Source organism: Lycium ferocissimum, chromosome 12 (assembly GCF_029784015.1).
Source record: "Lycium ferocissimum isolate CSIRO_LF1 chromosome 12, AGI_CSIRO_Lferr_CH_V1, whole genome shotgun sequence".
Lineage (NCBI taxonomy): Eukaryota > Viridiplantae > Streptophyta > Magnoliopsida > Solanales > Solanaceae > Lycium > Lycium ferocissimum.
The window spans coordinates 38598860-38667751 of record NC_081353.1 but is presented as its reverse complement, the minus strand read 5'-3'; the positions used below and the strand labels follow the sequence as shown (position 1 = coordinate 38667751).

General features: G+C 32.8%; 3 protein-coding genes across 5 annotated transcripts; 2 read left to right on the top strand and 1 right to left on the bottom strand.

The window, feature by feature from the left end:
- Window positions 1-34581: 34581 nt before the first annotated feature.
- Window positions 34582-39699, top strand: LOC132039002 (probable E3 ubiquitin-protein ligase HIP1). The gene is made up of 6 exons (XM_059429526.1): window positions 34582-34734; window positions 36859-37957; window positions 38202-38252; window positions 38333-38431; window positions 38578-38742; window positions 39318-39699. The coding sequence occupies exons 2-6, from the start codon at window positions 36884-36886 to the stop codon at window positions 39459-39461; spliced, it is 1533 nt and encodes a 510-aa protein (XP_059285509.1). The 5' UTR covers window positions 34582-34734; window positions 36859-36883; the 3' UTR covers window positions 39462-39699.
- Window positions 39700-41710: 2011 nt separating this feature from the next.
- LOC132040190 (delta-aminolevulinic acid dehydratase, chloroplastic-like) lies at window positions 41711-48632 on the top strand. Of its 3 annotated transcripts, none has more exons than XM_059430814.1 (13): window positions 41711-41824; window positions 42463-42806; window positions 44000-44111; window positions 44191-44264; window positions 44539-44607; window positions 45056-45139; window positions 45258-45327; window positions 45943-45998; window positions 46886-47007; window positions 47521-47592; window positions 47705-47786; window positions 47868-47945; window positions 48264-48632. In XM_059430814.1, exons 2-13 carry the CDS (start codon window positions 42498-42500, stop codon window positions 48426-48428), a joined length of 1293 nt encoding a protein of 430 aa, XP_059286797.1. In that variant the 5' UTR covers window positions 41711-41824; window positions 42463-42497; the 3' UTR covers window positions 48429-48632. The 3 variants fall into 3 exon arrangements, with proteins under 3 accessions (XP_059286797.1, XP_059286795.1, XP_059286796.1); XM_059430812.1 differs by lacking the exon at window positions 41711-41824 and adding an exon at window positions 41986-42118; XM_059430813.1 differs by lacking the exon at window positions 41711-41824 and having other exon boundaries at window positions 42128-42806.
- A 775-nt stretch (window positions 48633-49407) lies between these two features.
- Window positions 49408-64818, bottom strand: LOC132040021 (ubiquitin carboxyl-terminal hydrolase 18). Its single transcript, XM_059430623.1, has 11 exons — window positions 64481-64818; window positions 61147-61327; window positions 60966-61054; window positions 60787-60872; window positions 60527-60689; window positions 60237-60360; window positions 59778-59935; window positions 59026-59110; window positions 52844-53056; window positions 52009-52070; window positions 49408-50614 (listed from the first exon to the last, which is right to left on the bottom strand). Exons 1-11 carry the CDS (start codon window positions 64567-64569, stop codon window positions 49741-49743), a joined length of 2124 nt encoding a protein of 707 aa, XP_059286606.1. The 5' UTR covers window positions 64570-64818; the 3' UTR covers window positions 49408-49740.
- Window positions 64819-68892: the final 4074 nt, after the last annotated feature.

Below are 68892 nucleotides of genomic sequence, written 5' to 3'. Positions count from 1 at the left end.
AAAGAAAACAGTCAGAGGGAACAGAAAGAGACTGAGGAAACAACACCTTTTATGATAAATGATGATCCATTGCCTGCAGTATTATAGATAGATAATTGTGACGGGAAATAAAACTAAAGGTATTTATGAAGAAAAGAGTTTATAAGTAGGAAGGAACAAAAAAGAAAGTGAAGAAAGAAAGAGATTGATGAATTTGGAAAGAGTTATTTTTGGCAGTTTGGTTGTTATATTATGTACGAAAATTATGGACAACGTCCCAAGGTTATGGAAGCACATAAACACAAAGATGTGATTATCATTACAGCTCACAGGAAATTATTAAATATAGGAGTATTGATTTGGCTATTTCAGAAAGGAATATCTGTCCAACTTCTATTAATTAGTCTAAATGATTTTTTTTTTTTCAGTTTGTTGGTGTATCCTCTTAATTAAATAATTAGTAATGGGCAGCACAACATAGTATGGTGCTCGGCCTGCACTTTCCCTCACTTCATAATCGAATTTTATGCATTGGTTTGTCAACAACGATTGAGATGGTTAACATTGAAATAACATATAATTTAGATAAACAACTAATTAACAACATCAGAACTAATCATATAATTTAGATAAACAACTAATTAACAACATCAGAACTAATCAATCTTTAAAGTCAAATTAGCTGCTATTAAATTATTTTTGTCTGAAAATGAAACTTTAGAATTAAAAAAATAAAAATAAAAACTAAAAAGTCACACCAATGTACAGATGGTAGCCAAGAAAGGGGGCACTATAATTAACTAACGAAAGTGATCGCACCTCTTCTACAAATCCTTTTTTTGGGAGGCAATGGTGGTGTGCGTGGTAACTTGTACGTACCTCAATTATTTTATCGGGTGTTTATTATTTCTCACCAAATAGATACTAAATATTTCTTGCCTCCAAAATTTAGGCAAATGATAAAAAGTCGCCTAGTATTTCTTGTTTTTGTTGAGATTTGACTTCTCTAGCAACTTCTTGTCATCGGGTAATGAGAAGATGAAAGGGCCGTGAAAGAGGGTGCCTACATAGCCGATTTTGGGACCCCTATTTAAGGTATAACATATGTTTACAAACTTTGTAAGTTTTTCCAAGATCAAAAATCAACGCCATCGTGTAAAAATCACATATTTAGTGATAAATTCGCCTAAAGTTTGGCATATTGCTTGTGCAAGCAAATTTTAAATTATTTTGTTTGAGATTTAGACATTAGTGGCTGAAGTTTGGCCTGCCTAAAGTCAAACTTTAGACATCTATTCACGAACTTAAGGCATATATGAATCACGAGGTTGATGCTAAAAACTTAAAAAGACTACAATCCAATTGCCATTTACTCATTAATGCACAAGTTTATTATTCTACAAGAAGTCCCAAAAACAAAATTACCAACTTACCACCTTATACAGTACTCAACTCACAAAGATTGGTCAAATTTGAACCATCCATGTTGAGCTACTGGACTTCAAATGCTCCTGGCAGTTGCAGAATATCATCAACAAAATTAGCATTCGTGGAAAAAAGAATTAGCATTCAATTGTAGTTAAGGGTGTCAAGTGGGCGGGCCGCCCCCGAAACCCGGCCCACCGGCGGCCTGCCTGCCCAAAACCCACTAAGAGGGTGTAAGGTCGGGCTAGGTGGGTTTTATTAGGGGCCGGGGCGACACAGGTAAACACCGCCCACCAAAGAGTATTCCGGTGATGGCTCACTGGCACCAATGCCCCGCCCACTTCAAAAAAAAAAAAAACAAGATAACTACTACATTTATTACTAATAATAAGTATTTTAAAAACATTGTATCCCAATAAATTAGGAGTCTCTTTACTTACACTTTAGTTTTCTTTAAAATTGTATTTTAAAAAAGCTAGACAATCTTATTTTCTCAACAAATATACCTTTGATACATTTTCAGTATATAGTATATATTAGATTGTGATAGTACTTATCTCAACAAATATACTTTGATAAATCATTCAGTTTAATTTCATGTCTTTTCACAAGTGTTCACGCAACACACCTATTCCCCCTCCACCCTCCACCCCCCTAATAGGGCTAACACCGACGCTCCGGACTTGTGGAGATATATGTCACCACAATGTTGACATTTAACATGTTCCTCATTTACTCGCTCAAATGCATCCACACCGCACTTGTTGATCTTCGAACTCGATGAGAAGGTGGAGGTGAAGTAATGTAGACTAGTTGAATAACAAATTTAGATAAAGAGAGAATTGTGTGAAGAATTGTGTGAAGAATGGAGGGGTATTTATAGTTTGAAAATATGACCAAAGTGAAGTTATTCATAAATTTAGTGGTTCAAATAAAATTAGCAACGACTAGTTTTTTAAATTTACAAAATTTAGCTTTTTGAATTTGACGACGACTAAACTTTTTTTTTTAATTTAGCAATTTTATCATTAGATGTAAATGTTAATTTTATTATTATTAGTAAATGTAAATGTCTATTTTTGTGTTAGAACTTTAAAAAAAAAAAAAAAAAAAACCACTAACTATAATTCCGCCGGCCGCCTAAAGAAGGCCCGAGGTGTAGCCCCTATCTCGGGGTGGGGTCGGTCGACACCCTTTTCCCTCTCCAAGCCCGCCCCGCTAACTCGGCCGCCCGCCGGCCCTCAGGCCCACGTTTAAATGGCCCGGCTCGGCCCACTTGACACCCTTAATTGTAGTTGCCTTAATCTAGAAACAAGGATGGCATTATTCTTGCTTAAGATCTTCCATATTGGTTAAGATCGATATCATATGAGCAACTAAGAACAAGGAGGAGGAGGAGGAGAAGAAGAAGCGAGCTAGTCTTGTCTAAAGTTTATCAATACGGAGTACAAGTTAAATATTTTGGAAAAACTAATAATTTCTTAAATAACATGGTCAAAACTGACTACCAAGTGAAATTAACACAAGGAAGATTGTACGACTATACTCGATTATAACTATAAATTATGGTACCTATAAAATCGGCTGAAGTGAACAGACACCCCCGAAGTTGTAGTCATATTTGCTTGAACGTCAGTCATATGTAACCTCAAAAGTTAGGCTTCTCTACATGTCTGAAGTTATTTCGAAGTGGATAAATGTGCAAAAAAAAAAAAAAATTAAAAAAGAGGGTACAGATTAAATAGTAGTGTCCAAATAAGATATCCCGTGAATCTTTCACCCTGAAATCAAAGAAAGGGTGTCGCATTAGTAAAAAGACTCTTACTAAGCATTTTGTGTTTAAAAAGGGGGAAATAACCCATATGTACGGGCCACACATCTAGTTTGCAGTCGATGTAGTCCACTATCCCATCGATGTATAGATAATGTATATTTTCTGTATAACTATATATAAACATTACATATACTCTGTATATATAATGTGTATGCTTTGTATAATCATGTATAAATACAGGAAACCAACTCAAATTGTAGCAGAATATCATTAGTTTATGGATAATCTATCTGTGATGTATAACTATAAGATCCATCATTTCGATCCAATTGTACATTTTAACACAACAATCTTCATTTGAATAAAATAAAAAAAGAACTTAAAGCCACTATTTTTTGAGTGTTCGAATCCTTATTCATATTTTAGATCTAGAAAATTCATTACAATATGAATTGGTAACTTGAATTTGAGATGACTTGCTATTTTACGACCTAATTTTGTAGTGATTACTGCATTTAAATGGACATAATCTAGATGAAAAGGGAATAAGACAAAACTCGAAACTCCATTGTTGGCGCCTATAAGTTCTTTGAGTTTTAAAAGCGAATTTGAAATTAATTGGATGAGGATCGAGTGGGTGTCGTATGATTGTTGAAAATAATATTATGAGTCAAAATATGAAGTTTCGAGTAGATTGGGAATGATTTGAAGTGAACTAAAGAGGGATACTGAATGGCTATTGGGCTAAACATGTGATAAACTAATAGTTAGGTCAAATCTAGTAAACAAGATGACCGAATGGCTACTGGGCTTAATTATCCCTTTGGAATTTTTACTTGGTGTAGCTTTTTCTAAGAGGTAATTATTGATAATAACTACCTTTTAATTTATTTATATTTAGTAGCTACGATAATTTTGTAAATTCTTTGTTATACCCGTTTTTAAGGGTTAAACTATAAGACAACATATTAGAGATTCCTATTTTGGTTTATTTTTAGGAGCCACTTTAATTAATTTTAAGGTGAATTAGGTACCTAATTTATTAACTAAGGTAAAACCTAACTATACCTCGGTTAATGGTCCCTGCTTAAATTTTAATTCTAGGTAAGAGTTAATTATCTAAAGGGAAGGGGTGAGGCATCCTTTAGAATCCGTTAACTACGGTTTACCAGCCAAACTTAGGTTAATTAATTATGATTAAAGATAGTGCTTAACTTCTAAGAAAATAGCTTGTACATATTGCTAAGGTTTTAAAGGAGATATAATAATACCGTCTAAACTAACTAAAAAAAAAAAAATATAGTAATTTGCGTAAAAGAAATGCTTTTAAAATGGGAATTATGAATGCTGTTAAAACTTAAAACGAGAATAGTAATGTTATCTTAAAAATAAGACTTATAGAAAATATAATATTTTGCGTAAAAGAATATTTAAAATAAGACTTACAAATAATGTTAAAGCTTTTAAATATAATAACGCCATCCAAATAAAGACTTATAAGAAATATAATAAGTTATAAAGAGGGGGGGGGGTTTAAATACAACTTAGAAATGTTGCTAGGTGGTGAAATAATATGCCATTGAAACTTGCAAAATATAAATAAATTTTAGAAAACTCAAGTTAAGAAAAAGATTAGATAATTTAAGCTTGATTACGTTATATGCGAGAAAATCTAGACAAAGTGCAAAGAGTTTAAAGTAATGTAAATGCGGCCTTCAAAATTCTATTAATTAGATTGCTTTGTCTAATCTAAATTTTTTTCCTTTTTATAGAATGCAAAGGAGTGATGAATTTCTTTCTATTTTCTAACTTTATTCCAACTAGGTTTGTATAAATATATGTTTAGTTGGATGGATTTTGAAAGAAATAGCACTTATAAAATATACTTATTATTATCTCCATATTAATGATGGTTCGAAATCTTTAAGATAGTCGATATGAATTATGATTCCCTATAGCTTAAATATATAATTATGCCACTTTATAAATCAATTATTCTAAGAAATATAAATGTTATAGGTATTATAAATAATTTTAATATAATGAAGAAATGGAACTACAAATTAATTATTAGTCTTCCTAACTACCGAGTCACTAAAAACCAAAATCCCACTAATTTGCTAAGAATCCATCTGAATTAAGAAAACAAGAACAAAATAAAGGGTTAGTTGCATAATCGAATACAAAAAATAAGTAGAAGTAGAAAATTCGAATGGGTTCACCCGTTTAAAGGAATTGTCATTATATGGGCTTTGGCCCAAAAGCAGATCTGCTTTGCTACTTGTTGGGCTTCGGCCCCGAGCATTTCAATTCTGTTACAAGTGACCGGGCCCGACGATAGGGAAATGGTTCGAGAATGTTATGTTGGGCTTTTAGCCCAACACCGAATGCGGGGAGGAACGAGTCCCTCGGACTCGTATGCGGTAGTCATGCAAAAAAATGAAAGGAAAGGATTAGTATCTAATCAATGAAAAGTCAAATATATAAAATGTAAACTTAAGACAATTTAATAGATTATGTATATATATTGTATATTCAAGAATACCTCATGTATACACATTCATAGGGATGTATAGAAGGTTAATGTTGGAAAGCTTTCGCCCCCGTCTTCCCGATATTTACCAAGTTCCGTGATTTCATGAATCCCGGGCATAGTGAACAGGGAGGGTTTCGCTTGATCCATAAATGACCATTCTAACCTCCCACAACGTATTAACTAGAGAATACTCAAGATATACGCACGTATACATTATCGAATACGTATTCTTACAACCCGACCAAACAAGCAAAGGAGCCGACCGATCGAAAACGAGACCCAAATTTAAGAGTTTAAACAAACTCGGACTAAACAACAAAAAAAAAGAGACAGGCGGTTTAAAACAACTCTTCACTTTGCTTTTCGTAGAGTTAAAAAAAACAATTTATATACAACCACAAACAATTGATTAGTTTAAAAGTTCTCAAATACCAAATTGCAAAAGCTCTAATTGCTCCATATCGCACAAAATTTGTGATCACTATTTTCATTTGGACGCAGGGAAAAGAGAGAAGGTTATGCGTGATTTCGGCACACAACGGCACATATAAGACCACACTATAGGACTTTTGACGACTTATTTAGCAAACACCACCCACTAAGACATTTTAGCCAATGAGTATCACTGCAACAAGGTACGAACACTTCAACTTACATACAAAAATAGGTTTGCCATAAATAGACAAGAAAACATCAAGGGTTAGGTGCGCTGATAATTAAATGAGCAGCAACTTATCAACGAATACACGTAAGGTTTCAAACCGATTTTCAACAAGGGTATATATAGAAGCTAGTAGATACACATTTTCGCAAATATACGTACGATGACAAACCGAGCTCGCCAAGGATTGTCAGAGACATAATCAGGCAAAGATTTAGGCATGAATAGATGCACAGAGGTCTCAATGACATATAGCGATTAGTCGTGATTGATACTCAGATAGGCTATATCAGATAAACTTTATCAAGCACATGGTCTTGGATAGTGTCCCTGCTTAAGCAAACTAGAGATTATGCTAATGCACATTGGATGGAACGCCCCTATATAGATTTGCTAACATGCCAAACTATCCGCAACAAGATATGCCATCAAATTGTTACGACTCAAAATAGAATAAATATATGCCACATCATACTCATTAAACCAAGTAATCGATTACCTGACAAATTAAGTTGATTGTCCGAATTTGTGTATATTAGTTAAATATGAAGGCCAACTTAATAAATTCTTAACATCGAGCATCTGAACCGTTCTAAGTTATTATGTGCTAATAATCAACTTTTCCATTAACCAAGCAGTAGTCATACCATTCTTTAAACAAGTAAACCACAATAAGCCGATAAAACACATTTACATAGAAGGAAGATTTGTTATGGATGAACAACACATCGGGCTTAAATGATTAACATAATTGACTAACTAATCATATTAGTTAATTAAAGCCTAAAAAAAAATAGTTAAACAAGTACTTGACTAATCAAACACAAATAGAAAATATTATCAAAGCTACACGGTCGCAGCGAAAATCGACCTAAAGAACATGATCACAAGCCGGTTGAATCCTCGAGAACATGCTAACGTCACAATTACACTAAAGCACACGTGGGCTTAATACCGTATTAACGACTATATTAACATCTAAAATAAACTAAACCAACAACATAGTTAATCATAAACTAAGCAACTACATTAATATCTAAGACTAACACATAAACATAAACCCTTTAAAATAATAAAAAAAGAAGAACCATTACCTTTTTGGGGTGCGGCGAAGTGAGTGGCGGGGTCTACGATATGCCTCGAAATATCGCAAACTCCGAGCTTATATACTCGGAACCGAATCAAGTACCAAGCAAAACGGAAAAGGATTTATTGTTTAAGAGATGATATCAACAAAATTAAACTAGCATTTTTGAAAGGGAGTTTGAGCGGTTAGAAACTTAATATTTTGGGGGTTTCCGGTAAACTCCTACTTGTTCCAAACGAACCCAAAGACGATTATTTATATGGGAATTTCTAGGGTTTCTTTGAGCTTCAAAATTGAAAATTAGAGGCGGGATTTTGGTCAACAACGTTCGATGACAAAGATCGTAAACCCTGTGAAGAAAACAAAATCCACAAACCCTTTCGCATTCGAAAGTAAAAAACTGATCGACAAACGATTTGGTTCGCTGCAGCAAAACAAACCTATTAAAGCTTTCGTATGCGAACGTATTGTGAAGAAGCATAAACAAAACTCTAACCCTTTTTCTTGCTGAACTTATCAGCAAAGGTATTGGGCCCTTCCCCGAATCGGGGCCACGACGGCCTGGAAGAGACGCAGCGAGGTCACATTTTAAGCATATTTTTGTCACACGAGAGAGAAGACATGGGTTGGCTATCAAGAGAAAGAATGAAACCCTACTTGTTTCATTAAATGTTGGGTTTCCAAAAAATTTTTTTTTAAAAAAAAATTTTGGGGGGGAAAAACCCGGGGGAAAAAAAAAAAAAAACCCCCCCCCCTTTTTTTAAAAAAAAAACCAAAATTTTTTTAAAAAAAAATTTTTTTTAAAAAAAATTCCCCCAAAAAAAAAAAAAAAACCCCCCAAAACCAAAAAAAAAAAAAAAGGGAAAAAATTTTTTTTAAAAAAAAAGGGGGGGCCCCCCAAAAAAAAAACCCCCCCAAAAAGTATAAAAACCAAAAAAAAAAAAAATTTTTAAAATTTTTTTTTTTTTTTTCAAAAATTTTTTTTTTTGGGAAAAGGGGGTTTAAAATTTTTTTTTTAAATTTTTTCCCCAATTTTTAAAAAAAATTTTTTTTTCCCAAACCTTTTTTTTCAAAAAAAAAAAAAAAACCCAAAAAATTTTTTTAAAAAAAAAAAAAAACCCCCAAATTTTTTTTAAAATTAAAAAAATTTTTTTTCCCCCAAAAAATTTAAAAAAATTTAAACCAAAAAAAAAAATTTTTTAAAAAAAAATTTTTTTTTTTTTTTTAAAAAAATTTTTTTTTCCCCCCCAAAACCCCCCCGGGGGGGAAAAAAAATTTTTAAAAAATTTTTTAAAGGGGAAAAAAAAGGGGTTAAAAAAAAAAATTTTTTTTAAAAAATTTTTTTAAAAAAAGGGGGTTTTTTTTTGGGTTTTAAAAAAATTTAAAAAAAAAAAATTTTTTTTTGGGGGCCCCAAAAATTTTAAATTTTTCAATAAGGGGAAAATTTTTTTCCCAATTTTTTTTTTTTTTTAAAAATTTTTTCCCCCCCCGGGAAAATTTCCCCCCCCCCTTTTTTTTTTTATTTTTTTTTCCCTTTTTTTTCCCCCCCTTTTTTTTTTTTTTAAAAAAAAATTTTTTTAAAAAATTTTTTTGGGGGGGTTTTTTTTTAAAAAACCCCCCCCTTTTTTTTTTTTTTAAAAAAAAAAAAAAATTTTTTTATTTTTTTTTTGGGGGGTTTTAAAATAAAAAAAAAAAAACCCCAAAAAAAAACCCTTTAAAAATTAAAAAAAATTTTTTTTTAAAATTTAAAAAAATTTTAACCCAAAAAAAAAAGGGGGGGGAAAAATTTAAAAAAATTTCCCCTTTTCCCGGTTTTAAAAATTTTTTTTTCCCCCAAAAATTTTTTTCCCCCCCCCCTTTTTGAAAAAATTTTAAAAATTTGGGGGAAAACCCCCCTTTTCTTTTTGGGTTTTTTCCCCAAAACCCCCTTTTTTTAAGGGGGGGAAAAACCCCCCCCAACCCCGGGTTTTGGTCCCGGGGGTTTAGGGGCCCCCTTTTTTTAAAAAAATTGGTTTTAAAAAAAAAAAAGGGGGGGGGGTTTTTTTTTGGGGTTTTTAAAATTTTAAAAAAAACCCCCCTTTTGGGGGTTTATTTAAGGGGCCCCCGGGTTTTTTTTTAAAAAAAAAGGGGCCCCCTTTTTTAAAAAACCCCCCCCCAAAAAAAAAAATTTGGGGGAAAAAGGGGAATTTTGGGGGGGGGGGGTTTTTGGGGCCCCCCCTTTTTTTTTTTTGGGGGCCTTTCCCGGGGGTTTTTTTGGGAAAGGGTTTTCCCCCTTTTTTTAAAATTTTTAAAATTTTTTCCCCAAAGAAAAAATTTTTTTCCCCCCAAAAAAAGGGGGGCTTTTTTGGGGTTTTAAAAAATTTTTTTTTTTTAATTAAAAAGGGGGGCCTTTTAATTAATGGGGAAAAAATTTTTTTTTTGGGCAAAGGGGGGTTTCCCCCCCTTAAAAAAAGGGAAAATTTAAAAAAAAATTTTTTTTTAAAAAAAGGGGGGGAAAAAAAAAAAAAAATTTTTTCCCCCTTTAAAAACCCAAAGGGGGAAACCCCTTTTTTGGGGGTTTTTTTTCCCTTTTTTAAAAAAAAGGGAAAAAAAAAAATTTTTTTTTAAAATTTTTTTCCAAAATTTTTTTAAAAAAACCCCCCCCCAAAAAAAAAAAAAAAAAAACCCCCCCCAAAAAAAAAATTTTTTTAAATTTTTTTTAAAAAATTTTTTTTTTTTTTAAAAAAATTTTTTTTTTAAAAAACCCCCAAAAAAAAAAAAGGGCCCCCCAAAAAAAAAAAAAAAAAGGGGGGGGGTTTTTTTAACCCAAAAAAAAAGGCCCCTTTTAAAAAAATTTTCCCCAAAAAAAAAAGGTTTTAAAAACTAAAAAAAACCTTTTTTTAAAAAAAAAAAAAAAAATTTTTTTTAAATTTTTTTTTTTTTTCCCCCCTTTTTTTTTCCCCCCCCCCCCCCCCCCTTTTTTTTTTTTTTTTTTTAAAAAAACCCCCCCCCCCCCCCCCCGGGGGTTTTTTTCCCCCCAAAAAAATTTTCCCCCCCCCCTTTTTTTTTTAAAAAACCCAAAAAAAAAAATTTTTTGGGGGAAAAAAACCCAAGGAAATTTTTAAAAAAATTTTTTTTTTAAAAAAAAGGGGGGGGGCCCCCCCTTTCCCCCGGGGCCGGGGGGAAAAAAAAAAAAAAAAGGGGGGGAAAAAAGGGGGGGGGGGAAAAAAACCCCCAAAAAAACCCCGGGAAAGGTTTTGGGGGCCCCAAAAAAATTTTTTTTAAAATTTTCATTAAAAAAAACCCAAAAAAAAAACCCGCCGGGGAAAAAAAAAAAAAAACCCCTTTTTTAAAAAAAAACCTTTCCCCAAAATTTTTTGGGGGAAAAAAAAAAATTTTTAAAAAAATTTTTTTTAAAAAAAAAAAAGGAAAAAAGGGGTTTTTTAAAATTTTTCCCCCCTTTTTTTTTAAAATTTTTAAAAATTTTAAAAAAAAGGGGGAAAAAAAAATTTTTGGTTTTTCCCCAAAATTTTTTAAAAATTTGGGTTGGGGGCCTTTTTTTTCCCCCCAAAAATTTTTCCCAAATGTTTTTTTTTTTTTTTTTTTTTAAAAATTTTTTTTCCCCAAAGGGTTTTTTTTTCCCCCTTTTAAAAAAAAATTTTTAAAAAAATTTTGGGGGGGTTTTTTTTTTTTTTAAAAAAAAATTTTTAAAAAAATTAAAAAAAAAAAATTTTTCCCCAATTAATTTTTTAAAAATTTTTTAAAAAAATTTTTAAAAAAAATTTTTTCCCTTTTTAAATTTTTAAAAAAAAAAAAAAAATTTTCCCCAATTAAAGGGCCCCCCAAAAATTTTTAAAAAAAAAATTTTCCCCCTTTTTTTTTTGGGGTTTTTTTTGGGGGGGGGAAAAAATTTTTTTGGGGGGAATTTTTCCCCAAAAATTTTTTTTTCCTTTTTAAAAATTTTTCTTTTAAGTATTTTTTTTTTAATTTTTTCCCCTTTTGGGGGTTTTTTTTGGGGGGCCCCAAAATTTTTTTAAAAAGGGGAAATTTTTTTGGGAAAAAAATTTTTTTTTTTTTTTCCCCCCCCCCTTTTCCCCCCCCGGGATTTCCCTTTTGGAAAATTTTTAAAAAAAAATTTTTTTTTTTGGGGGGGAAAGGGGGTTTTTTTTTTAAAAAAAATTTTTTCCCCCCTTTCGGGGGAAATTTTTTTAAAAAAAAGGCCCCCCCTTTTTTTAAAAAAAAAATTTTTTTTAAAAAAAAAAAAAAATTTTAAAATTTAAAAAATTTTGGGGGGAAAAAAAAATTTTGGGCCCCTTTTTTTTTTCCGGGAAAAAAAAACCCCCTTTTTTAAAAAAAAAATTTGGGTTTAAAGGGTTGGGGGGGGGGGAAAAAAAACCCCCTTTGGTTCCCCGGGCCCCCCCCCCCCAAAAACTTTTGGGGGAAAAAATTTTTTTTTTGGGGGTTTTTTAAAAAAAGGTAAAAAATTTTTTTTGGGGAAGGGCCCCCCCCCCCAAAAAAAAAAACCCAAAAAATCTTTTTTTAAAAAAATTTTTTCCCCCCGAAAAAAACCCCTTTTTTTTTTTTTTTAAAAAATTTTTTAAAAAGGTTTTTTTTTTAAAAAATTTTCCTTTTTTTTTTAAAATTTTTTTTCCCCCCCCAAAAAAGGGTTTTATTTTTTTTTTTTCAAAAAAAAAGGGAAAAAAAAACCCCGGGGGGGAAACTTTTTTTTCCCCCTTTTTTTCCCCAATTTTTCCCCCCCTTTTTTGGTTTTTAACCTTTGGGGGGGAAAAATTTTTTTTTTTAAAAAAAAAAAAAAATTTGGAAGGGGGAAATTTGGGTTTAAGGGGTTTTTTTTTTTAAATTAGGAAAAAGGGGTTTTTAAAAATTTTTTTAAAAGGGGGGGGTTTTTTTTAAAAAAAAATTTTTTTTTTTTTAAAAAAAAAATTTTTTTTTTTCCTTTTTTTGGGAAAATTTGTTTTTTTTTTTTAAAAAAAAGGGGGGGGGTTTTAAAAAAAAAAAAAAATTTTTTTGGGGGGCCCCCGGGGGGGGGGGGGGTTTTGGGGGGGGGGGGGGTTTTTTTTTTTTGGGGGGCCCCCAAACCCCCCCGGGGGGGCCCCAAAAAAAAAAACCCCCCCCGGGGGGCCCCCGGGGGGTTTTGGGGAAAGGGGGGGAAGGTTTTGGGGCCCCCCGGATTTTCCCTTTGGAAAATTTTTTTAAAAAAAAAAAAGGGGGGGGGGGGGGAAAAAAAAGGGGGGGAATTTTTAAAAAACGGGGGAAAAATTTTTAAAACTTTTTTTTTTTTAAAAAGGGGGGTTTTTAAAAAAAAACCCAAGGGGGGAAAAAAAAATTAAAAAAAAAAAAAAAAAACCCCCCAAAAAGGAAAAAATTTTTTTTTAAAAATTGGGGCCCAATTTGAAAAAAATTTTAAAAAAAAAAAAAAAAAAAAAAAAAAAAAAAAAAAGGTAAAAAAAAAAAAAACCCCCAAAAAAAAATTTTTTAAAAAAAAACCCCAAAAAAATTTTTTAAAAAAAACCCCCCCGTTTTTTTTTAAAAAACTTTTAAAATTTAAAAAAAAAATTTTTTAAAAAATTTTAAAAAACCCCTTTTTTTTTTTTTTGGGGGTTTTTTTTTAAAAATTTTTTTAAAAAAAAATTTTTTTAAAAATTTTAAATTTTTTTTTTTTTTTTCCCCCCCCTTTTTCCCCAAAAAATTTTTCCCCCTTTTAAATTTTTTCCCCCCAAAAAAAAAAAAAACCCCCCCCTTTTTTTTTTTTTCCCTTTTTTTTTAAAATTTTTTTCCCAAAAGGAAAAAAAAAAAATTTTTTTTTAAGGCCTTTTTTTTGGGGGGTTATTTTAAATTTTTTTAAAAAAAAACCCAAAACCCCCGGGGGCCCCCGGGCCTTTTTTTTTTAAAAAAGGGGGTCGGGGGGGGTTTTTTTTAAAAAAAATTTTAAAAAAAGGGGTTTGGGGGGGGGGAAAAAATTTTTGGGGTTTTTTTTTTTTAAAAAAAAAAAAAAAAGGGGTTTTTAAAAAAAAAAAAGGGCCAAATTAAAAAAAAAAAAATTTAAAAAATTTTAAAAAAAGGGGAAAAAAAAAAACCCCCCTTTTAAATTTTTTTTTTCCAAAAAAAACCCCCCTTTTTTTTTTTTTAAAAAAAAATTAACGGAGGCCTTTTTTTTTTTTTGGGGGGGGGTTTTTTTTTTTTTTTGGGGGGAAATTTTTCCCCAATTTAAAAAAACCCCCCCCCTTTTTTTTTTTTTTAAAAAAATTTTAAAAAAAAATTTTTTGGGGGGGGGGGGTTTTTTCCAAAAACCCCCCAAAAAAAAAAATTTAATTAAAATTTTAAAAAATTTTTTTTTTAAAAAAATTTTTAAAAAAAAAGGGGAAAAAAAAAAATTTTAAAAAAAAAAAAAAAAAAAAATTTTTTTTTAAAAAAAAATTTTTAAAAGGGAAAAAAAAGGTAAAAAAAAAAAAAATTTTTTAAAAATAAGACTTATAGAAAATATAATTTTTTGGAAAAAAATTTTTTAAAAAAAAAAAAAAAAAAAAAATTTTAAACTAAATCCAACAAGATCAATCCGACTAAAAGGTGGTTTAGGCACGGTTGCTGAATCACGCGAAATCGCTTTAAGTGTGTTAATTAAAGTAATTTTCCAGAAAGGAAGAATGTATTTTAATAATGCTAATTTAATGAAAGAAAACATACATGTCATATGTACGAAATAAGGCACAAAAACAAAAATATTTAAAAGCATATAAGCGCAAAATAAAGAAAACAAAACAAACATCCAACAAATTATTAATTAACCTAAGTCTGCCGTGTTTAGAACCTAGTTATCCCCAAATTTGAAATGCTGTTTATACCCTATTTAACCCATAACTAGGCATGGCCATATCGAGATCTTATTTTACGGTTTGAAGGAGTCGCCACCTAATTAATTTTAAGGTGAATTAGGGCACCTAATTTATTAACCAAGATAAAACCCAACTATACCGTTAATGGTCCGTTTAAATTTTAATTCTAGGTAAGAGTTCTAATTATCCTAGCGGGAAGTGTGGTGAGGCATCTCAGAATCAAGTAATCCGCGCTTACCAACCAAACTTAGGTTAATTAATTATGATTAAAGATAGTGCTTAACTTCTAAGAAAATAGCTTGTACATATTTAAGGTTTTAAAGGAGATATAATAATAATTGTCTAAACTAACTAAAAAAATATAATAATTTGCGTAAAAGAAAATGCTTTTAAAATGGGAATTATGAATGTCGTTAAAAACTAAAACGAGAATAGTAATGTTATCTTAAAAAATAAGACTTATAGAAAATATAATATTTTGCGAAAGAATATTTAAAATAAGACTTACAAATAATGTTAAAGCTTTTAAATATAATAACGCCATCCAAAATAAAGACTTATAAGAAATGTAATAAGTTATAAAAGGGGGGGGGGGTTTAAATACAACTTAGAAATGTTGCTAGGTGGTGAAATAATATGCCATTGAAACTTGCAAAATATAAATAAATTTTAGAAAACTGTTTAAGAAAAAGATTAGATAATTTAAGCTTGGGATTACGTTATATGCGTAAAATCTAGACAAAGTGCAAAAGAGGTTAAAGTAATGTAAATGCAAAATACTAAAATTCTATTAATTAGATTGCTTTGTCTAATCTAAATTTTTTCCTTTTTATAGAATGCAAAGGGTGATGAATTTCTTTCTATTTTCCTAACTTTATTTAACTAGGTTTGTATAAAATATGTTTAGTTGGATGGATTTTGAAAGAAATAATGCTTATAAAATATACTTATTATTATCTCCATATTAATGATATTTCGAAATTTTAGGATAGTCGACATGAATTATGATTCCCTATAGCTTAAATATATAGTTATGCCACTTTATAAATCAGTCATTCTAAGAAATATAAATGTTATAGGTATTATAAATAATTTTAATATAATGAAAGAGAATGGAACTCGGGAATTAATTATTAGTCTTCCTAACTACCCGTCACTAAAACCAAATCCCACTAATTTGCTAAGAATCCATCTGAATTAAGAAAACAAGAACAAAATAAAGGGTTAGTTGCATAATCGAATACAAAAAATAAGTAGAGAAGTAGAAAATTCGAATGGGTTCAGCCCATTTAAAAAGTGGGATCACGTTATATGGGCTTTGTCCTGGTAAAGTCAGACTGCCGCTACCGTTGGGCTTCGCCCAACCGATTTTCAATTCTATTTCAGCACGGATCCCTCCGATAGGGAAATGGTTCGAGAATGTTATGTTGGCTTTTAGCCCAACACCGAATGCTGGGGAGGAACGAGTCCCTCGACTCGTGAGGTAGTCATGCAAAAAAATGAAAGGAAAGGATTAGTATCTAATCAATGAAAAGTCAAATATATAAAATGTAAACTTAAGACAATTTAATAGATTATGTATATATATTGTATATTCAAGAATACCTCATGTATACACATTCATAGGGATGTATAGAAGGTTAATGTTGGAAAGCTTTCGCCGTGCCTTCCCGATGTCGCTGGTTCCATGGATTTCATGAATCCTGTGCATGGCTAACACCGGAGGGTTTAAGCTTGATCCATAATGACCAATCTAAGCTCCCACAAACGTATTAACTAGAGAATACTCAAGATATACGCACATATACATAATCGAATACGATTCTTGCAACCCGACCAAACAAGCAAGGAGCCGACGGGTCGAAAACGTATCCAAAATTTAAGAGTTTAAACAAACTCAGACTAAACAGCAAAAAAAAGAGACAACTGATTGAAAACAGAACTCTTCACTTTGCTTTCAGAGAGTTAAAAAAAAAACAATTTATATGCAACCACAAACAATTGATTAGTTTAAAGTTCTCAAATACCAAATTGCAAAAGCTCTAATTGCTCCATACTGCACAGGCTGGCAGTCTACTATTTTCATTTGGACAGAGGAAAAGAGAGAAGGTTATGCATGATTCTGAGCACACAACAGCCATATAAGACCACACTATAGGACTTTTGACGACTTATTTAGCAAACACCACCACTAAGACATTTTAGCCAATGAGTATCCACTCCTAACAAGGTCTAAACACTTCCAACTTACATACAAAAACAGGTTTGCCATAAATAGACAAGAAAACATCAAGGGTTAGATACATGATAATTAAATGAGCAGCAACTTATCAAAGAATACACGTAAGGTTTCAAACCAGTTTTCAACAAGGGTATATATAGGCTAGTAGATACACATTTTCGCAAATATACATGCAATGACAACTGAGCTCATGAAGGGATTGCTGTAGACATAATCAGGCAAAGATTTAGGCATGAATAGATGCACAGAGGTCTCAATGACATATATACTCAGATAGGCTATATCAAATAAACTTCATCAAGCACATGGTCTTGGATGGTGTCCCTGCTTAAGCAAACTAGAGATATGCTAATGGCTAGATGGAACACCACTATAAGATTTGCTAACATGCCAAACTATCACAACAAGATATGCCATCAAATTGTTCTGACTCAAAATAGAATAAATATATGCCACATCATACTCATTAAACCAAGTAATTAGTGCACAAATTAAGTTGGTTGTCCAGCTTGTGTATATTAGTTAAATATGAAGGCCAACTTGTCAAATTCTTAACACTGAGCATCCTGAACCGTTCTAAGTTATTATGTGCTAATAATCAACTTTTCCATTAACCAAGCAGGTAGTCATACCATTCTTTAAACAAGTAAACCACAATAAGCTGGATAAAACACATTTACATAGAAGGAAGATGAGCAGGGATGAACAACACATCAGGCTTAAATGATTAACATAATTGACTAACTAATCATATTAGTTAATTAAAGCCTAAAAAAAATAGTTAAACAAGTACTTGACTAATCAAACACAAATATAAAATATTATCAAAGCTACACAGTACTTAGGCGAAAATCTGGACCTAAAGAACATGATGTCCTAGACAGTTGAATCTGAGAAACATGCTAACATCCCTAATTTCACACTAAGCATACGTATGGGCTTAATACCAGATTAACAGCTATATTAACATCTAAAATAAACTAAACCAACAAAAGATAGTTAATCATAAACTAAGCAACTACATTAATATCTAAGACTAACACATAAACATAAACCACTAAAATAATAAAAAAAAAGAAGAACCATTACCTTTTTGGGGTGCAGCGAAGTGAGGCGGGGTCTACGATATGCCTCGAAACATCGCAAACTCCGAGCTTGTATATACTCGGAACCGAATCAAATACCAAAGCAAAACAGAAAAGGATTTATTGTTTAAGAGATGATATCAACAAAATTAAACTAGCATTTTTTGAAAGGGGAGTTTGAGCGGTTAGAAACTTAATATTTTGGGGGTTTTCCCGGCGGCTCCCAGCTTGTTCCAAAACGAACCCAAAGACGATTACTTATATGGGAATTTCTAGGGTTTTGCTGGGCTTCAAAATTGAAAATTAGGCGGGATTTTTGGTCAACAACGTTCGATGACAAAGATCAGAAACCCCAGGAAGAAAACAAAATCCATTAAACCCCTTCGTACCCGAAAGTAAAAAAAACTGATCGACAAACGATTTGGTTCATGAGCAAAACAAAACCCATTAAAGCTTTCAGATGCGAACAGAATAGGAAGAAGAAGCAAACAAAACTCTAACCCTTTTTCGTGGTTGAATCCGGACAGGTGGGGGGGTACAGGGCATTAAATTCCTTCCCGAATTGGGCCACGCATGGCCTGGAAGAGACGAAAGGAGGCATGCGATTTGCCATTTTTGTTGAAGACGAGAGAGAGAAGAGCGATGGGGTTGGGCGGCTGAAGAGAAAAGAAATGGAAACCCTACTTGTTTCATTAAACAAGTTGGGCCGGGGCGGATTTTAACGGGTAATGGGGCGGGTGGACGCAAAATATGTACTGGGTATTAATAAGTGTGGGCTGATGGTCAATTAAATGTGGGCTGATTAATATGGGCTAATGATATGGGGCTGGTTATTAACGGGTTGGGTACTATTTTAGGTGACAATGGGCTTTCTAATTCTAAATATAGACCTATCTTAATTAATTATATACCAACGCGTGTTAAAATATTATCTGGTATAAAGTACGTGTCAGATAAAAATAAAATTATATGACGTCGTAATTGCCGTGCAATATTTTGAAAGTCAACAGCAAATAAAATGTTGTTATTTAATTGCGAGAAAATAAATGCGGTGCGTGTGCATACGCTGTTAAAAATGCTGAAATGACAAAACGCGGATTACCATAATACCGATAAAAATAACAATGATAATAATAATGATAATAATAGTGATAATAATAATAGTGGTAGCAGTATCAGTAATAAGATAAAAGATAATAACAGTAGTGACTACAACAGGATAATAAAACGCCAGTATTAATAAAAGTTAATAATTATAGTAAAATACAAATAATTATTTTAAAATTGCCAAAAATATTATGAGCATAAATAGATATTATGGGGGTGACGGGACAAAATTGGGTGTCAACAATTACCATTCATAGTTATATCAAAATACATCAAGCTGGAGTGGTTTAACCCAGGTTCGAACCCAGCCAACAACATTACTTTTCTTATATATTTTTTCTAGCTTATTCTCCTTATATTTTGAGTGTATTTCGTCATATGTATCATCAAGTGGAGTGGATGAAGTGGTTATTGGGCGTGGCTCTACCCATTCTAACCCAGTTCAAACCCAGCCAACAACATTACTTTTCTTATATATTTTTTCTAGCTTTTTCTCTTTGTATTTGAGTGTATTTTTCGTCATATTGTATCTCATATGTATTTGGCCTGAGTAATGTATATGAGCCAAATACATATGAGGTGAGTGTGTTTGGCCAAGTCAAATACATATAAGCCAAATAGTATTTGGTCAAGTCAAATACATTAGCTACGAATTGTAATTTGGCAAATGGCAGCTGTATAGTAAGAGTCTCATATAAGATAGTTATATATGTAAGTTTGTCTTTTAAAAAAGAAATATTGTTAAACTGGACTGGACCAATAAATCCTTGGGCTAGAATAATTAGGGAATTTAGGAGCCTATTGTGATAAGCCCAATGCCAGCAGCACTTGGGGAAGAGGCCCAAATCATCAATTGAACTGCTTTGGGCAATTCGCAATAATATCCTTATTTTGGAGTGGTCTTTAATTTTTGTCCATAAAATGAAAGTATTTAACTTTTGCCCTTCGCCTAATATCTCAGGGTTCTGGGTTTTAACCCTACTCAGGCGAAATTTTAAAAAAAAAAAATCTCTAGACAGAGGTTGCCTAAAGACTCTGCCCCATTAGGCATAGTTTGCAGGCAAATTATGCCTGATGAGGCAGAGTTGCCTACAAAACTCTCCTTAAGGTAAAGTTTGCAGGAGGCAAATTATGCATGATGGCAGAGAGTTTGCCTGCAAACTATGCCTTAGGGTAGAGTTTTGCAGGCAAACTCTACCTTAAGGTAGAGTTTTGGGCAAAAATCTGCCGCCTTCAAAATTCTGCCTTAAAGCAGAGTTTTGAAGGCAAAATTCTTCCTTAAGGTAGAGTTTCGCAGGCAAAATTCTGTCTTGCGAATCCAAGTTCTACCTAGCGAATTTTTAAAAATTTTTTACTGAGCGGGGGTTCGAACCCGGAACCTAGGAGTTTTAGGCAAATGACAAAAATTAAAGATCAGCAATTTGAGGGGAAAACTTAAAGACCAGTGCATTTGAAGGGCAATCCGCACAAAAAAATGAATTGCTTTTTTTTTTTTTTTTTGCGCAGATTGTTCTTCAAAGGCACTGGTCTTAAATTTATGCCCCTCAAATTGGTGGTCTTTAATTTTTGAATTACTAATTTTTGCTTAACTTCTCGTTGAACTAAACCGTAGTAATACGGATTGGATTTCCTAGCACCTTTTCTTTGAATTATATAAACCTTTTGACTTAAATTTTGAAGTGGTAGAAACTTAGGAGCTACTTCAAAAGGGATTCTTTTTATCTAAAAGTAGTAACTTAGAAATTTTATGAAGCAAAAAAGATCAGTTGACTTGGCACACTTAGAACGAGTTTTGAATGTCCAAGCTAGTTTATGTTTAATTTTCAAATGACAATCCAATTAATTGTTAAAGAAAACAGGACAAAAATCATTTTTAATCCAAAGAAATGTTGGGATTAGTGAATTTGCTGTACTAACAAATGTTTGGTTAGGGAACAATGTAACTCCTCCCCTATACTTGCTTCACTACAATTCCTCCGCCCAACCCTGTAAAAGAGGTTAACACGCGTGGCTGGGTAACACTTATGTCTAACATAATGTGATACTCCTCCCGTTTCAATTTATATGAACCAACCCTGAAAGACGACATAAAGAGGTTAACACAAAATAAGCCTTGAAAATTTGTGTGTAACATTCTTTTGTTTCCATGTCTTTATTTTGACATAAAACAAATTGAAATTGTGATATTATCTATTTTTAATTAAGTTTGTAATGTTTTTTCCGAAAAACTGAACTATTGAAAGTATTCAACCTCTTTTAAGTAATTTCTTTTATTTTTTATTTTTCACGTGAATTTGTTCATGCACACCCAATAAAATGAATCATTTGACCTTCGATGAAGGATAGTAGTCTTTTTAAAAGAAATTGTCTCTTTCGGGTTAGAAAATAGGTTTCATGAGCCGGAAAAAATCATCTATCTATGATAGAGTAATCTATGTCCTTCAGGAATTTAAGTTTGTCAATTGTTGTTGCAGGGATAGCGGTAGAATTCCTCTAGGATTTTACAAAGCCAATGAAATTATAGTTTTCAGCAATTAACTTCAATTTTCCACAAGAACGGAACTGTATTTTGTAATGAGTATCTAGTGAAGAAGAGAAGAAATGAGTCGTCTTTTTGTTGTATTTTCGTATTGGAGGAGATACGGTACTTATAGTACTTTTAGAAGTCTGTTGGTAACAGACCCAACCATTTCCAACAGGTGCCTTTTCAAACACCAATAGGGAAATTTGGACGCCGTTCCGCGTCACCCCAACCATCGCACACTACAGTGGCCACGCATTGGTCACCGCGCCCGTTTGGCTGCTTCGTCGAGTACGGCGCACCGGCCTTCTCCTCACTTTAAAATTCACTCTCTCATATGCTCCCATCAATACTAACTATTCCAACATTTAATTTGATCATAATTTTCTTTGGAAGTCTAAGTTGGAAAGTTACTAGAATCTTTGATGGACTAGACTTTTTTCAAGGAAAGGATACATCCCACAGTTGATAGACCAAATTTGTGACCTTGATCCTCACTAGTCTTGATTGCATATGATATAAATACTATATTAATAATTCTCAACCAACTTTTTTTTAAAGAGAGAGATAATAGCACAGCAAGTCCCCACCAAATGCCGGTTTTTATGCTATTTATTATTAAGGCATTGTTAGTTGCTGATTGTAATTTGTTCCCTTCTTTTTAAATAAAGCTCCGCAAAGCAGTTCTGACCGAATATGTTTGTCCCATTAAAGGGCCATTAACATTCACGGACTAAATGAATAAATCTAATCTATAATGAGATTATTCTTAAGAAATTAAAAAGTAAGATTCGCATTAGAACATATATAATGAAATTTCAGAATTAAATGAATGAACTACTCTCTCAATCCAAAATAAGTGTCATCTTAGCAAAAATCACGTCAATTAAGAAATCAACAAATACAATGTGGTGTTTACTAAACTATCCATGTTTATTAGATGTGTTTTGAGAATTGAACAATAATAAAGAGGACTACATCTTTAATGCTAAGGGCATAATTGAAATTATATTCAACTTTTGTCTTGAATTTCTACGGTGATACTTTTTTTAAGACAAATTCTCATTTTAAGATGTCATTTATTTTGAGACGGGGGATGTAATCTTGAAGGGAACAAACTATATATGCATATAAGTGATTAAATAGATCTTAGATTCTTTTGTGAGAGTCAGAGATCTATCTATTCGAAAAAGAAAAAAAAAAAGTGGAAGAGAAAAGAACAACTAAGAAAAACTTGACCAAATGATATTCCTTGTGACTTGCACGAAGAAAATCACGAGAATCAAAAGAAGAGGGGGAGGTGACATCCAGAGTTCTATGAGACAATTCTCATTTATTTTACATTGGGAAGGAGCAAACTTAAAATTTATTGAAATTTAATAAAGACACTTTTTAAGTTTGATATACTCTCCTTCTGTTCACTTTTACTTGTCCACTATTTCTAAAATAGATTTTCATTTTTACTTGTCATTTTTCATATATCAAGATAAGACAATTACATTTTTATTTTATTTTACCCTTAGCATTAATTACTCATTCTAAATTATTTTTCAAATCCAATACAATTACTCTACTAATTAATATGGGCATCATGGTAAAATATACACTTTATTTATTATTTCTTAAATAGCGTGAAAAGTTAAAAGTGAACAAGTAAAAGTGAATGGAGGGAGTATATGTCTAGCGAGAGTTATAGTGAGATGGATTATATCTCTTCACTTTTAATTAAAGATTTCGAATTTGAGCCTGATATAAAAAAGATCTGGTAGAGAGTGGAAAGAAATTGCACGATTTTCCCTTCAAAGGAGCTAATCTTTAATTTTTGGCCTTTTGGCAATTGAATGTATGCCTAGCGGGTATGTAAGCTTTTTAAAGACATGGGACATAATTTGTGGAATATTATAATGCGAAAATATAAGCTTATCCCGGCGAAAAATATTATTTTTATAAAGGACAAAAATTAAACAACAACACAAAATAGGGGTATAAGAGCCAATGACCAAGTGTGTCCCCTTCAATGACGCTTACATAGTATGAGTCTAGATTAATCGGGATTGAATGGGACAAATATATTTGCTCTCATATGTTAATCTCTGACAACAACAAGCTAAAATATTTTATTTCTAACTGTTCTCTCACCATCAATAACTCTTCAACAACAAGTATGATCTTTAATTATAATAGTCACTTTGAACAAGACTGAAATAATTAAGTTATAGTTTTCAACCATACTAACAACATTAAAGTCAAAATATTTTATTATGTTCAACAAGTAGCGGTCAAAGTAATTTGTCATGAATTTAACTTATAGTATAACTTAACAATGTTTTTTTTTTTTTTAGATTAGTTAATATATTTTAACTTATTGTGACAAATTAACTCTTACTATGAATTGTTATTTAATAATTATCTACTGATTTAATAGTATAAAATTCTTTTAAGAATGAAAAAATTAAACTTATAGTTTTCAACCATTATAACCATTAATCAAAAGACTTTATAATACATTAAAAGTTCATATAAAATCTTCTCTTAAAATCTTTATAAATTATTTTTTTGACTAAAATAAACCCTCGTGACAATGCCCTTAGATTTCTCACTGTGCTTTAAACTTTAATGGATAACAAGTAAAAAAATATACGGTCAAATTGATGGAAAATTTTAAAAGTCAAAGTATCAATATTAAGAAGATTTGTGTTTTAGTATAACTTAACAATGTTTTTTTTTTTAAAATTATTTTTGGTAGTTAATATATTTTAACTTATTGTGACAAATTAACTCTCTTTTTTTTTTTTTTTTCAATATTCTTTAAGTTGTTAATGCACGATTTCTTCTTACAATGAATTGTCATTTAATAATTTTCGTTATGTAGTGTTGTTAATTGTTCATAAATTTCAATCTTTACTTTTATATTATCATTGATAAAATATCTTCAAACTTAACTCTCCATTTTAATGGCGGATATTGATACTTATAACCATAACAAGAAAAGCATCAAAATGACTTCGTTTGCCAAATCTCCATATAGGCATAGAAAAAATCCTTCTTATGTTTGAATCATGTGGTGTTATTTATCATGAGTGATGAAAAATAGTATTGATTATAGCAATATAATTGTTCTCTACGAGCAAGAGAATCTTTTGTATAAACACCATTGATGAGAGTTTTTGCCTGTTTGATAAAATGTTTCAATATATTTAGTGTATTTCGTGTATCAACAAACATATCTAATTTTTTCAAGATGACGATTATTTCCCTATTTAAATGGATTTATTTATTTGTATTTAAATGGATTTATCTTCTTTTTTTTTTTTGTTGTAGAATTTTTAATATTTTTGTATTTTGTATTTCAACGTATTTCGCATTTTGTATTTCTAATTTATGAAATAGTTTCGATATATTTCATTGTATTTCATTGTATATATGCATAAAACTTTATATTTCTTAAACAATCAACCATATTTCATTGTATTCCAATATTTTTCTATATTTGGAAGTTTTCTCTTTAGTGCTTTTTTGAATTCAAAAAAGTTTTGATTGATAAAAGGAGAGAGATTTGTGGTATACTGCGTGAAATATGGTTGATTTAATTTAACTTACCATTTAAAAAGAAAAGAAGATAGCTTATAGATTTTGACTCAAATTTTGTATCAATATTGAAGAAGATTTGTTTGTGTTTCCTGTGTTTTTGTTCATTTTTATAATATTTAAAAAAAAAAAAACAGGCAAAAAGAAAAGTACAAAATTTTGTTTATAGTTACAGAGTTTGTAATAAAAGATAGCTATTTATGTAAGTTTTACTTTTTATAATGGCAAAAGTACAAAGTTTACAAAGTTTGTTACGTTAAATTTCTTTATACCAAACATGGAGTTTAATGAATTTGAAGTACCTAAAAAACCTTTATGTATCAAACACAAACCAGTAATAGCATTTTGTTTGAACTCAAAGTATCTGTGTCAATAACAAGTGGAGCTGTTAATTTGGAAAATGATGTTATTTAAGTCATAATCTCAACAATAGCACTAAGACATATGTGCTAATTATTAGATCCACACAAATATAATGGTCAAGATTATGTGTCATTGGTTAGTTGCCTAACTAAAGTGCATCAAAACCTCACACTAATTAGGTCATTAAATTGTTTGTTCTTTTCGAAAATAGAGAACAATATATTGCACTAAGAGAAAAAAGAAAAAGAGTAAACTTGACTTATTTAAGAAACTCATAAAGTTATTAGTAAAGTAATCGTTAATCCATCTAATAACACTAACTGTGGGTGAAAACCCCCCACCCCCCTAAGTTAGATTTAGGACCTAAAACTACCTAAAACTAGCATGACTTTGCACCAATATATACGGAAGTCTATAAGATTGCTCCTATTTTACTTCATGATTACAAAGAACACCCTCTTTAAGTAGAAACTATTATTAATAAATCAACTTATCGATAATTAAGCAAAAAGATAAAGAAAAAAAGTTAAAATATTGTATATTTTATTTAACCATCCGATATTCGATACTAGCCGCGCTGGTGTTAGTAGACGAAATGAAAGCGAGAATACACAAACATCAATGAAAATCCCATACCCCCAAATCCTAAGGATTAATCCTTAGCAAGGTTCACCCATGGAGGGTGAGTCGGGACCTAAGAGCTTCAGCCTGCAGGCCGAAAAGACGTAATCGATGGACAAACATGTGAATATTTTTGTACCCTTGTTAGTCTTGGGGGACGAAGGAAGCTAACCAACTTGAGTAATTTAAATCCGCGCCAATAAGTCCATTAAGAAATAAACCGCTCCTTATCTAGTAGTTCTTTATTCCCAGGGCTCAAACTCAAGACGTGATCAAAGGCGAAGAGATCACAATCGTCCCATCAGATCCCTCGTTAGTAAAAAGGAGTAAATTGCCCTCCAGAAAGAAATCTTCATATTATTCCAAAAATTCCCCCAACACCTCCCCTCTCCCACCAAAAAAAGTTTGAGAAAGAAAATGAAAATCTTATACTATATCTTTTTATTGGATAATTGTGACTTGTGAGGTGATCAAATACAAGATGACAATTAGTCAATAGTATTGGGTCCGCAGGACAGTTCGTGTACACAAGTCTTTGTGTTAACTGTTAAGTCTATATCCCTTCGTGTTCCACCTAAACTCCAATTATTTGAATGAAAACAAATCATTTGTAGCCGAATATAAAGATTTTATATAAGAGTTTAAACTTAATGCATTGACAATATACAATTATAAACTAGTATTAGATTGTTAAAAATAATTAGACGTAATTACTATAATAAGTAGTATATGTTGCTTGCCGGAAGTAACTTTCTATAATAGATTAAGCTACACTAATAGTGCAATTATTTCTACTGTATAGATATACATATGTAATTAAATCATAATTTCATAATTTCTTAAAATAATAATGATAAGTCTCACTTAACCCGGGAGAAAAAAAAAACGGGTATATAATGCTCACAGGAAGTGTAAGTTTAACTAATATTATGTTGTTAATAGTAATGTACTTAATCATAACTCTTAAAATATTTTCTCAATCACAGCCATAAAGGCGTACAATATATATAATGCATACTTATTCTTCCATTTTTAAAAATAAAAAATAAAAAAAAATACAGCCTTTTGAATTCCCCACGAACTCAAATGATTGTGTCACCACCTTATTTTATTGTAAGAAGAGATCAAGTATAAGTACTCTTCATTAACAAATACAATATTTTATCTAATAAAATTTATTTTTTGTACTGATATTTCTATATGATGTTGTTTAAATTTTTAATAGGTGTTACCCACTAATATTGGTTATAATTATACTGCCTAGTTTGCTTCCTGGATTTGTACTCTGATTTATGTCTATTTATCAAATAATAGTGTACTATGTACTTATTTTAGCATAAATAAATCTGTTAAATACCTTTTTTAAGAAAATGTGTGTAGCATATAATTGTGATGCTCATAATGGAGGGCGGGCCAAAGATACAGAATGATAAGATTCTGGCAGACTACCAAAGAAGTGTGCATGTTACATCTTAGACGAATCCTACATCGGAATAAAATTGAAAAATAATGACTTTTATAAGGCATATTATAAGTTTACATGGTACACATATTTTTGAGTTCGACAATGCTGTAGACCGAGAGAGATATCTATAAGGTCTGTTGGGCGAAACGTACAATATATGTCATGGACTTGGATGATGACATATACGATATCAAAGTCTGTTGGTCCGTCATACGGTGGTTGGGCAAACTTCACTGAGGACTCGAAGAGGGTCAAAGAGAAGAACCGTAGGGCTTCAAGTTTCCAAAGAAGAAGTGCATGTTACATTTTAGACAAATCTCACATTTATAAAGTATATATAACATAAGGTTAAATAAAATTCATGAGAATTGTTAGATCAAAACGAACAATACGTGTCTTCGGATCGTAATAATAATGATAAATCTAACGGAAGAAAGAGGGCTGTAAATTGCTGGATTAGGAAGTAGCCTTTTATTTCATTTTTTTTTTTTTCCTTCCATATTGTTAATGGTGGGGTTTTCTTCTGTCCACAAAAGCAACAGCTATAGTATATGGCTCCAGTTATTTGGAGTTGGCCACCCATTTTTTTTTTTTTTTTTTTTTTTTTTTGTCATTTTTTAATTATTAGAGATTAATACATTTGTGGTTCTTCTAATTATCAAATAGTTCTCTGTATTTATCCTAGATTATATATATTAGACCTCAGCCAATCTAAAAGGCTTACATATAAACACGTATTTGTAAGATACAATTTTCTGCAAATACTTTTTGGCTGAAAATTGTTGTGCGCTTCTGCTTAACATTACTAAATATAAGTTATAACACTCGACTAATTGTACTCTTTCCACAAACTTCAGTAAATATCAAAATGTCACCCTAAAATGACTGCCCGATTAGTTTCAAATTAGGATTCAAATTCAAATCTCAATGATTCGACACAAATATCTTCAACCCAAAATCAATGAGTTAAGGTTACTGCACATACAAATATACAATGCACATACAAATATCAATATATTGCATGTGGCAAGAGTTTATGCTAATTAAATATGGTGATCTAGAATTAGTTTAAGATGAAATTAAGGGAGATAATCTAAATTCATTAAATAAACTTCAAGAATCAATTTAGTTCTTCATATATATTATATGCTTAAAAATATTAATTCTCAGTTAACCAAATAAAAGACTTGAAGATAAGTTGATCTTGATTGATAACACTATCTTCATTTTCAACACTGTCTATATATTCTACTTTTAATATTTGCAATATGTCATATATATTTTCTTCATCAAAAAATATGTCATATACTCCTATATTTTAAAGGTGATGGAATAGTCCACAAGAGATCTTTATTCAGTTAAAAAAGATTAGTTAGGAAAAAGAACTAATTACATGCATCACACTTGGTTCAACAAGAATAAAATATAACCAAATACAATCATCAAAATTAAGGATAGTTTAACCCCTTCTCCTTTTCCTCTTCTTTATCACCCAGTGTAATTGCGCAAAGCTCTTACATGGGAAAAAAAAAAAAAGATTTATAAAATTGTACAAAAGATTTTCTTAAAAAAATAAAAAAAAAAGGTTAGGACTTGTGCAAAAAGGAAGAAAGTTCTCCAAAACAATAATATGTTTGTCGTAAAGAACACTTATCATGTCAAAGATCTTTAAGTGATTTCAGATATCTTTTCAAACAATTTTTTTATTAAAACCATAGAAGAGTAGGTTTTGATTTTCCTTCGAGAAAAATATGAAGAAAGGTGCATTGAGAAATTAGTGGTAGATAAGATAAAAAAAATTCGAATATAAGTAAAATAACAATCTCACATTGATTAAGAACTTAAATAAGTATATTTTTTAAATATAAAATTAAAACTTTATTTTACTCCTTTAACATATAATGTTCATTGTTGATGGAATTATTTACTTCAAAAACTCATTTGATGCCTATCTGGAACTCATTTAAGATTTTAATACTCCTTCCGTCTCAATTTATGTGACACTCTTTCATATAATATTCAAGGATTTATAGCCACACAAATATTTATGACGTATTTTGGATCACAAGCTTCATAAGTCTTTTTTCATTCTTAAACTCCGTGTCCTGTCAGACACCTTCCATAAACTGAGACGAATAGAGTAATATATTTTATTTTCATCGGTATTAGGAAAACTCATAATTTCATATTTTAATTTATTTTCCACATCTTTTAAAATCATTTAACATAAATGATTTCACGTTTATACTACAACATTTATAGCCTGTCTTTACACAAATAACGTAATGATATTAGAGAACATATTCAAATGCCCCCTCAACGTTTGACCGGTTTAATTATGACGCACCCAATCAATTTATAACCCCTTGCAAAGTCACACCCAGATATGTGTTGGATTGTGTAGTGCACGTGTACATTTTTTTTAAAAAAAAAAAATCATTTATTTTCTTATTCTTTTCTTTATTTTTCTCTTTCCTCTGTCTATGATTTGTTATCTATTTTTTAACTTTTTTTTTCTTTTCTTTTTCCTTCCTTTATCTTCCTCAATTAAAACTCATTTTCTTCCTCCATTAACACACACATTCAATTTCATCATCAATCATGCATATCTTTTCAAGAAATCAACCAACCCATATTCTTCCTCTATTAACACACATACATTCAACCCATTTTCTTCCTCCATTAACACACATACATTCAATCATGCATATCTTTTCAAGAAATTTTAATACTTGTTTTTGGTGCTCACTCTCTCAAAGAGAGTGAAACACACTCACTTTGCCACAAGCATAATTTCATATAAATAATCCACTTTTTAAAATGCATTTAATAGGTGATTTCACATTTATACTACAACATAATTAAGCTCGCCAAAATTGTAACCATTTGACTATTTTCTCAATGATATTAATAAATAATAACTAAAATATATTAATAAAGTAAAAGATATTTAAAAATATACCTGAAAATAAATTTAGGACAGATTTTATAAGCACATATTAGCTCATTAAAAGAAGCAAAAATTTGGAGTTTAAAATAAATAGAGAGAAAAATAATGTGGGACATGTTTAAATTATACTTCCCCCAGTTCCAAGTCACATGACATTTTTGACTTTTTGAGATTCAAATCATGTAAACTTGTCAACTTTTCTTTAAACATATCAGCATGAGAAAAATTGCAAATTTGTCGTACTTTTTTGTATAATTTTTTAATATCTAAATTATAATTTTAAAATATTAAGTTGAACTTAATAAGTAAGAAGTATTTCCACTAAATTACCCTTAATTAAATGGTGCCAATTTAATATGAATTCTTGATTATGTAAAAAAATTAGTTATTTAAATAAGGGTAAATTTAAAAAAAAGATATTACTTATTAATTATGTAAACATTTATAAAACACCATATGATATGAATCGGATTAATTAAGGAGTAAGAAAAGATTCACAAAAATTACTGCAGTGTCAATATACACCAATTATAAAGGCCCAAGTAGGAATGGATTTAAGAAAAAAAGGGGAAACTTACATAAATTTTTTACCTTTTATAAACTTAATCAATATATATAATACAAGTTTGAAAATTACAAACCGTAGCTACTTTTATGAATAACTTTCGGTTGAATTTCATTATTTTGAAATACATCTAAATACAAAAACGTGAGAAACAAAGTGAGTAAAAATAGGCTCTATATTTGAAGAGTTTGAACCGCCTTATGTGTGATTGATTTTGGACAAATTAATTATTTTTGAACTATTTGTAGTGAAATACAAAAATAGTGAAAACAAAGTGGAGTAAAAATAGGTTCTAAATTTTGTAACATTCACTGTATTTACACCAAAAAAAGATGAATACATTCAAATCCATTTAAAAATACACCGTATTCGGTGTGTTTGATTATTCAAATACACAATTTCTCATTATATTTTCTTCGGAAGATGCAAGCGAATAAAACATACATTCTATACAAAAAAAAAAAAAAAATACAAGCGAAATACAAAAAATACCACTGTATTTACACCAAAAAAAAAAAGATGAATACATTCAAATCTTTTTTAAGAAATAGAGGGCATGTGTTCGGGTGTATTTGATTATTCAATATATATATTTTTCCTTCGAAATATAGAAATGCAAGAATAATTCGAATACAAAAAAATACACTCTTAAGATACTAAAAAATGGAGAAACTTAGCGGAATCTTCAATTTTGAAAGAAAATCCCTTTCAGCTTTTGATTGCTCACAACGCAGAGATTAGGTAAGCAATAACTAAATTCTTCTTGAGGCAAAATTTCAAACATGTAAAGGGTAGGAAGGAATTTTAGTTGAAGTGAACAAATGGGAGTGTCAATTCTCCCCATTACGTATTTCAATCACGATTAAGTCTCAATTCATATATTTAATGTTCAGAGTTGTTTCCCAGGATTAACCCAATGAAATATAATCAAATTGAAGTGTAGTCGCTTATGGTTTGGCCAAATGGAACTTTTCTTGATCCTGATCGATAGAATTGGAATGTGTGAATGATGACTCGAATTTGGTTCACTATTGAGTTTGGAGTAGAATTAGTTGGGTCTCACGTCACTAGATCTCCTCGAATCTTGTTTGAATGGCTTTGCAAGTAGTGGAACGTGAGAGGCGCCAAGAAAGTGTAGTTAAAATATAATCGAATGTTTTCTTGGGGAGAGTATTCTAAAGACTTAATTGATTATTGATGTTGTTAGTACTTTTTTAGTGGAGATGAGAGGAGGAAGGGTAAGGGAAAACGAGATCTGGAATAGAGTGGAGAAGGAGAGAGAGAGAGAGAGAGAGAGAGAGAGAGAGAAATTTGGATTAGAGTGAGGAGAAGATAGATTTGGTAGGTGAGAGAAAAATAATTTTAAAAGGAACTTGTGGAAATACGATTCTTAGTTACGATGTGTAATTTAAGATAAATTTTAGCTATTTTAATAAATAAAATATCTTAAAGGATTATTATTCAAAAATAGGTTTTAGAGATAGTTATGACAAGTAAATTTTCCGAAAAAGAATGAGTGCAAAGTGGGAATATGTAAGAAAAGGTAACAACAACAACTACATGTAGTAGCTTGATATCATCAAATAATCAAAATTTTGTATTATCCTTGTGAGAACGATAAAACTTTATATTCTCGTTTATATATAGTAGTAATATGTTTTTATACCATAACTTCGTATCAGAGCCAAGTTATGAATAGCTAGCTTAGAATAACTTAGGAAAATCTTTTCTTATTTAGAATTTAAAATTGTACAATTCTCAGCAGGATGCAACAGTCAAATATGAGAGAAAAATATGATTATTTGCTAATGACTACATCAGATGAAGAGTTTGAACTCGATAAAAAGTATCTAAGAATCAAAAAATATTTAATGCGAAAGTATAACTATTTGTAAGATAAGAATCTCCTTAAGTTAATATATTTATAATTAGACATATATTCAAATTGATTTAAGTTTAGTCCCGCGAAGTATAGTCAGACTTCATTGTTTACCATATCGAAATTCTATAGTTAAAAAATCTGGTACAAAATATGTAGTTCTTTTATAAATTATATTTAAAAATTCAAACTTAATAACACAGCTATCTTACGAACATATGTTTTGAAACTATTTTTTTTTTGCCGACATCTTTTACTGCTTTGCAATCAACTCTTAATGAAAGCTCTTTAATTTATTTATTAAACCATCTCGAAATTTGATAATATATGCCACTGCATATAAAAAATCTTTATTATATTATTATAATTCTTGCGCGATCCATTCAAATTTTTTAGCAATAAGAAATTAATTGTTTTGTGATTGTGGAGAGAGTTTTTGTTTAAGGATGCTAGTATATCCCATGTGTGAGAATACCAAGACAATTGTATCAAATCAATCACAATGTCAATAAGTAATGTGACTTCAAATTCTCAAAATTAAGATGAATTTCATAATAATTTAGGCCTCATTTATTTTATTAAGTGATTAAAGTCACGTTCGAATTTAAAATGCACATTTGAATATTAACATTGTCTATATTAAAAAAAATATATGAAAATTTAATAAACATTTTGTACCAAATCTGATACTAAATCAATTAAAATATTTTAAAGAAATTATATATGGTCATAAAAGTGATTATAAAAGTGATCTATTCGAATTTTTGAGCAATAGAGGATGTGTTGATTTATGGTGAGTGTTGTGATGCTATATTAGTTAAAATGATTTGATATCAAATCAATTGATGATGGTCAATTGATGGTGGCTTCACAATGTCAATAAGTGGATGTACTATCAAAATTAAGATGAATTGTGGGTGCTATTTGATATTGATTTATGAGATACAGGGCATCATAGGGAGGGAATATTCTCAAAAGCGAGTCTAGGATCTTGCAATCCTGGATCACACCTAATGATGATGGCTATTCATTAGGTGCATTTAAAAAATAGCTTTATGTTGAATTGTGGGTGCTATAAAATTGATGAACTGAATAGAAATATCTTTATTAATTAAAGAAGAAGGAAAGAAGAAAAATCATGTTGGTAACCGAAATGGATGATATTGATGAATTGTCAGTCTTTATAAAATCTTTAAGTATACATCTAAATTATAGTAAGGCTTTATTACAAATCCTAATCATTCATAATGTTCGGACTGATTAAGTGGTTGAAACATAAAAAAAAAAAATACACTTACTGATTATAATTCGAATGATTAAGTTTTTTTGAGGTCAAAAAAAAAAAAAAAAACTTCATATTGGTAACAGAAACTTTTGATATCAATGAATTTTAAAAATAGATTTTCATTTTATTTTGAGCATATCAAGATAAATTATTTATTTTTTTATGCAAATACCCATAATATTATATGTTACTCAAATCATTTTGTTGAAACATAAAAAAAATATACACCAATTAATATGATTAAAATTATACATGATTAATTTATTATTTCAAAAAATAAAAAATAAACAAACTTCATATTAAGCTCAAAATAATTATAATTATAACTAATACTTCATTAAGTGCAAGCAAATTAGGCGTTAATAGCATTATCAATTTATTTTTTTAGGGTTGAGGGAAAATTAGTGTTAATAATTAGTTTTTCTCTTTTAGTTTAGTTGGGGACCAAGTAAGAAGGAGTCAATGACTTCAAAGATGGCAATTGAAAAATGACGTATACCTCATCAAGAGCCGTCGATTTCTTAACTTTCCAAACACAAATTTGATCCAACGGCTCACATCTATTTACAAGACTCAATTGGCAATACGTCATTTCAGCATTTGTTTGTTGAGGATTTGATAAGTCTCTCTATTTAAGTCTTCATTCATTTTCATCAAAGCTTCCAATCCTACAGTCTCTCTCTCTTTCATTTTTTTTTTTTTTTTTTTTTTAAAAAAAGCCTTTTAATTTTGTTAAAGAAAAGAATAACAAGAAAAGAAGAGAAAAAGGTGGATAAAGAAATAATTTTTTTGTTTTGTTTTTTGGATTGATTATGATACTGCAATTATCACTTTGTTGTGATTTTTTTTTTTGGGAATTGGGTTTGGAAGTAATGAGGCAAAAAATGAATTTTCAATCGTTTTTGGATGATTATGAATTTATTATACTGTAGTTCACTTTCTTGTGATTTTCTTGAATTGGGTTTGGAAATAGAAAGGCAAAAAAAAAAAAAAAAAAAAGTCTTTTTTTTTTCAATAATTTTTTGATTCATTATGGTGCAAAAATGAAAGGTGGATAAAGAAAGATGATTTTTTTTTTCTCATTTTGACTGATTATGATGCTATAGATTTTCATTTTCTTGTTTTTTGTTGAATTGAGTTTGGAAGTAAGGAGATAAAAATGAATTTTCAATCTTTTTTTATCAATCGTCTGTTGGCTGATTATGAATTTATTTTACTGTAGTTCACGATTTTTTTGAATTGGGTTTGGAAGTAGAGAGGCAAAAAATAATTTTTCAGTTGTGTTTTTCAATAATTTTTTGTTGATTATGATGTTATAGTTAAGTTTCTTGAGATTTCGTGAATTGGGTTTGGAATTCTAGCGGCAAAAATGAGTTTTCAATTGTTTTTCTCGATCATTTTTGGTTGATTATGGTGCTATAGTTTAGTTTCCGTTGATTTCTTGAATTTGGTTTTCAAGAAGAGAGGCAAATAAGAAATTTTCACTTGTTTTGTCAGTCGTTTTTGGTTGATTATGGTGCTATAGTTTAGTTTCCTGTGATTTCTTGAATTGGGTTTTCAACAAGAAAGGCAAATAAGAAATTTTCACTTTGTTTTGTCAGTCGTTTTTGGTTGATTATGGTGCTATAGTTTAGTCTGCGTTGATTTCTTGAATTGGGTTTTCAAGAAGAGAGGCAAATAAGAATTTTTCACTTGTTTTGTCTGTTGTTTTTGGTTGATTATGATATTATACTTCAGTTTAATATGATTTCTTGAATTGGGTTCTGAAGTTTATAAAGGGGGAAAAGGAATTTCAATCATTTTTGTTTCCAATTTTTTTATTCATTTTTATTTTGTGTTTGTATACCTTCCCTGATTGACTTCCTTGGTGACTTTTCATTTACTTTTTACTTTTTTATTTTTTCTACTCTTTGCTTCTTGTCTTGTTGATCACTTTTATTGGGATTCTTTATGTTATGTCATATGTGTGTTTAGTCTTTTTTTTTTATTGATTGATGAACTTTACTTGCCTCTGATGAAAGTTTTGGTATCTACTTTTGTTGGTTTCAAGTCTCTTGATGGCTTTTAGTTTCAATTTTTTATTGGCTCAGTGTTTGAGTTCACATGTTATACTATCTGGCCTATACTATTTTTTACTTCTGTATTCTTCTTAATTCTTCTGGCTGGTTCTTTTAGGTTAATATTTATGTTATTTTCTTGTATTTCATTAATTTCTTTCATTTGTTTTGGAGTCTGATACCCCTTTGTGCGTTATCCAAGTATGATCATGTCAAATATTCTTATAAGGAAATGTGTTTTAGCAAATGATTCTTGTCATTTATATTGTTTTAGCTGTGGGGTTTTGGTGGAATTTAGGAGATATGTTGATCTTTGAATTCAGTTTAAAGACGTGTGGATTATCGATTTGATGGGGTTTTATTCTGTTGAAGCTGATGAGTTTATTTGCGAGAAAAAAAAAAGCATGTAGATTGTAGGGAAAAAAGAAAGAGAAAGTGTTTTTGGTTGTGTTAGTACTACTAATATCCCTCTAGAGAAGGTTCATAAGTTTTAGAGAATCTAGTGGAACTATTTTTTTATGATATTATGAGTTAGACAGAGTTTTAGTGATCTACTTATATATGAACTGTTATGAATTTCAATATGATTTATGCTTGAAGATTTTTGATGTTGATCGCCTAAAAAATCAGATGTCTGCTTAATATGGATGGAGTTTCACTTAGCTAATTGCTAACGATACTTCGAACAACTGAACTTGATCATTGTTCTTGTACTTTAGTATTTTACTGAAATCCCGTTCTCTAATGAGAGTTGTCATTAGCTGCAAAATAAATAACCTCCTTGTGGCAAGGCCTAGTCAATAATTACTAATTCTGGACTATATGTTTCACGCAGAAATAAATGGTGCTTTGTGTAAGACATGGATGAATATTCTGTTAAAAGAGCTGCCAACGGGCTTGTTGCCCCGAGAAGAGGTTTAAGGGAAACGGCTGACAGAAAAGACAAAAATGTTCAGTATTGTCCTCGACTTGGATGTAGTGGCCGAGTCAATTATACGAAGAGTACCAGACTCGGAGGAATGGAGAAACCTAGACCACTAAGGCCTACTTTCGGTTCTTCAAATGGAAAGGAAGTAGTTGGTAGTTCATCTTTGACATCTTCTGGAATGACTAGTGCAAGAAGGTCAGGTAAGGAATTTCACAAAAAATCCTCTTCTAACATTGAAAATAAGCTATCAAATAGCTGTTCCTTACATGAAGAGCAAGAAGTTGGTTCCTCTAGTGGAACATTGAACAGTAGACCTCGAAAAATATTTGGTCATGCACCTGGTTCTTCCAATCAAAAGAGTCCAATGGATTCCACTGTTTCTTCATCGTCTAAATCCATTAGTGCTGGGACGAAGGGCGGTAGTAGTAGTGGGGAGGGATATAGGTTGAGAAATCTGAAGTGCAATTCCATATCGGATGTCCTCCCGTATAGTCGTTCGCCATCAGAATCAAGTACTAGTAGAAGGGAAACAGTAAAAAGGAGAAATGCTGAGGGTGAAAGCAGTTCATCTTCTAAAGGGAAGAAAATGAGCGGGGCATCACCAAATGAAGGACGTGCTATTCGTCCCGCTACTGGAATCTCCATCTCTGATTCAAGGAATAGTAGAAGCTCGGATTTTAGTGAGGGTAATCGTGCTGTATCGGTTAGGACCCGCAGGTCAATGAATGTGAATACTAGGTCTAAGTCTTCTGGCTTAAGCCAAAATTTACCTGAGCCTGAAACTCCAACTCTGGATATGCCTAGTTCGTCCAGTCATTTTTTCACAGATTCCTCATCAAGTGATTATAGTGCTTATAGTTTACCTGGAAATGATGATGATGATGATGACGACGATGAAGATGATGATTTACCTGGTGTACTACCCTTCAGTTCTGCAGATATCGACATTAACCGATTTATGAATCGTGAAGCATTGCAGCGATATAACATGGACGGAGTTGCTCAGGTATTTTCTTGGAGGAATTCAGATTGAATCTACAGTGAAACCTTTATATAACATCGTCGTTTGTTCCGATATATTTTGGGTGCTATAGTGAAATGCTGTTATAGAAAACGTATAATATAACGTAACATGAAAGATTGATTCCACAGAAAACACGTTTGTTATAATGAAATGTTATAGAGAGATCTGACTTTACTTCCTAAAGCTTACTGATTTTTAAGTATATTGGTCTTGATTTACTTTACAGGTATTGCTGGCACTTGAGAGAATTGAACAGGATGAAGAGTTATCTTATGAGGTAGTTAGTGTTGATTATTTTTCTTCTCCTGGGAATTTCCTATTTGGGTTTGTGATAGAGCTCTTATTTTCTATCTACAGCGACTACTTGCATTGGAGACCAATTTGTTCCTCAGTGGCCTTAACTTCTATGACCAGCATAGAGACATGAGACTAGATATCGATGACATGTCCTATGAGGTCTGTATTTTGTTTTTATTTCTTCTCTCACAAATTATAAGAGACATTAATACCATTTAGAGGTTTCAGAGAAGATAGTTCCCACTAGTCTAGCATGATATCTTCTACATAGTCTGAGAAATGATTTATTGCTTTTATTTTTATAGGAATTATTAGCACTTGAGGAGAGGATTGGCTCGGTTAGTACAGCTCTGCCTGAGGAAGCACTATCAAAGTGCCTCAGGAGAAGCATTTATCAGGGTATGGCTTCAGAAACAGAACCACTAGAAGCTGATGGGTATAGAGATGATGTCAAGTGCAGCATTTGTCAGGTTGTCGTCCTATTTTTAGCATGTTTATCTTTTGATTCATCATACAAAAGGTTTTCTTTTTCATGTTTGAAATTTATAGCATTGCATTAGGTATAAGCCTATGACATATATTTTCAAGTATTAGTGAAGCCAAATGTTATTATATAACATGCATCTCACGACATTAATATTTTTTGGTTAAGGAGGTCAACTAGTTTCCTCTAGTAATTCCTTGTTAAATTTCCTCATGCTTACAAGTTTATATTTGGAGGACTTCATTAGAACCTAAAAAACTGCTGCATCTTTTCTGAAGAAAGAATATGTTCCTTGATCTCCAAGATGCTTCGAAAAACTTTTGTAATGGCGTTTGAACCATTGATTGTAGATCTCTTGTCAACGCTTCTTTTCTTTGACCTTTTGAGGGCGTAATTTAGGCAGTTGACAGTTCCAATCTTCTAGCATATGCTATATATGAATCCTCAACAAGCTGCTGTTGAGTCAATGAATTCCTCACTGATTATATCGCTCTATTTAAGCTCATCCATGTCCAAATGAATCGGGTTACTAAGCACTGTGATAATCATATGTTTTTGCAGGAGGAGTACGCGATTGGAGATGAAATAGGGAACTTGGGATGCGAGCATGGGTATCATATGGAGTGCATAAAACAGTGGTTTAAGCTCAAGAACTGGTGCCCTATCTGTAAGGCTGCAGCAGAATTATCGAAAACGCTATCTTAATAGTTTCAGAATCTTTAGATACCTTAAGCCCAGATGTGGGAAGCTGTAACAGTTTTCCTGTGTACAAATTCATCTGGGGTTGGTTTTTGTGGATTCCTGCAATTCATTTTTCCTGTACTTAATTGTTCTTGCCATATGAACCAATAAACCCAGGCCCGTTGTTGGCTTTGTGGTGAATGTTTTCATATTCATTTCCTTCAACCTGTGCTAAAGTGTTTCAATGATTTGCTTGCTCTAATCGTGTTTTTATATCGCTAATCACACCCCTTAAAAGTTGTTTGTGCTTTTTTTTGGTTTTGTTATTTTTTGTTTTTTGGTGGAAGCCTTTGAAAACAGCCATCTTAGACCATTAGTCCATAAAATATCGGTCCAACTAAGAGGTGAGCCAGTGAATAGCAAGAAAGGGGAATGAATGGATTTTGCATCCTATAATAAATGTGTAAGATTAATGTTTTCAAGTGTTTTAGTAGTTTACTAAAAACAAAGTATCTCCATTTTTATCTTTTATGTTAGTTTGCTTATTTTTAAGACAAAATGGCTTAATTTGTTATGCGAGTAGTTTACTAGTTTTATCTCTCGAAATTGATTTTTTTTTTTGGAATTTCATCTTAAACTTTAAAGGTCTTTCATCAATCGAGGTTAGTGGCGAAGCATTGCTGAGCAATTCACGTATCACTTGATATGGACAACTTCTGCTTTTTCCGTCAGATTACCGTCTTGACCACTAACCGAGCTACGAACACGAATAAATAAGTGATTGCCGGAGGGGAAGAGGGTTGGCTGGGCCTGCCTTTTCAATCGAGTAGATAGGTGATTACGGGAAGGGGAGAGGGTTGGTTGGGCCTGCCTTTTCAAGACAATCTCTGGCTGTTCAATTGAGGCGTCATTTCATTCTCGTAAGTCGTAACGGGAATGCACTATCAATCTCTGGTAGTTCAATTGGGGCGTCATTTCATTCTTGTAAGTTGTAATGGGAATGAGTGCATTGCAAGACCAGACAAGTTGCTTCCTCACCTTCCTGTGCCAACATTTGTCTTTTAAGTCAAAGTCATTTTCAATCCATCTAGATCATTATCAATTTAACATCTTCCTCACATTCTTGAATACTTCAGTGTGACCTTTGTGAGTATGAGGCTGAAGAGGAAAAAGTTCAACATTGAGAAAATCAAATGCTCCATGACTTTATCTGTTTACTCAAATAATACAAGAGGGATATGTACCGAATGTGATCCAAACCCCTATAATAACATTTAGCAAGAATTAACTTAACTTCGAAGTAAACTCAAATAATAATCCTTTCAATCAAATGTAAAGTTAATGTAAAGTTGAACAATTGAGAAATCACAAAATATGTGCTACAATATACAACTTTTCACTTCTAAAAAAAAAAAAAAAAAAAAAAAAAAGTAAAAAACAACAGAATGACTAGAATCACAAAAAGATCCTATGCTCACGTATCAATCGATTTTTTACCATTTGAACTCATGATGTATGGTAAGTTTCTCTCTTGAAATGGTAAACGGGACATTCAATTTGAGATTAGAAACAACGAATTAATCAACGTATGTATGCTGATTTTGTAACTTATATCTAAATAACATACAAAAGAATAAAAACTTAAAACATAAGAACAGGTCATAAAGAATCCCACATATTTGCTTAGTATTAGTCAATACTTTGGACCTGGAATTAAATCTAACTTGATATTTCAAATGATTGCCAAAAGCAAAAAAATTACACTTTTGCCCTTCAAGCAGGCTAGTCTTTATTTTTTGCCCTTCAAACGGTTGTTAATTATCTACTTATAAACCTATGCACCGTGAAAAAATTATTTATTACGAGGTGCAAACATTAAAGGCCAGCACAAAGTGGGGGCAAAAGTGCCAATGACCTATTAAAAGCTGCTCAAATCTTATAGCCTGTTTGGCCAAGCTTATTTTTCCCCCAAAAGTACTTATTTTTTTCAATAAGTGCTTATTTGGAAAAAAGTGAGGTGTTTGACCTTTTTTCGGGCAAAATAAGTGGTTTTGGGAAATAGTAAGCAGCTTTTTCGTAAACTAAAAAAAACTTTTGCCCAAAAAGATTTTTTTTCGAAAAGATTTTTGAGAAAAATACAAATAAGACTTTTTAAAGTTGCTTCAAACATTAACTATCGCTCAAAAGTGTTTTTTTAATTAATTAATTAAACATAAACTATTTTTTGCCAAAAATACTTTTTTTTAAAATTTTTAAAATTTTGTGTTTCGCCAAATATATCTCACCAAATCCTAATCTTTTTTTTTTTCTTTCCTGACACCAAATCCTAATTTACTAATCATGAGGCAACTTACCAACTAATAAAACCATGATTCTACCTTTGACAGGTTGAATAGACTATGGACATGCAAAATGCCATAACAAATCTATCTTCTTGTCAGAATTCACATCATACTTCATCTTCCAATTCCAATTAGCCAATCTTACTAACTTCCAGATAAGAACACCCCCCAACCCCCCCCTCCCCCTGTCCTCTCCCTACCCCCCACCCCCCTTCAAAGGTGAGAGAACTTTCTGCTCTCTTTGTGAAGACAATTCTTGAATTTTGCAAATGTATCAAGAATATCACATCTTAAGTTCAAATATGCTTTACCAATGCTCAAATTTTCAATTCTTGAAATGTAATCTTTTATGTGCTTCTTTTGTAATGGGGTTTGCTGCTGTTAATTGACACATTTGAATTATTCTTGTTCTTTTCCAGATAACTTAGCAGAACCAGCTATTATGCTGAATTATGCTTTCTAATGTTCAAATTATGATTCTTGTAATATAAGCTAATAGGGTCTTATTGGATAGGAAAAAAGTTACTGTATTTGGTGTTTATGCCTGAATTAATGCTAAAAAAATGTGTCTTTTACATAAATTTAAATCACATTTAAGTAATGTCTGAGTTTTTGACTAGTGCTAAGGGATTTGCTGTAGTTAATTGATGCATTTGCTCTGTAAATCTTTTTTTTTTTTAAAGTCCTACTGTGATACTATTATAGTACTATCTGAGCTATGATGGCTACAACAACAATGTTGAACTCACCTTATAATATTGGAGCTGTGAAATTTGATGTGAAAGTAAAGCCATTACTTCATTTTTCCCATAAACTGCCTCCTATGAGGTTGAATAGGAGGCAAATGCTAACCATAAAGGCTAGTGATGAAGGGAGTAACAACGGGTCCGGGCCCGGGGCTTCGAGAAAAATGGGCTTGAGTGATGAGGAGTGTGAGGCTGCTGTAGTTGCTGGAAACGTGCCTGAAGCGCCACCGCTGCCACCCAAGCCTTCTGCACCGGCTGGTACTCCTGTTGTGTCTTCACTGGTCAGTTTCCAGCTTAGCATACTTGTCATATTTACTGATTTTTGTCTTTTGGATGTTGTGAGGAAAAATTGTAGCTTTTTGTCCTTAGTTTGCTTTTCATTGACTTTGGAGGGATTAGAAAATTGATATTTCTAGTAAACATAGTAGCCTTTTGTCCTTAATTTGCCTTACATTGGTTTTTAAGGGGATTAGAGTTGATTGCAGTGGAAAGAATTATTAATATCTGCTTTTTTATTTTATTTGGTTCAGTAGATTTATAGCAGCAGTTGACCTGGCACAATCAGTCGTCAGACAAATTTACCTTGCATTCATTTTGAAGTGACAATTCAGTTACCAACTTACCATTTAAGTACCACTTCTGAGTTTTTGAAATGATGAGAACTATAACTTAGTAATCGTTGGGTTCCGGATTGGCATCTTTCTGATTGATAACTAGCTTACCATTGAACTTATGTGGCGGGAATCTCTGTAAAGTATATTAAACTTTAGAGGACTGAAACCGGTTCTCTATATTCTCAAGGTTGTTGTAATCTTTCCTAGGCATTTGATTACATTTTCAAGAGTTTCTACTACTGGAAGTTATGTTGCTCGGACTCTTCAAAAATATCGATGGGTGCGTGTCGGACACTCCAAAACTAGAGCATTTTTGGAGAATCCGATAATGGTGCGGCAACGAAAGTGAAGAGTCCACGCAACTTAGACTGGAAAAAGCTTGTAAAGAACAAACATTTTACAGGTGCTTTAAAACCGTTACACATGGTTGTGAAATCTTGAAATGTTACAATAAGGAACTTCTCCTTTATTGTCTCGCAAGAGCTTCTTTGGATATGTTTGCTATTACCGAATGGTCAATTCTATAGCTCTTAGATAAAGTAAAGATTGATTTGAAAGGCTTCCTATTACATTTCTGCTCGTGATGCGATAACCCAAAACCTGGGGGGATCTTTGTGATTTCTGCTATAGGAATGAGTAGTGACTTTTAAGCAGTCGAATCTTATTTGATGAATTGATATTTTCTGCCCTCAACATGAATGTAAGCAGAAAAAATGTTGTTTATGTGGTAAGCAGCACTGCTTGCTCGTTTGGTGTGACCAATGATATAATCATCCATGAACTGTATTGGGTTTTACTGAGAAACAACGTTGAAAATGTTATTTCTGCATTGTAATAAATGACACCTTTTGCTTGTGAAGCCAATCAATCGGCGACCTCGCCGTAATCGGAGATCGCCTGCAGTTAGAGCTGCATTCCAGGAAACAAATTTAACCCCTGCAAATCTTGTATATCCACTTTTTATTCATGAGGGTGAGTATTTGTGTTTTTTCTCTGTTAATTATCTCTGTCTCTACCTGTTCTTCAAATGCACATGTTACAAGACTTGCAGGCGAAGAAGACGCGCCTATTGGAGCAATGCCCGGATGTTATAGGCTCGGATGGAGGCACGGGCTTATTGAAGAGGTTAGTGAGATCTTGCCTGTATTCTTTATACTCCGTAATGGCCATACATTTCTTGAGGCCATGATCAAAAAATGACTAAAATCTTGGACAAGACATTAGATACTCTAATGACTCATCTGAGAACCTTCTAATCAATCATATTCTTGGTTATGGTACAGATAATCTGTCTTTGCAGATTTAACTACTTATGATAAGTTTGTACAGGTTCTTTTTTTTGTTTCTCCGTTTTTTGTGCATTCGGTGTAGCAATTTGATAACTCTTGTCCTTATGTAGGCCTCAAAGGCCAGGGATGTTGGTGTCAATAGCATTGTGCTCTTCCCAAAAGTTCCAGATTCTCTAAAGGTCTTCTGGTTCCCACAAATAATCCTCTACCATCTGAGTGACATTAAGTAGGCTTTTGGACATAAAAAATATTTGATATTTGAAAAAAAGTAGTATTTGAAAAAGGATATTTGGAAGTTGTGTTTTGACATACAATTTTTTTTTTGTTAAGGTAAAATATGTTTTTTTACAATTTTTTTTTGTTAAGGTAAAATATGTTTTTTGACATACATTTAACTTGAAAAAAGGTAGAAGTTTTGTGAGTGGTAAAAAAGTTCACTTGAAAAACTGGTCAAAACAACTTTTTCAAACTTGATACTTGTCTTCAATTTTTTTTTCCTTCCAAAAAACAGTCCAATGTATAACCAAACGCTGTTTTGATTTATTTATTTTTTTGAAAAAAAAAAAAAAAAAAGGAAAGAAAAATTCATGTCCAAACGGGTAAATGATTGGTTTTTTGTGTCCTCAGTCTCCTACAGGAGATGAAGCTTACAATGAAAATGGATTGGTGCCACGGACAATTCGTTTGCTGAAAGACAAGTACCCAGATCTTGTATGTAAATATACCTTGCCTCGTTTCTGTTTATTTATTCAAATTCAAGGAGGTAACCTTCTCGGTATGTTCCTCATTGGAAATCCAGAAAGTCCTAATGTTTGATGTATGCTCATAGGTTATCTATACTGATGTTGCTTTAGATCCATATTCATCTGATGGTCATGATGGTATTGTCAGAGAAGATGGTAAGACGTCTATCCATTGCTACCAGTCTAAAACCAAACTTAATAAAACCTAATAGTTCTTGAGTGGTATAATTACTTCATAGAGAAAAGTTTGCTGAAATTTCTTTGTTTGACAAGTCGTGGTGAATAAGATATATTGTCATTTTAGTATTGCTGAGCCTTCTATGCTATATTAAAACAAAATCTGTTAATCAAAACTAGGTGAGACATTCCAGAATTTTTGTGCAGGAATTCTGAAAATATACACAGTAGTGTTAAAATTGAAAATTTCCTGTTACCCTTAGTTCTGTATCTTCTTTGCTCTATCAATAATATATTCTTTTCTAAATTAAAATTTGGAGTTATGACACAAATAACTATAGGAAATATCAACTTGATCATGGACTTGACTTTTCATGAGTAAAAGGAGAAAGAAAGGAATAAAGGAGAAGAAAACGATATTCACCTTTCAGCTGTTTATTATTAAACGATATTCACCTTTCAGCTGTTTATTATTAAACGATATTCACCTTTCAGCTGTTTATTATTGATAAACTTACACTTCTTACCTACCAAGTTAATCGGCATTTTTTGCATGATGTTGGTTTGACTTGACAAGTTAATAATGGTTTGCAGGAGTTATCATGAATGATGAGACTGTGCATCAGTTGTGTAAGCAAGCAGTTGCCCAGGTAATCTTAGACATGATGACCTGCCTTTACTATATACTAGCTTCTCTCGTCATTTCTAGACTAATAGAAAACATACGAAGTCGTTTTCTTAGATGACTTGCATCTTTATTTATTTAATAATTATATATGTACCTCAGGTCCTTTAGGATTCAAGCAAATCCTTAGTTTTGTTACCAAATAGAGAGTTCTAAATTATTTAAATGAAGAATTTGGAGTGAAAAGATGATCTGGTTGCTTAAAGTGAAATATACTGGATTTTGAGCTGCCTTATTCGGCATAATGAAGTTACTTACCACATTGTATGTGTCCTAAATCTCCCATATGAGGAACTCTTCTAGTCCATTGTTAATTAATCAAACTAATAAAACATATTTACTAGTCAAACTCTTAACAGGCGCGGGAAAAGAAGGTACCATCACCCCTAACGACTAACAGAACTACCTTAACATCAAATTATTAAAATAAAAACAACTAAAGATTAATAATATCTTGGAGAAATTTAATTGAAGAAACATTCCTAATAATATTGCTAGCTCTTGAACTTTGTTTCTTCCTAGGCATATAATGCTTTTCAACACTTGAAAGTATAAGTGTTCTTGCACCCAAGGTTATGGCCTAGCGGTCAATGAAGTGGGTTGGGAACTCTGAGATCTCAGGTTCAAATCCCAGCGGAGGCAAAAAAACTAGGTGATTTCTCCCCATCTGTGTAAGTCTTGGTGAAAAAGTTACCCGGTACCTGTGTTGGTGAGAGTTAGCAGGTACTCCGTGAAATTAGTCGAGGTTCACACAAGTTAGCCTAAACGTCACGGTTATAAAAAGAACACATAATTTTTATTTTTATTTTTCTATTTAAGAAGTGATCCTATGACTTTCTTCTTTTACCTTAGGCCAGAGCAGGAGCTGATGTTGTCAGTCCCAGTGACATGATGGATGGCCGCGTTGGAGCAATTCGAACAGCTCTTGATGCTGAAGGGTTTCAGCATGTGTCTATCATGTCTTATACAGCGAAGTAATTTTCCAAAACTCTTATGTTTCCTTTCGAAATGGTTTTGACCTTAACTGGCTTTTATAATGATCTGCAAATCTTATATATTAATCCTAGAATTTTGGCTCTCTATTCTGTTGATATGAGTTACTTTCCTTCTTTTGATCCATTTGCCTACACATTAGCCAATTCAATATAGATCTCCATACTGAAAAGGATGAACACCAGATATAGTAAATTCTCCATCATGTCATTTAAATGGGAAGTTAACCTAAATAGCCACTAGCTTGAAAAAAAAAGTCGGCAGATATATAATATATGTATAATTAGCGCATATTATATGTATATTGGCTAGCAGCTGAGACTTTTAGCTGAGTGGCCAATTGTGTAACTTGCCCTTCTTTAAAAGCAATCACTCTCTAGAATCCCTCATACTTACAATTTGAGAAACTGGTCTTCTTCATGGAAGAACATTCAATAAGTCATACACTTGAATTTTTTTATTTCTTTATCATTTAGCTTGGTTGGTTATTGCAGGTATGCAAGTTCGTTTTATGGGCCATTCAGGGAAGCTCTAGACTCAAATCCACGGTTTGGGGACAAGAAAACGTATTTCATCACAACTAGCCAAAGTGACTCTTTTGTTTTGTCAGCTATTGTTTGTTTTCATTATTTAGTCAAAACAATCTTACTTGTGCATGAACTTCGTTTTCACATGAAGGTATCAGATGAATCCCGCAAACTATAGAGAAGCTTTAGTTGAGATGCAAGCAGATGAGTCTGAAGGAGCTGATATTCTCCTGGTCAGTATTGCTTGTATTATTGCCGCAAATCTGTGGAAATTACTGCTCGTATCATTAAAAGGTGTTTTACTTGGGGATCAGGTTAAACCAGGTTTGCCTTATTTGGATATTATAAGGCTTCTTCGCGATAAATCTCCTCTGCCAATTGCAGCATATCAGGTACTCCACATGATCCTTTTTTGGTTGCTTTCATATTATATTTTTAATGCACCTAACGCGACTCACTATTAGGCCTGTAAAATTGAAGAGCCAACTTCTTCTTTGTTAGTGCTGTAAATCTTTACATGATGACCCCCTATGTTAGGCTGCTTCATCGGAACAAAATAAAATATTTGAGGATGTTGTGGAATTCTGAAGCATTTATCTTTGTTTTTTGTCTGAGATGAGTTACTTCACCAAAATCATTTAACGTTAGTTTTTCTTAGCTTGGTCAACTGTAATTTTTTTTGTGTGATTGTTGTTATACTCCCGTTACAGGTTTCAGGTGAATACTCGATGATTAAAGCCGGTGGTGTTCTGAAAATGATCGATGAAGAGAGGGTGATGATGGAATCGTTGATGTGCCTCCGCCGAGCTGGTGCCGACATCATTTTGACCTATTTTGCTCTTCAAGCTGGTAGATGTCTTTGTGGAGTGAAGTGAGAATTTAGTCAAGCACATAACAAGAGTTTGTGTAAGGAGAATAATTCTTACTTGACCTCTTTATATTAGTTTATGAGATCTTGTTTTTGAAAGAAAAAACAGCTGAAGATGACAATAATCTTAAGCTATTGTCCATTTTTTCTTGCCAACATCTATCTGTATAAATAAATTTATGGGCTCAAGGTATATTGATCGTTTTATGCATTTTACTGACTACTCCAAATCAATCTATTGCACTCAAATCTACTTCTTCGTTGACTTTTGAAACTTATTATCTTAAATATGCCATAACATTTATGTGGCAGCTTTTGAGAATTGTGGTCTCAAATCTCTAGCTATAAAAGCTTCTCATTAAGAGCAAAATGAGAAGATTAATGAAATTATTTTAAATTTAGAAAAGATCATTTTTTCTTAAAAGGACTAAAAAGAGAATAGGTTCACATAAATTAAAATAAGTTCATATTTTGAAAAATAAAAAATTATTCATGGTACTGATCGATATTGAGTTAAATTAATACTCTTTGTGGAGGGTTGTATTTTATTAAAAGGGGAAGCACTTCCTATCAGAATTTTTCCCATTCACGAACCCGGAAATTTTAGTTAAGGGTAGAGTGATCTTTATCCATCCACCGTAACCCTTGGTGGTATAAAATGTAGCATGCAACTTTACAATAGTACACACAAAACCGAACAACTCTTTAAGTTTCTATAATGGCTTCATATGTCAATTTTTGTATAATGCATAAAGATGCATACCCCTCGTCCCTCGATCATTCATGTAAAAGGAATGTACAATTCGTGTCTACAAAATGAATTTCTCTACATCTAACTATCCAGTCTAAGTATTTGTACATTTGAAGAGTCCTTGCATAGGAATCTTCGTGCAAACAAGACAAGATTTTGTAATGAATTTAGACAGTCAAGTATCATCAGAGTCCAAATTGAAGGAAATAAAAGACTTGGCATTTACAGGAGACTTCAATTAACAATGAGTCAAGTATCAAGCAGAGTCCAAATTGTGGACCACAATTTCTCAGAACTTATAAATCCTCTCATGTTTTCCTCTATATTACGACAAGGAAAAGAATGCTACACTTTGTTATTTCTCTCTATACAACTTTGATCTCCAACACTATTGTAAATCAGAATTATTCTATCTATACAACTTTAATCTCCTATACTATCGTAAACTACAATTAGAACCTGATATAAGGCCCGTGATTACAGGACATCTAGTTTTCTGTCATCATGATATCCTAGTTTAATAATGTCCAACATCTGAACAGGCTGCTCAATTACGCAGATCAGAGAATTAAATCTTGCCAAGTGTCGTTTCAGTATGTTCATTCACAGCATTACTAGATGGTGAACTTTCTTCCTCAGACTTATGCTCGTTGCCCGCTGCATCACGACTTTCACAAGACAAGCCCATCTCTGCACATGCATTCGTTGGACCAGAAAGAGTGCTATTCTGACAGACTTCCCCTGTGACTTCCTTCCTAGCACATTCGTCCCGTGGGCATTTCCCAAGAAAACCAGGGGTTAACAGTGGCTTTAACTTTTTTCCAGGAGGAGTACATCCATCTGTTTTCTGGATCACATCGTGGATGCCTTGAGATGAAAATTCTTTTTCGCTGTTAGCCTTCTCCAGCAAAAGAGTGGAATTGTCGACCTCCATGTCTTCTGAAATTTCAGATGAGCTTGAGGCAGAGGGAGACGCAGAAGCATCATACTGCATTTCATCATTTGTGTCTACAGAATCCTCACTCAAACTTTCTAATAGAGGCTCATTGCTGGTTCCTTCACATGTCTCAGTTTTTTCCTCAATGTCAGAAATAAGGACTCGCCCTTCAGGTTTCTGTATTTCTGCACTGGATACTCCAACATCCTGAACTTCCTGCAAGACAAAACGACTTGCCCCAGATTCCACCATATCTTGATCCTCCTTTCCACCCTCAGAGTTAGTAATTGAGGACAAGCCCTCTTTGGCCCTGACAACCTTTATCTCTGAATTATTTTCAGTTGGCAATGAACCAGAATCAACACATATAGCAGGAGACACCATTGTGTTATGACAATCAACAGGTTGAAGTGGGGAATGCTTCTTGACTTCCGCTTTGACTATATCACGGTCTTCTTTATTTAATGATTCAAGAGGATATAAGGATGTCGGCCTGGCACTAATCCTGTCAAAATCAAAGGCAACAAGATTATTTGATGCCAAGTAGTTAGCTTCCAAAGGTTAGCATGAGATGTCAAACACAAGCAAAGGTGAGATGCATACATCATTCAGTTAAATGAGAAAGAAAAAACCGGCAAAAGAACATTCAAGTGTACTTTCCTGAAATTAATTTTAGATTTAGAATAAGAGAGAATTTCATACGTCCCTTCAAGTTTCATTTTGTAATATGTACCTCATTCTTGGTCTTAAGAACCTTTAAGCCAATATTCCCTAGGCTAATGTTACCAGATATTCACCATTCTGAGAATTGCTTTGATGCCTTTTGCATTGATTTATGTGCCATAGACCTTCCAACAAAGCCTAGTTTGTTTAATGCTTGTTTAAAACTAATAATCGACATGTTATCTTTGTAAACACTAAGGCAAACACATTATTTACTCCCTAATTTCTAAGACAAGCTTCTAGTACTTCATATTTACTTCTAAAGTCTTTATATACACTTCTCCACGTTCTAACTGGTGCAAACACGCTCTTCAAGCCTTAAGAACCTCTAAGTATGTCCCCTGAGCTAATATTAAACTTCCCTTCATCCAAGTTTCGTGTGATAAATCTATTATTTGATTGACGAGTTAACAAATTTAGCCCTTGCGTTTTAGTTCTATTGCTATTTGTATCAAAACTACTTTTCATATTTTATAGGAACATGCATTCTTTCCATCCTCGAACCAACTTTTTCAAATAATTCCATACTTGAAAATGATATATAAAATTAAAACTGAAATTATTGCAAAAAAAGAAGGGAAAGACAAACTCAAAGATAGCAAAAAATAAAAGAACAAAAAAGGACAAGATTAAAAGAGTGTAAGGAACTACATTTTGTAGCTTAATTTGTAATTTTTATTTTTCATCTGTGTTTTCATCATCATTTTTATGTACAGCAATAACGTACCCAGTGTAATCCCACTAGTGGGGTTTGGGAAGGGTGGTGGTACACAGCCTTACCCCTACCTTATGAAGGTACAGGGGCATAAAATCAGTCTGTTTTGTTACACAATATAGAAGAAAAATTGAAGCTACTTATAAAACAAGTTGTCCATTCACAGAGTACAGTATAGTTCTGTTACATAAATATGTTAGATGGAAAGTCCGTGTTTGAGACCAGAAGAGAGGTATACGTAACAAGTTGAAACCTCAGAGGAGGTATGTGTAATTCTCCCTAAGAATAAAAATAATAAGTACTATAAAATTCAACTCTCAAATTCAAAGATGCTATAGATTTACTTGAGAAATGGTCAAAGATAAACTCATTTGACTTTTTAAAGTAAAAGGGTTAAGTTTTATTTGCAGAGGAGTAGTTAGCTTTAAGAGATCAATTAGACCATGGTTGGATGAAGATACCTGCTATATAACAGCAGGTATGCTCTCTGTGAAAGCACCTCATCAATATCTACATTAACAACCTGAAATGAATTGTATTAAGACTTGAAAATTAGAAAATGAGAGGAAAAAGAAGGTGACAAATGCGTGATATGTATGGAATCATAAATTTCTTGTCATAGGAAGCTCATGAATGGTTAAGGCTAGTCAAGTATGAATACATACTTATTAGACTTTGACAGAAACAACTTTACTACAATTCACCCCAAGCACTTGTGTCAGTAAAATGCTAGCTTAAACATTATTGCAAAAATGAGACATAGAATGTCAAATAACAAAGAGTCTCAAAAATGAATTTCTTGTTATAGGAAGCTCATGAATGGTTAAGGCTAGTCAAGCGTGAATACATACTTATTAATGACTTTGACAGAAACAATTTTATTATTTTACCCCAAGCACTTGTGTAAGCATAATATGCTAGCTTCAACATTATTTAAAAAATGTGACAAGATTTTTGCTTTCCTTACAGTTTAGACCCATCTATTAAACCATACAAGACCAAAAGGATCAGAAGGTTGCCTCTAAAGCTTCATTCTTGACAAATAGTATACATCCTTCAGATGTGAAGAGCACACCACTATCAACCTTTTGGGAGAACACAACAACAACAACATACGTAGTATATTCCCATGAGAGGGATCTGGGAAGGGTGAGGCGTGCGCAGACCTTACCCCTAGCTTTGTGGGTTAGAGAAGTTGTTTCTGAGAGACTCTCGGCTCAAGAAACTTGATTTTCTCTTTTGGGAGAACACATAAAGTAAAAAAGAGGAGACAAATCCAGGGAAACAGATGCCAACCTTACTGTCATCAAACCTATACCAATTCCCACTGAAATCCTTGATGTAGCAGATATAATGACCAAAATATGATGCGTTCCACACATCCACATGAACAATCACTGCATACAGCTTGAAAATATCATTGCCATCTCCTGCTTCAATCATGTAAGGACAAAGATCTAAAGTTTCAGGGAAAGTCACCATCTTATTTAGTTTGCCAAACCGACCTCTCTGCAAAAAAAAAATTAGGCCCAATTAGATGATGCTATTAAATCTAAAACAATGACTCATCCACGATATGCTGCTTAAGAGAAAAAAAAAAAAATCTAGACTGAACAAGATGGGAGAGGGCAACAGAGAGAAAGACACTTATCCAAGAAAACAAGAAAGGCATAAGATAAACTTGAGCAACTATACATTGCAGACCTAAATTCGGTGCATCTGTAATCTGTAAACATCATACATGGCTTCAGCTGGACTTTCACGAGACGCTTTTGAAGATTTTTAGCAAGAAGAAAGGGCTTCTTGTATTTCTGAATGAATATACAATCCATAAGAATGGGTACTTATACATGAGTTCTAAGACTAAATAAGGAAAGACAATATTACACAATCAATTCCTAATCATTTACATCAATACAATATATTCCTAAAATTAAGCTATCAATCTTAATCATCAATATCAAATCAACATCTCAATCTTAATCATTAATACCAAATCAACACTCCCCCTCAAGTTGGTGCAAAGATGTCGCACATGCCCAACTTGCAAACCAGTGTATGAAAAGTCCGTTTGTTGAGGCCTTTAGTTAACACATCAGCTAGTTGTTTTTCTGATGACACGTGGAATAAACTCAAGACACCACCCGTGACTTTTTCTTTGATGAAGTGTCGATCAATTTCAACGTGCTTTGTTCGGTCATGCTGGACTGGATTTCGAGCTATACTGATTGCAGCCTTGTTGTCACAATACAAGGAAAGTTTCCTTTTTTCAGACAATCTCAATTCTTCTAGTAACTTTTGTAACCACAAAAGTTCGCAAACACCGTGGGCCATAGCTCTATATTCGCTCCGCACTTGATCTAGCAACTACACTTTGCTTTTTTCTCCAAGTGACTAAGTTTCCTCTACGAGTGTACAGTAACCGGATGTAGACCTTCTGTTATCTAAAGATCCAGCCCAATTTGCATCGGTAAAGGCTTTATTTGGAGGTGACCATGTCCGGAGTAAAGTAGACCTTTTCCTGGAGCAGACTTCAGATACCTCAAAAGGTGAAAGACAGCTTGCATATGAGAATCTCGAGGATCATGCACAAACTGACTCACTAGGCTGACTGAATAGGCTATGTCTGGTCTGGTCTAGTGTGAGAGATAAATAAGTCTTCCAACCAGCCTCTGACATCTCTCTTTATCAACTGACTTTCCAACTCCGCTTTGTAGTTTGTGATTGCTTTCAATGGGTGATTCTCGCCGGTTTGCAACCCGTCATACCGTTTCTTTCAAGAGATCCGAATATACTTTCTTTGAGAAATAAAGATTCCTCTTTTTTGATCTAGCAACTTCAATTCCCAAGTACCGCAATTTTCCTAGATCTTTGATCTCAAATTCCTGTGCCAACAACTTCTGCAATTGGGTCATCTCCTCGTTGTCATCTCCTGTCATTACTATGTCATCAACATAAACTATGAGAAGAGTGAGTTTACCCTTTAAATGTCTTATAAAGAGGGTGTGATCCGCATTGCTTTGTTGGGAACCAAAGGAGATCATTGCTTTATAGAATCTGTCAAACCAAGCTCTAGGAGATTGCTTCAATCCATACAGGGCTTTCTTCAGTCTGCATACCTTTCCTTGACTTTGTTCAGTACCAAAACCAGGAGGAATCTCAATGTACACCTCTTCTTCTAAGTCTCCATGAAGAAATGCATTCTTCACATCAAACTGTTGCAAGTCCCAGTCAAGATTAGTTGCACAAGATAGAAGAATTCTAATAGTATTCATTTTTGCAACAAGAGCAAATGTCTCTTGATAATCCACTCCATAAGTCTGAGTGAATCCTTTAGCCACCAATCTTGCTTTGAACCTTTCAATGGAACCATCAGCTTTATGTTTTACGAAAACCCATTTGCAACCAACCAACTTCTTGTCGGTGGTGATGCGACAAGTTCCCAAGTCTCATTCTTTGATAAGGCCTTCATTTCTTCCATCATAGCTTGCTTCCACTTAGAATCTGCAAAAGCTTCCCTCCAATTACAGGGAATAGACACGTAAGAAATAGACAAGGCAAAGGCTTTATAGGAGGGCGATAAAGAATTATAGGAAACAAAGTTAGATAAAGGGTGTTTAGTGCAAGATCCGACTCCTTTCCCCGTGAGCAATAGGCAAATCTAACTCATTAGGAAGTATAGATAATTCACCGTAAGAGAAGAAGTTCGGCCGGCAAGTTGCATGATGGCTTCTTCTCGCTCTATTTCTCCTTGAGTAAGTTATCAAATCAGCCTATCCAAACGCCCAACAGCTCCCCCACAATTCTTTCACCAATTTCACTTTCTCTTTGGCAGTAGTTTCAATAGTCTCCCCCTGAATTCTTTCTCCAATTTCACTTTCCCTTGTGGCAGTAGTTTCAACAATAGAACTAGGAAAAATCATCTTTTCTTCCTTATAATTCTCCCCCTGAAGAGGTGATGGTGTAATACTGAAATAGGGCTCAGATTCCCGAAAGGTAACATCCATACTAACAAAGAATCTCCTAAAAGAAGGGTGATAACATTTGTACCCTTTCTGTGTTGGAGAATACCCAATAAAGACACATTTAAGAGCTCTAGGTTCAAGTTTCCCAGAGTTCCTAGCGTGAACAAAGCAAACACACCCAAATATCTTTGGAGGAACAGTATAGTCATTTTTACCCTTTAAAGCTTCTAAAGGACTCGGAAATTAAGAGTTTTAAGTGACATTCTATTGATGAGGTAGGCGGTACTAGAATGGCATCCCCGCAGGCTTCGATATTCATGGTAAACAAAAGGGATCTTGCTACTTCTAACAAATGCCTATTTTTTCTTTCAAAGAACCCCATTTGTGCACTAGTATAAGGACAACTAGTTTGATGGATTATCCCAAAAGACTCCAAGTAAGCTCCAAAAGTTTTATCTATGCATTCTCGTGCCATTGTCGATTCGAAATATCTTTATCTTAGCCTCAAACCGAGTACAAATCATCTTATGAAATGACTTAAAACAGAGAAAACTTCACTTTTGGCTTTTAACAGATATACCCATGTCATTCTAGTGCAACAATCGATAAAAGTAACAAACCATCGACTACCGACAAAGGAAGTGTTTGAGTAGACCCCGGACATCGAATGAATAGTCGAAAAGGGAATTGTGCTTTTATTGTCACTCGTAGGATAAGAGTTTTTAGTGTGCTTGGCATATTCACATGCATCACAAGACAAAGATTCAAACTCGATTCTAGAAAATAAACCGTGGTATAACTTTTTTAAAGCAAAAAAAGATAGGTGTCCAACCGTCTACGCTTATCCGTATTATTTCTCGGTTGACATCCTTATTTCCTACAAAAAGGCCGACTCGCAGTCTCGAGTTCCATCGATCAAATATAAGCCATCACGCAATCACCACCGCCAATCTTCTTCCCCATAAGGTCTTCAAAAACACAATAATCGAGAGCAGAATCGACACTACGGTTTAGTTCTTTGGTGAAAGCGCTAACGTATAATAGGTTAATAGGAAAATCGAGGCATATGAAGAATGGATGATAAGGTAACATCGGAGTACAAAAGATTGAACTGTTCCGGAGACGGGGGTTAGGGAGCCATTAGCTATTCGACATAATCCCTTTGGGACTAGGAGAGTAATTTTGAAGGCCTTTAGAAGAGCCTGTCATGTGTCTATTCGCACCAGAATCAATAATCCAACAATTAAGCTGAGCATTAAAAGCAATACCTGACTGCACATAATTGGGGCTAGCAACACTAGAAGAGTCAAGTTTGTTCAGAAGACGGCGAAGATGTTGAACTTCATCTTGAGACAAAGTCTCTCCAAAAGTAGTGTCACCCATATTATCTGGATGGGAAGGGTTAGAATAGGCCTACGACCCGAGAACTGGAAAAAAAAATTCCAGAAAAAAATCGCCGGAAAGTTGGCTGCCACGCCGGAATCCTAATTCCGGTGATCGGAAAAAATCAAAACTGATAGGGATAGGCTCAGAATGTTCTAGCGACCCCAACAGAGAAAAATAATCCAGAAACGAACTGAACGGGAGGAGTTTTTTGTGCGGACAGCCACAAAGAGAGAGAAAAACTCGACCTCTTTGATAAAACACGAAACCTTAGCCTTTGCGAGGAGAAAACTCACCTAAAAAAGGCAAGCAATGGCTCCGATACCATGAAGATTTTTATTTAAGAAAAGGCGTATTTCTAAATGAATATACAATCCATAAGAATAGGTACTTATACATGAGTTCTAAGACTAAATAAGGAAAGACAATATTACACAATCGATTCCTAATCATTTACATCAATACAATATATTCCTAAAATTAAGCTATCAATCTTAATCATCAATATCAAATCAACATCTCAATCTTAATCATTAATACCAAATCAACAGCTTTCTTTTCTATGCAGTGTCTATGTTTTTCGTGTACTATTTTGATGTTAAAACAGCTACCGAGCAAAGTTCCATAGAAATGCTCAGAAGAGATTCTAGCTGTTATGACTTGTTGAAAAAAGTCATTCTAGCTATATATGTTGCATAACTAAATGTGGCATTTGCATCACTCACGGGAATTCCATTAAAAATGATGAAGAGCTTGAAAAAACATATTAATAGTCACTTTTCACCTATGAGGAAGGATTAGATTATGTTCAACACCAAAGATCCACAATGTTGATTCCCATATGCTATGGTTAAACAAACTGAAAGTAGTCACACATTCTAATTATAAAACCTAGCTAGCTAAATTAAGCTGATATACCTCGATAGTATCATAGAGAGTTAAGGATGAAACCTTTGTGCCTATCATTGTACAGAGACAATTAAAGATGCTGCATCCTAGAATAGTTTAGTCAACAGTGAGAGGTGCATTTAGGTAAGCACTTCAACCTTCAAACTATTATTTGGTGCGTACTCAAAAGACAAACCAAAACCCTTCTGTCATAAGTTGCCCATTCTTTATGTGATTCAAGTGCCTCTTAAGTGGAAAAACAGGGAGTATTTCAATCCCTTCCGTATCAAACAACTATGGTCAATTCTCATTTCCGGAGTTCAACCCTGCCGGTTGGTCTCGCTGGTTTATTTATAACACAAACATATCAAAGTCTCTTTTAATTTTACATTTGGTGGTTTTGGCTGCAATGCTCTAGCCAGAAAAAAACTATAGGTTTAAGGGGTCTATTCTCTAACTTCTGGTCTGCAACTTCTTTTTATCAGGAATGCAGTAGCTCTTTGTACTACACACTTTTTTCCAATAGTTCTTTGTTACTACCCACTTTTTCTCTGGATTGAGTACTTCCCTCTGGATTACCTAACTCCTTTGAGGTGCTTTTATATATTAGCCATGTTTCGGGTTTAGACTTCATTAGTTAAGAGCAGCGTACTTGTCCGCTGGATCTGCATCTTTGTCCTTCAATTTGGCAAACAAAATTCCATTTCAACAGAAAGAGAGAAAATGATTCTTGGATGACATATAGGGAGTTGAAAATTGGACATGTATCCTTTCTTTAATTCTCTATGATGTTCTGCTTTCCTTAGGAATTATTGGTGCTACAAATCATCCTTGTAAATTACTAAGCTATCCCCTTGTTTTGTCACATTAGGCACAGATCTTCATCTATGCTGAAAAAGTGATCAGGATGGTGGTCATTTGTTCCAATCAATGAAACTTAGTTTATAGGCCAAAGAGCTACTCCCTCCGTTCCATAATAAGTAGGGTTTTAGGCCTTTTATTTTGTTTCAAATAAGTGGTGTTTTAGGATTTCAAGAAGAAATTGATCTTTTTCTTCCAAACTTACCCTTATTTATAATCAAGAATCATTAAGTAGCTTTTCTTTTTCTAGGCATTAATTAGGGGTATGTTAGTAAAAACACTCATAATTTTCTAGGAGCGAGCAATTTCTTAAGGGGTGTGCATAAGCTAAAAACACTACTTATTAGGGAGTAATATAGACAAACAGGAAATGAGATCTACCTGAAACCTTTTCAAAGCAATTGTTAGGATATTTGGTGCCTTCCGGATCATTAGCCACTTCCATGCCTTGACATAATCATTGCATCTGCAAGAACAAGTCATTCATCAGTGTTAGTGCAGGGTAGCAATAACAGAAAGGAAACCGACTGAAGATGCAATGAAGAAACAAATGGATGAACCTTTAAAATATCACATCAAAGCATATATAATTTCAAACAATCAATAACTGAGAATACACAGTGAGCACAAACATGAAGAGCAACATTTTGTAGTAAGCGTGATGTCCAAAGACACCAGATATTATAGGTAAATTAAATGGGAAGGGTGCACTGGAGTAAGAATATAGTATACACAAAAAAGATACACCTGCTGTCATGCTGTCACAAAAAGAATGTAGGTGATGCTTGACTAATTTAATGATTAACATAAGAAGTACTACCAACAAGAAATATTGAGAATATTTCCAAAAAGGAAAGAAAGACTGGCATCAAAAAGTTCAGATTTTCCACTAGGAATTAGGTCAAACCAGATGTGACAGAGTGAACCGGCACTTTATGTACTAGCCACGTAGCTAGTCATGTTATTAAAATGGATTTACATTGAGAATAAGAACAACAATCAGCGTTGCATAAGCAGAATATGAACAGACATGTCTTCCCTTGAAGGAATAACCAACTGGTATATAAAAGTATAGACAACGGTCACAGGTCAACTTTTGAAGAAGAAAGTCAAGATTGAAGAGAAGAAGATACCTATCACATTTATACATATTTTCACCATCCATACACTCTTCAGCAGTGAATTGATCTAAGCATTCCTCCAAAGATTCAGCATCCCCATGAATCTCTACGGTCAGATCCATCATATTCTCTAACTGATTCGAGAGATTATTGCATTTTGTACATATGACCTAAAAATAGCAATAGCCCATTATGCCAGAAAAGATGGAAGGAAGATTGACATTATACAGAAGTGTAAACACTGTCAGCTTGAATTTTTTTTTTTTTTTTTTAAAAAAGCACATGTTTATCAATCAACCAACTTGGGGATCAGGTATATGAATCCACTGTATTAGAAAGCACCATACAGAAAATTGTTTGGCCAATACAACAAATATCATGATGGTAAACTTTTCTAGTAACATTTTGTTTCACGTTGCACAAATCACAATCACACTGAATATCTTTTTTCTCTCATGGATTAAAGATTACCTGAGATTGAAGATGACCACCAAATATATGCTGAATAAGAGTTGTTTCCTGAGTGCTAGGAGGTACAGCCTTTTCTCCGCCAAATTCATCAAGGGACACCAATTGCATTGTGTCAATAGCAAACCTACCAAGCAGGCAATTTTTATTATCACTCTAAAACATGTTTACTGCCATACAACACAAATGATTACATAATTGGTCGTTACGAGACATTCTTCTAGATAAATTAGGTTTCCATGTTGTGCATTATCCCAAAAATACGCATCAACTCAGCTCAGACAACAACATACCTCATAAACTCATGGGCATCCTCCTGCTTTCCACAAGTAAGATTACCACCAATATTAGGCAACCGTGATAGTCTGCTAACTGCTAAAAAGGGCTGCCTACCCTGGCTAGCCCGTTCAACATGGAGTTGAAATTCGCAAAGGAAGCACCAACCATTCAATCTACCTGGGTGAAAGAGATAAAATGCATGATATAAGGAATTATTCCAATAATTTAATACAAAGGGTTAATTCATCACAATTATTTAATTCGTCGTAGTTACATTCTCTTCGATGGCCTTTCTCCAATAAGTAGGCAACAAGTGGTTTAGTGTGTGTTAGACATTGCAGAACCACATTAGCAAAACAGCTGTATAAGAACCAAAGAATGACATTAGAAAAATTCAAAGAATATACTGAAATGTAGATAATTCTTGGTAGTTGGTGTCCAAACTAGAGATACCTGTTACCACTATTTATGAGTCCACAAGGAGGGAAGCCTGGATTGTCCCAGTAAAAGAATTCCAAGAATTCTTCATATGGAAAAAGTACCTGGAATAGGTTAAATCCAAACTCTGGTCAGGTCTTAAAAGTACATGTGTATTTGTATTCAAAAGAAGCCAATTAAGGAAGAAAATGTGTACCTTCTTTGGCTGGTTTAGTATCTTAGTTTTTCCACTAGAAGGAACAAGCGAAATGGCAAAAGACTTCCTCCTTTGCAAAGTCGATACTGATTGCTCAGAACTACCTTTAACAGATGATCGAAAATCTCTACAGATAGACTTGTGCCCCGAATTCCAATGGGATCTTTGGCAAGCTTCAGAACTAGAAAGATAAATGGACACACACAAAGAGACAGACAGAGAAAGAGAAATGAAACAATTAGCCACTATCCTACACTCAGAGTCAGATTTATATAAAGAAAAGCAAAAAGATTATGGTTACTCCAAGCAAAGAAATGAAAACCAGAAGAACTCGGAAATGGACAGAAAAGTGGAAGTAAAGCTGAAAGAGAAAAATAAAGCAAGACCGTATACGTAAAGTGAAGTAACTAGCAAAATTGCTTGGTGTGAAGAAAGATGTACGGGTATCAACAACAACTTTTTTTCATAGAAGGTAATTAAAAGTTCTATTACTGCAAAAGTCAGTCAACTAAGACGGTACAGTTCTGTACAAAAGTGAGGATGTATGTATATCGACAACTCTATCAGTGAAGTTGCAACTGAGCTTGTCTGACCCAGAGAAGCAAACACACAAAATAAAAAGAAGCTCAAAACAGTCAATTCAGCACTAAATATCTGGAATATAAGATCTTAATGAATCCCAACATGATTTGACAAGGATAGATGCGCAAAAGGATATACGTCTACTTATGTAGAATTTCTCTTTAGTGTTGATTTGACGATGTTGTCAAATCAACCCTTGAGCTTAAACTTTAAAGCAAGGAGGCACCTTCGTGTACTCACACACACACACACACAAATATATATAGAGAGAGGGCAGGGTTCATAAAATTGCTAGTCTTCTGCCCAATTATAGGCTAGATATGCCCCTTGTCCGACACCACACACTCCACTTGTTGGCTAATTTTAAGAGCACTCTATCAATTTGGACTTAACTTTTGGTGTTTGACACCTTGTAAAGTGGATATTAATCTAAAGAAAGATGACACATGAAATCATAAGAGTGTAAGACTAGCGTATGACTCCTTACAAACACTTCCAGCTGTCCTCCTAACAACCAGTATTTTGTTTTCAACTAAATTATCCAGAAGACCTCATAGACATCATTCCCTATGGAATAAGCAAATCAGACGGGTGGAAAGGTTCCTTTTTTTTTTCTTTTTTTTTTTTTTTTTTTTGTTTTGGTACTCGACGAGACTGGGCAGGGTCTATAGGTCAGATATTAGAGCACGTGGCTACAAACCACAGGGTTCGGGGTTCGAATCCCTCCTCACCCAGAACATGCTTACTCTGTCTCTTCTCACTATCATACATTCTACTATGGATACCCCTCCCACCCATAACACGAGTAATCCTCTGCAATTGAGCAACATGGAGGAAGAACTCTTGGCCTCAACAATTACGTATGTAAAGTTTACTATGTAGAATACGGCTATAGTGATCCGACTTGGAAAAAAATTTCACTACTATTAAATGCTTAATTACCAGTAGTATAAGATAGGAGGGCAGCAGAAGATAGTAGGACTTATACAACCCAGTTTAGTGGTCCAACAGAGCGGGTACTAGGTGAATTCTGCAACAGGTACCTGATGGACCGTACACCACCATTATAAAGTAAATTTAGAAAGGGGAAAAAAGATAGCAGGAATTGCAGTTGCCATTTCATGTATACTTAAAAAATAAGGCTATTATTCAATATACATGTTTTAAGATTCTCCTATTATTCCCACAATTTTCTCCCCTTTATAAAGGTGATGATGACAAGAATTCAAGAAACAACAACATTCATTCCCAAAAAGGATAAGAGCCCAGTGATATTAAATCCACCTAATGATCAGAAAAGATTTAAAGAGTCTGACATAAATAAATCTTGCTAAGTGGAATGAACAAAAACCATTTGCTACTCTATCACTAAGAATGGAAATCAACTGGTCCATCGAATTATTTTTCCAATATTCCATCCTTCACAGAATTAAACAAATTTACCAACTTTCCCTTTTAATTCCCCCCAAACCCTTTCTTCTTTTTTTGTCAACCAATAGATAAAAGGAGAAGACTAATTTCTAGTCCAGGTATATCTTAATTTTATGGCAGTTTCCTCTTTAAATCCCACATCTCTAAATACATAGTTAAAACCGTATAATAACACTCATCAAATTCACCTTGAATTGTATGTAAACTTTCACTTTGATTAAAGAGAAACTAACAGCTCTTTAGACAAACCAAAGACTTCAGTATCTTGCATCTTTTCTACCAAATATGTATACATTGACAATTCGAAACTATGTCTAGTGCCCCATTTCTAGTTATAAGAACAATCATCAAAGTTTACCTTGAATTGTATGTAAACTTTCACTTCAATTAAAATAAATAATATCAACACCATTCCAAACAAACTAAAGACTTCAGTATTTTGTATCTTTTCTACCAAATATGTACCAATCCGAAACAATATCTAGTGCGGCATTTCTAGTTATTACTAAAACAATAGTAATTTATTTGTATTGTTAATCACACATCCACTAAATAAAGTATTAACAACATTTCGGACAAACTAAAGACTTCACTATCTTGCATCTTTTTTACCAAATATGTATATATTGACAATTTGAAACAATGTCTACAGCATCATTTCTAGTTATTACTAAAATGATACTAATTTACTTGTATTGTTAATCACACATTCACTACCAATTATCAATATCTTGATCACAAAAAAACATGTAATATAGTATAGATACCAATATTTACCTTGAATTATATGTGAACTTTCACTTTGATTTTACAAAAAAAAAAAAAAAAAAAAACACCATCTCAGACGAATTAAAGACTTCAGTATCTTGTTTTTATATTGCTAATTCAAAATAACTTCTAGTGCGGCATTTCTAGTTATTACTAAAAGATAAGTACAGTAATTTACTAGTATCGTCAATCACATATCCACTACGAATTATCAATATCTTGATTCTTGATCACGAAAAAAGAAAAGAAAAGAAACATGCAGTAGAGTATACATACCAGTATTTAACCTTCTTGCAACGTGAGCATTGCTTATATGTTACGTTACCGATACTAACTTACTTGTATTGTTAATCACACATTCACTACGAATTATCAATATCTTGATCACGAAAAAAAGCAGTATAAATACCAGTATTTAACCTTCTTGCAACGTGAGCATTGTTTAAATGTAATGACACTGATACTAATTTACTTGTATTGTTAATCACATAGCAACTACTACGAATTATCAATATCTTGATCAGAAAAGAAACATATAGTAAAGTATACATACCAGTATTTAACCTTCTTGCAACGTGAGCATTGCTTAGATGTAACTTTGCCGCAAACGGCGCAACCAACCGCCGGTGACGGAATATCCATATTCCGATCAAAGTTACCGTCGTTAAAGTAGTGGGAGGCGGTGTTGGTGTTGTTCGCTATGTAAAGTAGAGTAACTGTTAAAAGAAGTGGCAAGAAAATGAAGTGTAAGTACGAATTTCCACATGCATAGAATTTATATACTACTCTTTTCTTCAAGCCTCTTTACAGTAAAAAGCCTTGTTTCTAGAGCTTTATGGAAACTTTCTAGAATCGGAAAAATTCTAAATTCCTAAAATTTGGACATTTTCAAGAAAACTAGATGATGGCGAGCCCGTGCCAACATGAAAAATAAGACAGTTTAGTATTTCATGTGTCATAATTTATGTGACATACTATTTTTTTAGTCTATTGCGATAAAAAAATATCAGCTTTAATTTTATTTGCAGAAGCAACTTAACTTTATTAAATTTTTTACAGTCCACACAAATATTTAAGATTTGCTTTGAATTTTACATTTCAAAATTTTGTACCTAGCCAAATGATATCATATAAATTGAGATGGAGTGAGTAATGAAAACAATTATAATTCAATTAATTCAAATAGCATTCTTATAGTCCTAAATTCCAAGTACAACCCTTTCATATATAGTTGAAATGAAAAAATTATTGTCTCTTGTCTTTTATATGGTTAAGGAATTTGTCTATCACAAATTAAGATTAAGCAAGTTAACTATAAATTATTATGGTTAAGTCCAACTGAATTTTTTTAAATTAACTTGCACAATTTTCAAAAAATAGTCACATAATTTAAATATGGTTGTGATTTACTACTCTCTCTCTATCTTGTCATGTTTGAGTTCTCAAGAGATCGGAACTAAATCAGATTAATTAATTTAATATTTTAAAATTAAAGTTTAGATCTTTGAAAACTATAAGAAAGGTATTATAAGTTACAATGTTTCTCATATCACTTTTAAATATTTTAAATTGTCCATTATTGTGATTTATAATATTTTTTATTTAATTTTTAAATATGTAAACTTAATTCAAAAAACTTAAAGATTTCATATCCAAATTTATAGTTAAAGTTTAAAAATTAATGTAACTCTTCTGTAATAGTAGTAAAGATTTTAAATTCAATTTCTAAATAATTTATTTAAAAATAGAACGATTACTTATTCATAAAGTGTGATTTTTTTCTTTAATTAAAGTAACAATCCATGTTTAAATTATGATTATGTATTTGGGGGTTTGGGAAAAGTGGGGTCAAATGATATAAGCAGCCTACGTTTTAAAGAATTCAAGAATATGAGCTTCTATTGAAAATAAGGACACATAAAAATGTGAAGAAGGGACATAGGGCCTGCCATAATGGACACGTGTTGAGAGTCAAAATAAAGTTGAAGAATGAATCATTAGTTACCCTCATTTTTCATTTTATTTGCGAAAATGCCATGATGGACGACGATCCTCATAAAACCCATGCTTCTATATAAGTTAAATACATGCAAACAGTTGAAGGATTGATTGTTGAATTGGTGTGTGTTGATTAGAGTAAAGTAGCTTTTTCTTTATGAGTTGCCAATAAGTAAGGAGTACATAATAAAAGCCGGTTTGGATTGGCTTATTTTAGGTGTTTTGAAGTAAAAATAGCTTTTAAACACTTTTATAATATTTGGCTTATAAACTATTACTCATAAGCTCATCTAAACAGTCTCTAAGTATTACTTCCTCCGTCTTAATTTATGTGGCACTTTGGCTTTTCGAGAGTCAATTTGACTAAACTTTAAAGCTAAATTTGATTAGATTAACTCAATATTTTAACATTAAAATTTATATATTTGAAAACTTCATGAAAAGTACTATAAAGTGTAATTTTTCTCATATCAATTTGGTGAAAAAATACATCTTAAAATGTTGGTCAAAATTCATGCAGTTTGAATCTCGGAAGCCAAAAGTGCCACATAAATTGGGACATGGGGAGTACTAAATTAAGTCTTTTGAGTAGTTATTTGGGTTATTTGTTCTACTTTACCCCTATTAAGGTTTTTTTCTTTTCCATCCGGTGTAGATACCCTCATTGAAGTTGTATCAGAATTCGCGCCGCATAGAACATCTCCATTTGGAGGAAGCGTTCCCTACTAAAGATTTTTTCATACCCAGGCAGTTGTTATTTCATCTTGTCAAATATATTTTGGTGTCCAAGTATTGCACTTGTCATATTACATTTTGGAGTTTCATGAGTCGTAGCACCTACAAGAAATTGTTTCAAAACATTTGTCACTTTAAAAGTAAATAATACAAAAAATAATCCACTTCACCCTTACTATTTCAAAAAGGCATAAAGTTATCAATTACTCATTTAAAGGATTTTCTTAATGAGGGTGGCAAAACTTTAAAAGACGGATAAAAAGTATCAAAGGTAATTTTGGCTTTCTTGCAGCCCTTTTCCTAATCTTTATTTCTTCATTAAAAGGCGCCTGAGTTAACATAAAGAAGGGAAAAGTATTCAAAACACACTCAAACTACTCGACGGGGTCCTATGACCCCCGGACTTATTTTTTGTGTATTATTTTCGCTTTCAACCGGTGACTTGGACTAGCAAGTGTAGCTACTCTCCTTCGGCGCGTAAGAGATGATAAAAACTATATGGACCGGTGTATATTTGCCACGGCCGTCCAAATAACGTTTTTAATTCCCCAAATCCAATCTTAAATCCCCACAAACGGCTAGATCTTCTTCTTCTTCCACATTGAGTTCTTCCCAAATTTTTTGGTAAATTTCTTCTCTTCATGTTTCAATTCTTACCCAAGATTGGATTCTTACAATTTCTTTCCCAAATTTCGATTAAAATTCGGGTTAGCTATGGAAGAAACAAGATTGGATTTGAATAAGCTTTGTATGGACAATGAAGATCCAATGTTGATTTGAATAAGCTTTGTATGGACAATGAAGATCCAATGTTGAATGAGGAGGTGCGATGCGATCATGGTGTGTTGCTCCCGTTGAAGACTTCATCCGACAACAATCCTGAAGAAGATATTGGTCTTGCCTACTATGGTTCGAAGAAGTGTAAATTTTTTCGATGGAGGGATCTTTCCAAAGTTGATGAAAGATCGAAATACATTATTCCAAAGTTGGTGAACAAAATGAAGGAGATGCATGGAGAATTAGCTTCAAAAGAGAAGAAAATTAAGGAGATGGAAGAAGGATGTGGAAGTTCCGAAATTAGAGATGTTGAAAGAGATTGAAATGGAAGAACAATCTTTCAAGTGATATGAAAATGAAGGAGATGGAAGAACAATCAAGTGTGATTAATGCGTTGAAAATGCAAAAGAGATAAAATCGAAAAAGAAGGGGATCAACAACTTTAGCTCTAATTTGATTTTCACATTTTGTATCTTGTTTTGTTTTGGTATTTGGATCGGTTGGTTAATGCTTCTTCAACTTGTCATGACCAATTGCCTTAGTGTTTCTTGTATTTTTGAAGTTGAATGGTTTAGTTTTGTGCTTGACGTTAGGTAGGCGATTTTGGAAAAATGTCTTTTGTGTTGTGGTTAATGTTAGGTAAGAACTACTTTTCCATTTTATTTTGTCTTGTGGTTAATGTATGTTAGGAATCCTTTCTAGTTTTCTTTTGTTTTGTGTTTAATGTAAGTTTGAAATTGATGAATGAAATCCCTTTAATTTAGAAATCAAAGGTGTTACATGTGCTCCAACATAAACCTTGCTTAAATTGAAAACACGGAGACCAGTCTAATCTATTTCTATGATCTCCTGTTTTTTTTCAACAAGGAAGTGTATCCGGTCTCTAGCAGCGACACAGGCCTTGAAACACAATATATCCCATGTAACTTTGGTTTATATGCTTGAAAAAATACATATATATGCTTGAGGCAAAGTTTGCCCATAAGGCATAAGTATGCCCCCATCGGCATAAGTTTGGTAAATCCTTAACAAGTTTATGCCGATGGGGGCATATAAAAACTTTTATGCCGGATCCGGATAAACTTGTGAAGGAATTTGCAAAGTTATGCCGATAACTAAATGTCTCACAAGACAAAGTCTCATCGTTTTAGTTAAACATAACTAAAAGTATCCCAATAAAATTTAAACTTTGCCTTATAAGGCAAACTTTTTTTTTTGGTTGAAAGTCTATTTTATTCCATCCAAAAAACTTTTACAGCATAATACTTTTCCATGTAACTTTGGTTTATATGCTTGAAAAAATACATATATATGCTTCAAGGCAAAGTTTGCCCATAAGGCATAAGTATGCCCCCATCGGCATAAGTATGCCCCCATCGGCATAAGTTTGGTAAATCCTTAACAAGTTTATGCCGATGGGGGCATACTTTTAAAGGGCAAACTTTTATGCCGGAT

What these genes read in the sequence shown, in the direction of transcription:
- LOC132040190 (XM_059430814.1), top strand. Translation starts at nt 42,498, where the DNA reads ATGATGGCTACAACAACAATGTTGAACTCACCTTATAATATTGGAGCT. An exon ending in AAGTTCCAGATTCTCTAAAG is followed by an intron (nt 44,608 to 45,055) that starts GTCTTCTGGTTC and finishes TTGTGTCCTCAG; the next exon opens with TCTCCTACAGGAGATGAAGC. An exon ending in TGGTATTGTCAGAGAAGATG is followed by an intron (nt 45,328 to 45,942) that starts GTAAGACGTCTA and finishes AATGGTTTGCAG; the next exon opens with GAGTTATCATGAATGATGAG.
- LOC132039002 (XM_059429526.1), top strand. Translation starts at nt 36,884, where the DNA reads ATGGATGAATATTCTGTTAAAAGAGCTGCCAACGGGCTTGTTGCCCCG. An exon ending in ACATGGACGGAGTTGCTCAG is followed by an intron (nt 37,958 to 38,201) that starts GTATTTTCTTGG and finishes TTTACTTTACAG; the next exon opens with GTATTGCTGGCACTTGAGAG. An exon ending in TCGATGACATGTCCTATGAG is followed by an intron (nt 38,432 to 38,577) that starts GTCTGTATTTTG and finishes TTATTTTTATAG; the next exon opens with GAATTATTAGCACTTGAGGA.
- LOC132040021 (XM_059430623.1), bottom strand. Translation starts at nt 64,569, where the DNA reads ATGGATATTCCGTCACCGGCGGTTGGTTGCGCCGTTTGCGGCAAAGTT. An exon ending in GTGGTCATCTTCAATCTCAG is followed by an intron (nt 59,936 to 60,236) that starts GTAATCTTTAAT and finishes TGCTATTTTTAG; the next exon opens with GTCATATGTACAAAATGCAA. An exon ending in ATAGGTTTGATGACAGTAAG is followed by an intron (nt 52,071 to 52,843) that starts GTTGGCATCTGT and finishes AATTCATTTCAG; the next exon opens with GTTGTTAATGTAGATATTGA.